This window comes from Amia ocellicauda, unplaced genomic scaffold (assembly GCF_036373705.1).
Source record: "Amia ocellicauda isolate fAmiCal2 unplaced genomic scaffold, fAmiCal2.hap1 HAP1_SCAFFOLD_34, whole genome shotgun sequence".
NCBI lineage: Eukaryota > Metazoa > Chordata > Actinopteri > Amiiformes > Amiidae > Amia > Amia ocellicauda.
The window spans coordinates 989,834-1,061,254 of record NW_027102909.1 but is presented as its reverse complement, the minus strand read 5'-3'; the positions used below and the strand labels follow the sequence as shown (position 1 = coordinate 1,061,254).

At 41.9% G+C, this 71,421-nt stretch overlaps 11 non-coding genes and 19 pseudogenes across 11 annotated transcripts; 1 reads left to right on the top strand and 29 right to left on the bottom strand.

Annotated features, from left to right (window-relative positions):
• The first annotated feature begins 31,936 nt into the window (after positions 1-31,936).
• On the top strand, positions 31,937-32,051 carry LOC136732147 (U5 spliceosomal RNA). Its single transcript, XR_010809785.1, has one exon. It is a non-coding gene; the product is annotated as a U5 spliceosomal RNA (small nuclear RNA).
• Positions 32,052-35,010: 2,959 nt separating this feature from the next.
• LOC136732487 (uncharacterized) lies at positions 35,011-35,129 on the bottom strand (annotated as a pseudogene).
• Positions 35,130-35,353: 224 nt separating this feature from the next.
• Positions 35,354-35,472, bottom strand: LOC136732188 (5S ribosomal RNA). The gene has a single exon (XR_010809826.1). It is a non-coding gene; the product is annotated as a 5S ribosomal RNA (ribosomal RNA).
• A 217-nt stretch (positions 35,473-35,689) lies between these two features.
• LOC136732232 (5S ribosomal RNA) lies at positions 35,690-35,808 on the bottom strand. Its single transcript, XR_010809879.1, has one exon. It is a non-coding gene; the product is annotated as a 5S ribosomal RNA (ribosomal RNA).
• A 211-nt stretch (positions 35,809-36,019) lies between these two features.
• On the bottom strand, positions 36,020-36,138 carry LOC136732426 (uncharacterized; annotated as a pseudogene).
• A 215-nt stretch (positions 36,139-36,353) lies between these two features.
• LOC136732416 (uncharacterized) lies at positions 36,354-36,472 on the bottom strand (annotated as a pseudogene).
• A 223-nt stretch (positions 36,473-36,695) lies between these two features.
• Positions 36,696-36,814, bottom strand: LOC136732107 (uncharacterized; annotated as a pseudogene).
• A 223-nt stretch (positions 36,815-37,037) lies between these two features.
• LOC136732419 (uncharacterized) lies at positions 37,038-37,156 on the bottom strand (annotated as a pseudogene).
• A 220-nt stretch (positions 37,157-37,376) lies between these two features.
• Positions 37,377-37,495, bottom strand: LOC136732359 (uncharacterized; annotated as a pseudogene).
• A 216-nt stretch (positions 37,496-37,711) lies between these two features.
• LOC136732631 (uncharacterized) lies at positions 37,712-37,830 on the bottom strand (annotated as a pseudogene).
• Positions 37,831-38,049: 219 nt separating this feature from the next.
• Positions 38,050-38,168, bottom strand: LOC136732466 (uncharacterized; annotated as a pseudogene).
• A 210-nt stretch (positions 38,169-38,378) lies between these two features.
• Positions 38,379-38,497, bottom strand: LOC136732633 (uncharacterized; annotated as a pseudogene).
• A 216-nt stretch (positions 38,498-38,713) lies between these two features.
• LOC136732255 (5S ribosomal RNA) lies at positions 38,714-38,832 on the bottom strand. Its single transcript, XR_010809900.1, has one exon. It is a non-coding gene; the product is annotated as a 5S ribosomal RNA (ribosomal RNA).
• Positions 38,833-39,044: 212 nt separating this feature from the next.
• Positions 39,045-39,163, bottom strand: LOC136732267 (5S ribosomal RNA). Its single transcript, XR_010809912.1, has one exon. It is a non-coding gene; the product is annotated as a 5S ribosomal RNA (ribosomal RNA).
• Positions 39,164-39,378: 215 nt separating this feature from the next.
• Positions 39,379-39,497, bottom strand: LOC136732459 (uncharacterized; annotated as a pseudogene).
• A 210-nt stretch (positions 39,498-39,707) lies between these two features.
• LOC136732506 (uncharacterized) lies at positions 39,708-39,826 on the bottom strand (annotated as a pseudogene).
• A 221-nt stretch (positions 39,827-40,047) lies between these two features.
• Positions 40,048-40,166, bottom strand: LOC136732492 (uncharacterized; annotated as a pseudogene).
• A 210-nt stretch (positions 40,167-40,376) lies between these two features.
• On the bottom strand, positions 40,377-40,495 carry LOC136732175 (5S ribosomal RNA). The gene has a single exon (XR_010809811.1). It is a non-coding gene; the product is annotated as a 5S ribosomal RNA (ribosomal RNA).
• A 220-nt stretch (positions 40,496-40,715) lies between these two features.
• On the bottom strand, positions 40,716-40,834 carry LOC136732114 (uncharacterized; annotated as a pseudogene).
• A 216-nt stretch (positions 40,835-41,050) lies between these two features.
• On the bottom strand, positions 41,051-41,168 carry LOC136732172 (5S ribosomal RNA). The gene has a single exon (XR_010809809.1). It is a non-coding gene; the product is annotated as a 5S ribosomal RNA (ribosomal RNA).
• A 225-nt stretch (positions 41,169-41,393) lies between these two features.
• LOC136732413 (uncharacterized) lies at positions 41,394-41,512 on the bottom strand (annotated as a pseudogene).
• Positions 41,513-41,732: 220 nt separating this feature from the next.
• LOC136732229 (5S ribosomal RNA) lies at positions 41,733-41,851 on the bottom strand. The gene has a single exon (XR_010809875.1). It is a non-coding gene; the product is annotated as a 5S ribosomal RNA (ribosomal RNA).
• Positions 41,852-42,071: 220 nt separating this feature from the next.
• Positions 42,072-42,190, bottom strand: LOC136732310 (uncharacterized; annotated as a pseudogene).
• A 224-nt stretch (positions 42,191-42,414) lies between these two features.
• Positions 42,415-42,533, bottom strand: LOC136732661 (uncharacterized; annotated as a pseudogene).
• Positions 42,534-42,742: 209 nt separating this feature from the next.
• Positions 42,743-42,861, bottom strand: LOC136732321 (uncharacterized; annotated as a pseudogene).
• A 211-nt stretch (positions 42,862-43,072) lies between these two features.
• Positions 43,073-43,191, bottom strand: LOC136732237 (5S ribosomal RNA). The gene has a single exon (XR_010809884.1). It is a non-coding gene; the product is annotated as a 5S ribosomal RNA (ribosomal RNA).
• A 209-nt stretch (positions 43,192-43,400) lies between these two features.
• Positions 43,401-43,519, bottom strand: LOC136732242 (5S ribosomal RNA). The gene has a single exon (XR_010809889.1). It is a non-coding gene; the product is annotated as a 5S ribosomal RNA (ribosomal RNA).
• Positions 43,520-43,740: 221 nt separating this feature from the next.
• On the bottom strand, positions 43,741-43,859 carry LOC136732624 (uncharacterized; annotated as a pseudogene).
• A 215-nt stretch (positions 43,860-44,074) lies between these two features.
• On the bottom strand, positions 44,075-44,193 carry LOC136732464 (5S ribosomal RNA). Its single transcript, XR_010809936.1, has one exon. It is a non-coding gene; the product is annotated as a 5S ribosomal RNA (ribosomal RNA).
• A 215-nt stretch (positions 44,194-44,408) lies between these two features.
• Positions 44,409-44,527, bottom strand: LOC136732094 (uncharacterized; annotated as a pseudogene).
• Between the last annotated feature and the right edge of the window lie 26,894 nt (positions 44,528-71,421).

The following is a 71,421-nucleotide window of genomic DNA, read 5'->3' as shown; positions in this document are numbered from 1 at the left end:
TGTTTTCCAAATACAATCTTTAAAAAATGTATGAGTTCATATATACAAACACACATACACAACGTAGAAATCGCACTACTAGTGAAGTAACTTCATTTACATTATATGCCACAACTCCTCAATTTGGAACGCAAAAACAAGACATCTGATGTAAAAGTGTAAACTAATTACGAACAGCACTTTTGATTTTTATCTTCAATTCAGGGGCTACTTATTCGCACAGTAAACTGTATTCTCTCTTCAGAGTGACTGGAATGTTTTTGCCTACATTCAACTTAAATATGAAAGTTTCCAAAAACGGCATAGTTTTCTTTAAGGCTATTCAATGCCAAACACAAAATTCTCTCTGCTTTCAGTGCTTGTCCTTCAGCACAATTACACAGGTTCATGATGTTCTCATTTCAATACATTGTTTTCTTATTTAAACTATTTGACTTTGAGCTTACATTGAGAATAAAATCACGTTTGCAAGTAAAACCTGGCCAAGAAAGGAAGCAGCACTACAATAAAACAATACACAGAATACAAAGCAGTTCCTTCAAAAGTGAAAGTGATAAAGAGTGATGTCTGTCAGTAAATTACGTTGAGATACATATTGGTTATTTTGAATTAGGAGTCCAACTTCAATATCTTCTATTAACAAGCCAAAATACAGATCAGAATTACGGGTAATTGAAAAGAATATGTAGCGCCTAGGTAAGCTTGGATGTGTTCAGAGAAACACTAAAAACGGATTGGCTTTATTTGTGGAATGCAATCCTGAAGAGTATTTGATATTTTGGGTAATAAGCTGACCGAAAATATTAGGAGAGCCATATGCACAAAATAGTATAGTCTCCTAGTGCACGTCACCGCCCTCTATTGCATAATCTACAACACCTTATACATCAAACCCAATTTACTAATATTATTGTTATGCATTCATTTGTCACATCTGCCTTTGCTGGTAAGGATAACAGTACAGGATCATCAAAATGTACTGTAACGAAACCTGTCCTAGTAAGGTCGTGTCCTAACTGGATTTGACAGAGGAGCGTGTAGCTGCCACCACCTTTGGGTTACCGGACGGTCCGGTCGAATAACCCTGGAAGCTAAAATTAGTGATGTTAAAGGGAGAGTGAAAAGCCAAGAGGAAGTATATAACCAAGTCTATTTAATAACCAATTTAATACGCTGGGTACACAATGTGCAATTTAGGCAAATAGAATAACAATCACAGTATCACTAAACAATCCATAAAAAGTCAATATCCATTAAACAGTTAAGTTAATTTCTCCCTCAAATACATACGACCAATTAATATAATAAAACCGCAATTGACCTTCATTAAAGAAATACTAAAATAAACCATACAATAAACACCAATGTAAGTGAAAAGAAACCACAATATAAACATCAGATAAACCATACAATAAACACACCAATATAAGTTACCACAATTACAACAGCAATTTCAACTATAAAAGCAAAATACAAACTCTTCAATGTAAAGCCAAAAAAAACAAAAAACGGGTTAATTGTTGTTTTAGATCAATTGATTGGAATATAGCTAATAGGATCAGCACAATCCAATCAATCAATCACTCACTTGGCCCTGTTACACAGACTGATTAATAGCAGTATGTTTAAGTCTAACCATAAATTCATAAATTAAAGCAAAGAAACTGTTACTATGTTTAAACATGGTTTTATACAAGTCCTTGCCCAATGAAAACATGTAATCAAATACACATAATCCCACAAACAAACACATATAGATTTAAAATAGAGTCAGAGAGCTCCCGTCAACTGAACAGCTCCCCAGCATTTGGCGCACACTGCACACTGCACACTGCACACTGCACACTGCACACTGCACATGTAAAAACAAGCAGCCCCCTATTATCTGCACACAAACCAACACAAGCAATGCTAGCCGTAGAAAGAGTCTCTCTTGTGTCTTCTGAGCACTGCTTATATCCCCATCTGCTCCCGGTATGACATCCCGTGATTGGTCGCAATGCTCAGTCCAATTAGGGTTAATAAGAGCCAATTCAATCAGTGACAGAGCCGACTGGCTCATCACAGTACTACTATATTTACAGCATGACATAACAGCGCGGCGCTGGAGCGGGAAAGTGCGCTTCTTTTTGCACATCGTCTACATGCGCGAAAAGCCTGGACACTTGGGCTAAAAAAAAGACAAACATAGAAAGTGTGAAATATGAACGTTAACATTGTAGCGCAAACATTGGGCTTCGAGCCACGTGTAACAGACAGTGCGATTCAGAACAAAGTCAAAAATAGCTTCTGCACAACAATACAACTCTTAGCTAGTAAATTCATGTGGAAAATGGACGCCCCGTCTACAGGGCTGCGGCAAGTCGTGGCCTATTTGTTGGGGAAGGATGTTGAGCTCGGTTTTCCAAACGAGCCGCTGCATATTGACCTATGTCTATTGTCTAAATGTCTATTTATTTATTGATGTATTCATTTATTTCTTTCAACATGTATTGATTCATTGATGATTTTCTCTGTGTATTCATTTTTAATTCTGGCATGGATTATCCTGCATACAAAAGCAAAGGCCCGGGACAGTGCGAGCATGACTTATACAGCGCAGTGCAATCATGGTCGCTGCTTGACATCGTCCTGCAAATAAAAAAACATTGGCTGGATGTCAAGTCACACATTGCCGGGCCAGACCTCGAACCCGGATCCTCCGGATCGTCACCCTGCTGCTCTCCAGCTGAGCTACTCCGGCAACGGAACATCGGCGCGGAAGGGCGCTATTAACTGTGCGCTGTTTCTGCCGTCACTCATCTCCTGCAATGCCGTGTTTATGTGAGAGCTGTGACGCGCTGTAGCAGCAACTACATGTTTACTACATCTCATCTCCTCTGGGGTTTCAGTGTTTGTGAGACGGTGACACTAAACGCTGAAGTATAATGTCGGCCAATAAGCGCACTGGACACCGCCCACTGGCTGTGATTGACACAGCGGGCTTGTATGACGTCATTCACTGCTACAATGATCGAGCGCAGAAATACACCGTGGTCGTGCAAAAATGCTTTTTCTACTCTTGCGGTTTTTATTTTACACTACAGGAATAAATAACTAAACCAATATTAAATACATAGATACATGTCCCTGCCGATTCCAATGTTGGCGATTCATTGAACATGTAGCACTATTTGCACATGCATGTATTTATTGTCTCACATTAGAGATGAGATGTAGAAAACATGTAGTTGCTGCTACAGCGCGTCACAGCTCTCACATAAACACGGCATTGCACATGCCTGTAGCCAAAGTCCGTTTTTTTGTCTTCATTAAAATGATCCTTTACAGGAGTATTACATGCGAAGCCAAGGCCGGCCCTATCGGAATAGGCAAATGCTAGGGGCGCCCGAAAGAGTGAACATTTGTACGGAGGTTTGTTGCACTCAGTGCTTGTTATTGTGTGGAACCAAGTCACAGCAATTCCTGGTTATTAGCCAATAGGATGTGAGTGTTAATATGGGATGTCCTGTATAGAGCTGCTGTTAGGGAGTCAGTCAGTGAGTTGACTGCGCGCAGATTCCCTGCTCTCTCTGCACTGGGCAACAGCGGCACTTTGTACTGTCAAAAACAACACAAACACAGCTATTGGGTTTTGCTGATTTCTATACATAAGCAGCTAAAATTGGACATTGTCAACCTCGCCTCTAAAATATAAAAGTGCGCACACGACCGGGGGTCACGGTGCCATAGCTTGTGTTCACCTAGAAACTCGTCCGGCAGCGGCGGACGCAGCGGATTTCAGTGCAGACGCGTTTCAGCAGCGACACGTTTCCATCACACCCACCGGCACCGCGTCCAGTTTGCATATATAATGTTGCTTGATATGGGATTTTCCGCTGCTGATGTGTGGTTGTGAAGCAAAGATATGTTTGAGTCCAAATCTGCCTGATTTCATGGAGATTTTGAGCTGTTTTTTGACTTGTCTCCAGTTGTTAACATCTTCCCCAGAACCCGCACCCTGAATTACTCAATCGTCTTCGCCCTCATTTTTCAACACTAATTTTGTGCAGTGCACAGTGGGACAAAGGGAAATGGTACAGACTTTAATCTAATAAGACACAAAATGCTTGAAAGTTTCTATTATGTTTATCTATATGACTACAATAATCTTTAACAAATTAAAATGTAAGTGGTCTGAAACCGTTTTAATACAAATATATACATTTATTTAACCAGTTGATTTTTGTACTTTGTGAAATGAATGTACTAAATATAAGCAACGGGGTAAATGACTAATTCACAGATTTAGTCCATGTCTGGACCTTGATTATACCTTGACCAAGAAATGTGGACCCTGACACAACATAATTGACTACCCCTGCTGTAGAACATTGCTACATTATGCATATTGCACTAAGGTGTCTGTAATATCGTTTTTTCGTGCAATACTTTTATAATACTGTATTTATAATTCATTTTATGTCACTTGTTTCTTTAATACTGTTTTTATACTGTTTGTGTGGGGGTTTTGTTTCTAAAATAAAGAAGATCTCAAAGACATAAAGCTATGCAGTCTGTGAGTGTATGAACACAATGACCCTGCGATGCAGGGGGCACCACTTAAAATCTTGCCTAGGGCACCAAATTGGCCCTGTGCGCAGCAACTGACGTTATGCAAACGACATCAAGCTGGATAGTGAGTATGGGGTGAAAAGAGCAGGAGAGACGGGAGAGAAAGCAGGCAGCAGCGTCATTGTCGCAGAATATTGAACATATGTTCAAAAACACTGCCAAACAGGGTAAGGTTGTTATATTTACTACCTAATCTAACAGTTGAGATAGATAACGCTAACTACATGCTAGCAAACAGTCGTCAACTCCACGCAGAAGGTAGCTAATGTTTTTACTCGTGTGTGTCTGTGTCTGTCAGATTACACAAAAACTACAAGACCGATTTTCACGAAACTCAGTGGAGGGGTGTAGCATGGGTCAAGGAAGAACACAGTAAATTCTGACCATTATCCATCCAGTGGGACTAGCTAGCTACAGTGACCGATTCAGAAGATTTTTACCCTGAATATGTGTGATGTGTCGGCGCTCCATTCACGTGTGTGTGTGTGTGCGCATGTGTCTGTGTGTCTGCGTGCGTGCATGCGTGTGTTTGGACTGAAAAAGGTGGTACATGATCTTGGTAAGCAATTTGACAACATTGTAGTAAATATTTTCGGTGCATCAAAAAGCGTCCTCGTTAAGATAGCAGCAGACAAGCTAATCCAGCACAAATTAGTGCATAAAAAGTAACCAAAATGAAGTATTTAAACCTCATAATTGAATACAAAATGAGGGGAAAAACTGCAAAAAGGTCCACTTTTTGAAAAAAAGAACCCCCCTTCCACTAGGCTGGCTACGGGCCTGTTGCAGGAGATGAGTGACAGCAGAAACAGCGCACAGTTAATAGCGCTCTTCCGGGTCTTTCCGGAGTTGCCCGAGTAGCTCAGTCGGGAGCGCGTCAGACTGAAGGTATGAAGCCCCAGGTCCGATCCCTGGCTCTGGCAATGAGCTACACTGTTTCCACTTCCACACTTTTACTCTGCACAACAATCTGACGCAGAGCAACCATGATTTTACAGCAAAGTGAAATCATGGTCACTCTGCTTCAGATTGTTCTGCAAAGTAAAAGCTTTCATTTCATGTTGTGTAAAAAAAGTGCAAAAGTCCAAAAGTGTCTTGACAAGTGTTGAAATTAAAGCTAGACCCACGCTAACACGATTCTTTAAATCCCAGACGATATTTAAAATGGTGGGCTGCTCACATTTAACGACAGGCAGGATTTCACGGAATTTAGGTCTTTTGCATCATGATGCCCCAAAACAACTATTGTTATTTGAGGTATTTGAATCAATACTTATGAAAGTCAAAATCAAAAACTCAAAATAATGTAACTTGTTTTCGTGGATGTGCTCGACTCTCATTGGCTGCTGCCGGTCTCGGACCCGAGTCGCATCTTTAATATGAATTGTGTTGGATCTACTCGCCTGCCTGGCGAGCTGCAGGTTTGAGCAGAGGGCAGCGGCTCATCGGTTAGGCCCCGACCTGCTGCTTTCTGTTCAACCGGACACTCAATGACTCCATTGAATGAACAACCGGCTTAGATTGTACTTTTCAAATTGTGTAAAAAATAGTTGGTTCTTTAATATGTTATTCATACAATTCTATGCTTAACTTAAACCCTCTACAGTTAAAAATAATGAAAATGCTCTGATTAAGGTTCAATTAAGCAATCGAGAGCTCTGTTGGAACAGATACCACAGGCAGTGCCCATCTTGCCCATCTTGCCAAAGACTATCAACATCAATATTATTAGCATTAGTAATGTAACTATTCTCAATTTCCCAGCTGAGCTCACAGACACTTTCACTGACCCCCCCTCCTTCCTGGGGGGTGAATCCCTTCCTAATTGATAGGGTATTTCTGTTAGTGAAAGGACTATTTCCATACAATATCATGCCTTTAGACTTTAAACTATATCTCATTCAATGATTTATTTATTTTACATTAAGTTATACCTTCAGTAACTTCCTTATTTTCCCTCATATTCCATTCAACCACCTTCACAACTCTCATGCTGAAAGTGGCAGCACATGTCTTTCACACATATCAAACTCCCTTTTTCCAGCTTCCCAAGCCTTATCAACTCTTAAACCCCTCGTCAACTTCCTCAAACCTTCCTCAACATCGCTCAGACCCACTAAATTGCTCTGTATCCTAAAAGCTGTTCTTTCTCCTTTTCCTAATTTCTTACAAGAAAATTCAAGTTATATTTATTGACATGTATTATTACTATTTATACACACATTTCACTCCATTATTTTAACTAAAATATTTACTTAACAAAATATCTTTTAGAAAATAAGCCTTTTAATTGATTTCAATAATGATTCCCAGGTACCTCAGGAAAACAAAGTTTCAAAAAATGTGTCCAGTCAATGATTTCCCCAATGAAGAGTTTGCGTGGGCACTAAGACTGTCCACCTGCGCGGCTCATATGTCCTTATTGTGTCAACTTCCTCCTATTGAAGTCCAATCTACACCGGTACATGTTCAGAAGAACTGTTCCCGAAACTAGGTTGAACTGATCAATAGTTAATTTCTTACCTACACATTGTATTTAGGGATCTTATATCTGGGAATTTCAAAAACTCTTCATTGTGGAACTCACAGCTACCAAACGACCATTTAATTTCCTGGAGTATCTGGTTATCTATTGAAGACTCTGTATAGGAAGTTGAAGAAAGTGTTTTGTGACAATTATATAATGTTTTATATTAATACTAGCATTAGAAGTAGTTTGTATACAGACTGAGCAGATTAGATTTAGCAGCACAAGTAAAGGGTCAACAAGGTTGGTTTGTTAGAAACTCCTGTCAGTAATGAAAGATCACACAGTGCCGAAATAGCCTACAGATGTCTGCTGAGAATTTGTTTATGACTTTATGACTTTGTTTATGATCGTTTCTCCAGATAGGCAGGAATTGTTTCTGTTAACGAGCGATTGACACTAGGTAAATGACGACCGTGGGATCGCATCTTCCTAGTGCACATCAAAGACGGACATCTGCTTTGGATCCATCACCTCTTCACGGGAGGACAGATCATAAAACAGACCCGGACCTGTATCTTCTGATTGGATGAACGGCCATAAGATGTTACGTCATTTTCCTATAAAGCTGCACTCATGTTGGTAAACATTAAGTTCTCACTGAAGGAATTATTCCTGACGTGGGGCTTCCGAGCGGCTTGATTAAAGTTCTATTTGCTTTATCTCCACGATTTCTCCACTTATTTGCGAGACGGTTCTACATCTATGTATTCATATCTTCACCATATTTTACTGTTTCCTCAGATTCCCATTTCAGAAATTAGCTCAAATTCAATTTTCAACATTTTATTTTGTATTTCTGGGTTGTAAAATAGTATTTTATTTTTATTTTCTCCTTTAAATGGTTCAATGTTAATTTAGCTCACTTCTTCAATGCTTGTCATTTTATATTTCTATAGTATCCTTCAAATTCGTACCCTTTGACTACTTCACTCATCTTAAATCCAAGGTCTAATTTATTTCAGGTATTTTATGCTGGCCCCAAACATTTTCTGAAAATAAGACTATAATATATCACTATTCTGTTTACATTCTCCTGCCTGGATTTTACATCAGGCTGTCAGGGCTGCACCAGAGTGCTGCTCCTGTGGATGTCAGCCTTTCATTTCCCTTTAATTTGACTTTATAGAATTTGTCCATAATATGATTTTTAACAAACAAATCCTTGTCCTTCTGGGTCTTAGACAACACCATTACTATTTATTTACTTTATTATTACTTTATTTTTATTATTTAGTGTATATTGTGTATTACTTTAACATTATTCTCATAATAGAATATATAATTTATTTATAATTTGTGATGCCTTATGCACTCTATATGCACTCTATATACAGTTAAATGTTTAGATCCAGCCTGGAGCTGAACCTCTGGAGCCACTGGGGAGCTGTTCAGTTGACGGGAGCTCTCTGACTCTATTTTAAATCTATATGTGTTTGTTTGTGGGATTATGTGTATTTGATTACATGTTTTCATTGTTTAAACTTGGTTTTATACAAGTCCTTGCCAATAGTAACAATGTCTTTGCTTTAATTTATGAATTTATGGTTAGACTTAAACATACTGCTATTAATCAGTCTGTGTAACAGGGCCAAGTGAGTGATTGATTGATTGGATTGTGCTGATCCTATTAGCTATATTCCAATCAATTGATCTAAAACAGCAATTAACCCGTTTTTTTTTTTTTTTTGGCTTGTTGTGAATTTTGGCTTTACATTGAAGAGTTTGTATTGTGTGCTTTTATAGTTGAAATTGCTGTTGTAATTGTGGTAACTTATATTGGTGTGTTTATTGTATGGTTTATCTGATGTTTATATTGTGGTTTCTTTTCACTTACATTGGTGTTTATTGTATGGTTTATTTTAGTATTTCTTTAATGAAGGTCAATTGCGGTTTTATTATAATAATTGGTCGTATGTATTTGAGGGAGAAATTAACTTAACTGTTTAATGGATATTTACTTTTTATGGATTGTTTAGTGATACTGTGATTGTTATTCTATTTGCCTAAATTGCACATTGTGTACCCAGCGTATTAAATTGGTTATTAAAAAGACTTGGTTATATACTTCCTCTTGGCTTTTCACTCTCCCTTTAACATCACTAATTTTAGCTTCCAGGGTTATTCGACCGGACCGTCCGGTAAACCAAAGGTGGTGGCAGCTACACGCTCCTCTGTCAAATCCAGTTAGGACACGACCTTACTAGGACAGGTTTCGTTTCAGTACATATTGATGATCCTGTACTGTTATCCTAACCAACAAAGGCAGATGTGACAAATTAATGCATAACAATAATATTAGTAAATTGGGTTTGATGTATAAGGTGTTGTAGATTATGCAATAGATCTCAACGTAATTTACTGACAGACATCACTCTTTATCACTTTCACTTTTGAAGGAACTGCTTTGTATTCTGTGTATTGTTTTATTGTAGTGCTGCTTCCTTTCTTGGCCAGGTTTTACTTGCAAACGTGATTTTATTCTCAATGTAAGCTCAAAGTCAAATAGTTTAAATAAGAAAACAATGTATTGAAATGAGAACATCATGAACCTGTGTAATTGTGCTGAAGGACAAGCACTGAAAGCAGAGAGAATTTTGTGTTTGGCATTGAATAGCCTTAAAGAAAACTATGCCGTTTTTGGAAACTTTCATATTTAAGTTGAATGTAGGCAAAAACATTCCAGTCACTCTGAAGAGAGAATACAGTTTACTGTTCGAATAAGTAGCCCCTGAATTGAAGATAAAAATCAAAAGTGCTGTTCGTAATTAGTTTACACTTTTACATCAGATGTCTTGTTTTTGCGTTCCAAATTGAGGAGTTGTGGCATATAATGTAAATGAAGTTACTTCACTAGTAGTGCGATTTCTACGTTGTGTATGTGTGTTTGTATATATGAACTCATACATTTTTTAAAGATTGTATTTGGAAAACAAATTCAGGTATAGCACGTGTCCCCCTTTTGAATGGGTTCTATATATAACATTTTAAAACGAATGGTTCTGTGTAGAACGCTATGTTTGGGGGTTCTTCATGTAACCCCTTTGAAGGGGTTCTACATAGAACCATAAAGGGATCCACCAGAGCGATTACTCGAGGAACCCTTTATGGTTCTGTGCAGAACAATTTCTTCTAAGAGTGTGGAGTGTCGCCACACAATTTCTCTCAGAGGGCTTTTGACCAATGGCAATCCAATCCTGAATGACGTCACCACTATCCTGTTGTACTTTATGGGAGAGATGTATTAAGTAGTTTATAATGAGAAGAATAACAATAATCACCTGTTTTTCATAGTTGCCTATAGGTTTTGTATCCATTGTCTCCTTCATATTAGGAAAGGAAGTTGATCCATAGCCTACTCAGAGACAACTGAGAGTTGGTCTCTGAGCAGCAGCACAAAGGGGTCGAGTCTCTCAATGTCCGTGTGTTGGAGATATTCCACCATATTGGTCCCAGCCTTTAAAACAATGTTAATGAAAGGTATTCACAGTCATTTTAAATATTACATCCTGTAGTGTTTCCTTTCAAAATATAATCTTATTATGACTTGAACTAAATAAATCCTTTGACCCACTAATACCAAATTACAGTTAGGGGGGCCACAGGTGTGATTTGAAAATACGATCTTCCATGTCTTTCTGTTGTGTTTTGACCTGGGGATCTGTAATTGTCCAAGTGGCTACTGCACATGTACTTATTTAATATTAAATGTGTTATTTAATTAGGCTTGGTTCTGGTGAGCATGTACAAGACGTCAGCTTTTTAAATAACTGTGTGTATTGGATCATACACATTTTAGAAATACTCTCTCAAACTTCCCGCATTGGTACCTCACCAGGGAGGTAGAAAACAGCAATAGCATTGAAAAAGTGTGATTGTAGTTCTGCTCTTCTGCAATATATTTCTACAAGATCAAGAACGGGCTCTGAAAACACTGAGGGTACAGGACGAGGACAGCGAAGCAATGAGCAACACTTGATACAGGATAAGAGCAACGGATACTTAGAATTTATAGGTGTAGGCCCCGTAGTAAAATATTCCCATCCGTTTTCATGGTACAATACTTTGATAATGACCCCCAATAGTCTTTCAAATGCCTGAATATCTGATAAACATTTTTTTTTCTGAATTGAAAACCCTAGCTGGCTATGCATTCGTTTGGCACCATCTAACATTTCGGAATCTGTGCATTCTTTACCCTTCCACAGGCGGTACACACTGGCAGCAAAACATAAATTGTTACCTTGGTTTATGTCTATTATTTTACTAAATAATATACCTTTTAAGCGCCTCCGCGCACCACCACCACCTTGCATATTTCTAATCACAGTGACCGTTATTCGCAAACTCACATGTGATAGAATTTTGTTGTGACTTTGTAGTAAATTAGCTATGCTCTCTAAGAAATCTGCAGCGTCCAGCTCCCCCACATTTCGCCTCCTCGATTAGAAAGGATTATTTAATGACCCCGAGCTCGGTCTCAGCTGTACAAAATCATTAGGACCCACATTGTGTGATATTTCATTTAGCAATCCTTGCACAGCTCCATGCACAATACGGACAGCATTCATATAAGATTGTACCAGATCCAGGTTCACAAACCTGAATTCTTCATAAAACTCCATAGCCCGAAACCTATTAATTTCTCGGTCATAGCGACGAATAATCTCCAAAAACCCCCGAGGAGGGTCCCCGCCAACGCCACCCTCAGCCATTTGTTCATCATTTTCATTATTCATCTCTAACATTGCAGCATCACCACCCCCGATCTGATTATCATTGTTATTAGCTACCGATGCTAGTTCCTTAGATACATCCTGATCTATATATTCCTGAATTTCCAAGTTTACCGGATGGCCTCCCGTCTGGAGAGTGTGCAACAGTGTCTGTGACCGTGCTAATTGTGACACATTTGTTCTAAATTTAAGCCTACGCAGCATTCTTTTCGCAGCATTAATTTTATTTCGCATTACCCCCCTAATTACACAAGCAGACTGACAGATTTTGTGCTTCTCCTTTTTCATTGTTTGTCAATTGTTGTTTTCAGAATTGGTTGTTTTTTGTAACAACCCTTCTCGATCTTGCAGAGACTGATTGATTCACAGTGTGAATTACAGATTCATCAAACTCTCATCAGAAACGGGTCAATTCCCTATTTGTTTTAACAAATTTGTCAAAACATGTATTTTGCACTGAGCGGTGTTTAACGCCTCCACAAGCTGACTGCATATCTTGCTAAACACCAGGGCCCTACAATCACCAGGGGTCTGTATGTCAACACAGGGTGATTGATCACATTTCATCTCAGTATCCCCACTAGTGGTGGCTTTAACCGTGCTTTTACCCCGTTTACCTCTTTTTACAGTAGCGGAGCTCGGTCGGTTCACTTTCACACATTGCACCCCCACATCGGTGGTGTCGTGTGCCACCCGGTTTGTCTTACTCAGGGCTTTTCTGGGCGCTGTGTTTCCCCTTTGTGTGACTGGTGGCTGTCTCCCCCGCTGTAGAACGGACCTCCCTTTATCAGCACGATCGGATCTCTTCAGCTGTTTTCCACTTGACACGCCTCTCAAGCAGGGCAATGCAGGCTGTGCCGCATTTTTAGCTATAATAAAACAAACATGTCAATTACACTTTATACAGTGACTTTTCACTACATTTCGAACAAATACAAAATATATTATTATTATTATTAATAACATTGGTAAAAACGGTGAATGTTACACACCTCCATTCAAAGTTTGCTCTGTGAATTGGGGTGGGTGGGGGAGTGTGTAGTTATGTGGGTTAAACAACTGTCAAATCAAAAAACAAACATTGGTCACATAAATGTACACGATATTATGTTTTAGAAGATGTAATTAATTCATAATATGTAACAACTTGTTCTATGGCATACCATGAAATCTGAATAAAACTGGCCATTAAACACATTGCTTTGGCCCACCTTCAGAACACGTGTCTCCTGCGGTTTGGAAGGCGCTGTTCGGGACGTAGGCGTTGGGGGTTGTGAATTCCACTCTCCGTGGTCCCCTGCGGGGTGCTCGGCCCGACAGTCTCGGCTCTGTTATTCTGTGCTGTAATATCTTGGTTCTCTCCAAGGCCGGTGTTTCACCTTAAATTATACAAACCATGAACTATGCATGATATACTAACACTTTTAAACCCAACTCTATTACTATAAAAAACATTCTTACCATCAATACATGATAACGCATTTACTAGCTCTTCCTCATCAAATGGACCCCAGTCAGATGCCATTATGAAGAGTGTGTCCCTTCATATATTATATTGGATGTGTAAAATTAACTGCTTGGAGCGGCTTATTTATGGGGGGGCAAAATGGTATTTCATAATTTTTCTAAGAATCACACAAAATTGTATTCCACATAACATACCAGGAAACCGCCAAAAATGTTGTTCTTATTACAGAATTCAGTTGGGGCGGTATGTTGGGGTGTCTATTTCACTCCGATAAAGTTGATCTCCAACAGACATCTGTATCTATGCGTGCTATGGTCATGGTCTCACGTTCAAAACAACGTGTACACACTGGGTGAGGTGACCATTTGGAGAGATAAATTGTTATCACATATTTGTTATGGACACGAGCCTAATGGGTACAAATGACTGTACCCACGTGGCACCCATACACGCACCCAACTCCGCCCACACTCCTCCTCCTCTTTAGAGCCACTGCCCCCCATTTACCCACGTGTCCCCACACACGCCCCCAACCCCACCCACACCCCGCCTCCTCTGTAGAGCCGCCGGCCACCATTTACAGTATAAAGAGCATGCTGGTAAACACAGAAAACATGTCACCCGTTCGGGACAGAACAGGTCTGCGGTAACTGGTGGAAACCCCCATAGCGCACTATGGCTACACCAGCTAAGAAGACACCCCCTAGCGACCACGCTGCTGATGAAGATGCGGGGGCACCTAACACAAAATTAAGATGGTCGGAAGACAGGGACCCAAAAGAGGTAACACTTTATTTTACTTTAAAAACGTGTTTAGAATATTATTATTAATTTTAAACGTATGCCGGTGTTTACATGCTGTTAGGCCGTATGTGTGTATATATAAATTTCAATGCAAAGTGAATTTAAATGCATGTTTTCTTCTTTGTATGTTTATCAAAAGAATAGTGTCAGCGCTCCTCCTCCGAGCCCCAGGGATGCTCTCCCAATGTCTGATGAAGACGAAGGTGTCAACACTGGTGATGAGTCTGAAGATGATGACAAGGACCATGAACATGGCAGGGAGGATAAAACCTCAGACACTGATGATGGAGTTGGACCATCAATGGAAAGAGAGGTAAATATAGAGGTCCTACAACTGTGTATAGTTGTGTACTTCTTTACTGACCGACACACATTACAGTTTTAAGTGTTATTTTCTTTTCTCTTCATTAGAATAGTGGAGTACCAGACACCAGTGATATGGATTCCTCTGTCAACTCTTTAAGACCCCGAACAAGATTGAACATTGCATGCTTCTGTTCTTGCCTTGCTAGAACCCACAAGAGTTTTGATTCAGACAGGGAAGTTCCGAGATATAATTGTAAAAACTATGATGATCATGTAACACTAGTGATGACACACACCATAAAGGGCATTATTGCGCTAGTGTTACAACATTGTATTGGCCGTGAATTAGTTGATAAGTGTGAGGCCTGTCTGATAGGTGACTCCAGCCAAGCACAGCATCTCTGTCTAACTTTAGATCATGAGCAAGGGAGTGTCTGGAGTAGTGTCGCTCTTATATGTAACAAAATAAGTGTCACCCACTTTCTAAATGTTGTGTTATGTGTTGCACGTGCCCTATGTGGGCTATGCATCACCAGACAGACTGAGAAAGAAGTGAAATCTCTTTTGCATAGCTTAGAAACATGCACAACGGAATTAATGTTTAGTTCCCCCCCCCCGCTGTACCGAACCCATAACGAACCGAGACTTCAAAACCGAGGTACGTACCGAACTGTCAGTTTTGTGTACCGTAACGTTACACCCCTAACAAATGCTGTTAAACGGCATATTTGAAACAATACATTTTTGGGAAACAGTCGCGGCTATCTAAGTTTATTTATTCAATGTTGCAGAACCTGAAGGGGAGGGAGTCATATCTCAAAGGAGATCTGATAACACTTTATTTTAAGGGGCCAGAAGTATGCATTAGTTAAGCACAAACACACTCGTAATTAATTTTTAACTTTACATATTAGTCATTATTTATTAAACATTTGAAGGATCCACATTCATGCAATGAATAAACATAAACCTAGTAATTAATGATTAACCGAATGCACAGTAAATGCATTTTAGCCATTATTTACAACTTAGCAAACCATATATTATTGTAGTGTTATGTTGGGTGTATTTTGATAAGAGCATTTTAGCTCTGAGCTGAAGCACTGATCTAAAGAAGACTTCTCCCCCCACCAAAAGTTATCAGAGTTCCTTAACTCATCAGCTTGGAACTGGTTTACATCAAAGTGACAGTTTTGGGGAGGATGGCACCGAGAATAGGCCAAATAGTTTGGAATCCTGCTATGAGATAGGAGAAAGGGGCCTGTAGGTAATAAAAACTCTTTGAAGTGGACGAGAGCCGAAATCCCGACATAGAGCTACGAACCCGGGCCAACCGGCATTTCCAAAAGATGGCATGGATTGACATCAGTCATAAATCAAGCCCCCCTCCAATAGGACACTGGGGGCTGAAACCGAAATCCAATCTAAAAAAATCAAGAACCAATCACCTATTGATCTGACAGACTATAAAGAACAGCGCACGGTCTCTCTCTCTTAGAAACTCGCAACCTGTAGCTCTGTTGCCAGAACCGGAACCAGAAACCAACCAAGTCTTTGCCGGCAACAGAAGAATTAAACTGGGAGAAGGAGATTGAGCCGTACGAAGAATTCTTTTAAAGGACTTTATTTAATAAATAACTTTACAGACCCACCTGATCAGTGGAGTTTTACAGCTGGACAATTGACTAAGTCGACTGAATACGAAAGTGTCAGTCATTTAAATAGCTATTTGAGTCTTAAGAAACTTGACCCTTGGAACAAACAGGGCCCTGCTTTCCTCAAAGACTTTGTCTTCAAGTAACTACAGTGGAACCCTGCTTACAAAGAAGATTTTGTGCACAACCTTGGAGCCTTCAAACCAATGGAAAGTCTGTTTGGAAAAGACTCTACATTCGCGAAACCCCAACTTCCAGGTGCATCGACTGAGTGGAAGTTCTTGGACAAAGCCGAACCGGACTGCCTTTGTTCCAAACCACACAGACCTCGTGCCGAGTGCTGTTATCTGAGCCCGAAGGCAGAGAGGCCTCTCTGCGACGAAGTTCACATAAGTTTAACAGTTTGGAGTTTGTGATTCATGACATTTAAGAAATCAATTAGAAATGTTAATCTGTGATTCATAACTCTAGAATGTGTAATATCATTTAGTTTTCTTAAATATAAATGTGTGTTGCATTCAACTGTTTTGTTGATAATTTTAGAAATAAAATCTGTCAACGCCGAGAAATATCTTCTCATTCCTGTTTAACTGTTTAGTCTGAAATTGACACAAGTTAATAGACACCAGATTATAGGTGGCCCTGCCTATCCTTAATCATTGAATAATAATCAGTTAAGGGAAATTGTGGTAACAAGTAATGATAGGATCTTTCTCTGTACCTAAACGTTAATGAGACTGATATATATATATATATATATAACGAGAAGTTACCTGACATAAATACTAACCTGCGTAGTTATTTAATGTCTGACTAACAATACTAACGAGAGACTCACCTTCGTCTTACTAACCGGTATTGTAGTCAATGTGTTTATAACCTTTTTTGTTTAAAGATTTGTGTGTTATCATATGCGATCCCATGGTCTTTGATTTGGTCACGGAAGTGATTTGTCTTTGATTTGTTGATCTAGAGTTGAATTTTAATTAGTTTTTCCCTTTTGTATAATTAGTGTAGTGCTACATTTAGTCTTTGTTTTTGAATAAATTTGACAATTTATATCTGTCTGCGTCCAATTACAGAAATTGAGTTCTACAAGACTCCAGGATTCGTGATAAGGTAATACTATAAATTCACTTCTTTAATTGAAATTTATAAGTGTACCTTATACATAATGTATCTATTAAATTAACTGAACAATATGAAGCTAGTAACTATGTTTAATTAGTGCTGGTTTTACAGTTATAAATTGCTCAAATATTGTAAGAAAGACAATTTGACCGCCTGTTCTAAAGTGAAAGTTATATTCACATTAATTATTGCACTAATTCAGTGATATTTATGTTTATTGGCCTAGAATAAGGCAATAATTATGGCTAAACTGCCAACAACACAGTACTAAAGAGAATTGGACTCCCTGTTGTAAAGATTTACACTAGGGGTGTCCCGAAGCACAATACCTTATTCGGAAAGGCACGGATAATGGCTTCAAAACCAATAACGAATAATTTTGCCGAATAATATGCGGCTAAGGCTGAGACAGTCACAGCTTGTGTTTGATGGATAACAGGTGAGCCAGGGGATCATATCACGAAACTTAAATGTCTGAAATCACTAGGCAATAATGTCCGTGTGAAATGAATGTGTGTAAACTTTAGGAATGAAATGAGCGCAAATCAAATAGCAGCTCTCTGCGCTTCTCTCTGAAATCAGAGCTTTAACGGGGTGCTTGAATATGATTTCACTTTTCTAACTTTAGTTAGTGTGTAATGTTGCTGTTTGAGCATAAACAACATCTGCAAAGTTACGAAGCTCAAAGTTCAAAGCAAAGGGAGATATTTGCTGTTAAAGAAATCGTTTTTTAAGGACTACAACAAACGGCTGGGTTAGTGACATCACTAACCCTAGAACTGACATAAACCCCGTCCCCTGAACACAATTCAGAGATTATCAAGACAGAATATGCTAATCAATGAGTAGAAGATAACTAAACATAGTCCAGTTAACATAATAGATGGTGAGCTACATTACTACACACAAATAATATGGTTTGCTAAGTTGTTAATATGAAAGAATGTTGATCCTTCAAATGTTTAATACAAGTTAAATAATGGGTAATATGTCCTTACTAATCAGAATTACTAGTGTACTTATGCTTAACTAATGCATCATTCTGGACTATTCAAATAAAGTGTTACCACAGTTCTTAATGACATGCATATTTTGGACATAGTCAGGTGCAAAAACAAGAAGGTTACTTTGTTGTCGGTGTTTGCGCAGAGGTTGCGTATGTTTGCGCACAGATAGCGGATAATCGCTCGCACCTTGGAACCTATTTCCGGGAGCGCGTTGTTGAGCCACCAGGCTCTGTTTTGTGCGGATGGGCGGCCGGAGCGCGTTAAGGGTTTTCTGTTACAACTTGTCGTTAATAACTAATGATCTTCGCATGCAAGTCAATCAATCAAAACTAACTTGAGCTGGACAATAACTTTATTCTAGAGCTGCTGTAAAGCCAAAACAATCTCTGTCACTTTCATTTCTTATCACTGGAAAGCTGCTTTCAAACAATTCATATTGTTAAAAGCGCTATATAAATGAAGGTGATTGACTTCCCTTGCATAGACTTTTTGTCACTGCTGGTTTTACTGTTCTAAATAACAGTAGGACTTAGCCTAGATTTAATACCAGATTTCTTTGTTTTTTAAGTTCAAATGTATTATTATGTGAATTGGTACTTAAGTAAATGGTGTGTGATTATATGCATGACATTCATTCGGTGACAGTGGAATACAAACAGTCTTACCGGTGTATTCTCAACATCAGTTTCATCTGAATCCGTATATCCGTGTATCATAACAGCTTCACATTATTTATTGGCCCCGACAGTGTAAAAACAAATGAAATGCATTAGATAGGTCTACTTACTGCTCACAAACTTGATAGAGGCAGCGTACACTGGCCAGCCATGTTTTGGCTTTTTCCCTTTCTGCCATCCCACAGCAGCTGAACAGTCAGTTTGCGGGTATCCATCGTCATCCATCTTGGTGTCATCATATTTACGTATGGCTTCGGTTTCCACCTCGCTATACATCCCAGCATCCTCCCCACTGACCCATTGGACCACTGCAAACTTTCTCATCACACCTTGGGCTTTAGAAGAGTTTGGCTTTTAGTGAATTTAGATCACGGCTGTTTCATCAGATCTCACATGGGAAGGTCACAGTTTTGTGTCTTGTGAGTCTGATTGTAGCGTCATGGGCATCATTTTTGCTTTGTAAGACCAGTTTGCCAGACACAGACATAATGCTAGGCCAGCTAAATGTCAGCTGCATGCAAGTTAGCTGCAGATCTGTGAAAGATTAGTACAATCGATAATGAGGGCTGTCGATTTAACGCGGTAATCTGATTCATTAACGTTAGTTGTGAGAAACTAACGCGATTCAAATATTTTAACTCAATTAACCCACCCGCCCCTGACCAACGTAGGTAGATTTGTGTAATGAAATAGATTCAAAACTGAATCGCTTGACAGTAAAAAAAGTAAATGTAGTCTAATGTTAACGGTATAATACCCATTCAACATAAACCAACAAATACATGAATCCAGTTCACGTTACCTAAATACACGAAGCAAGGGCAATATCAAAGTTGTTGCTGGCTCAGTTAGCTCCTAGCAAGGTAACCTTAACTCTTGCAACTGTTGTCTTATTGAACAAACCAACTACTTTGCTTATAAATTACTAAATGAACCAACCTGAATCAACACAAATCCCTGAGTAATAATTACAACAAGATACAATTATTCTTTCCTTCGGGGTGACGTTAGAAATCCATGTTTAATCGATCTGAAACCTCTGTTGAAACTTAAAGCAACGGCCCGTGTTACCGCTGTCTGGCTGCTTCAATGAGTCAGTGATCTGGATTTCTATTGGATCCCGCGCAGCAGTTCAAACATCAACCAATCGGCATATTGTATGGTCTTATGGCCCTAATGCACTTGCCTACATGTAGCGATGTGTTTTCTATTATGCAAAATGGCGAAACGAAAATTGTGTTGCTTTAACAGTTGCCAAGAAGAAAGAATGATTCCTCGTCGTACTCGGACCAGGTGGAAAACAAGGCAAAACTTGTTTTTCCAGCAAAGTTTTGGTCATATTGATAATTTATAGGCCCTAGAAATGCGTGTATTAAATATGATAAACTATAATATATTCATAAATAGGCATTATACTTATTGTTGAACATAATTGTACAAATAATGTTTAGTTTAAGTTATGTTAAGTTTTAAGGTTTTAAAAATGTGTTTAAAATGTTGTAAAATGCATTGACAAACATATCTGAAGGCGAGTAGATTTCCCACTACAGCTGGTCATGTTGTTTTTAAATGCTGCCCGTGAACTGAACAATGAACGAAGTCACCATATCTAAATATTCACAACAAACACCCTTTCGACATGAAACCAAGAAATGAGAGCAATGCTTTCACTGCTCGCCATAGCGTCTCAATGTTAGTGTCCCTCAGCAGGATATGTCGCCCATTTTAGGTTTACAGACATTCTATAAATTAGCAGCCTGGCATTAGTACTGTCAGTAAAATATTATGCATGGCTAATAATTTTATGTCATAATAATATATTCATCTGTAGCCTATGGAGATGGCTTCCATCTCAAGACACCAATATAAATCTAAGCACAACAGCAATGCTAAAATGTAATGTATTATTGTGTCTGTAAAAGTGAAAGGAGCATACAGGTAGATGGTGGGGTGGGTTGTGAACACTAGCTTTAATCTTGATGAACATCCTGGGAATTAATAACAGTCAAAACAGCTTGCCATATTGTTGAACAAGAATATCAACATTTAGAGTAAAACAGGTTTCTTTTGGTACACACTTTGCTTATGATCACTCAAATTTGGATTCTTTCCCATTTGTTACAGAATACCAACCAATCAAACCTGGTGTCTTCAGGTCCCTCAAATGACCATGTCACAGATGCCAGTTGGCTGAACATCCTCGCATTTTCCATGAAGCACAATGTAACAGAGGCTTTAATGGAGGACCTACTGAAGCTGTTAAGGTTATGTAGTGGGGATGCTGCAAGCATCCCAAGTAGCAAGTACATGCTAGAGAAGGAGTTTAAAGATTATGTAGACAAATCAGAATACCATCTGTGAGACAAAGTTTAGAGTTGGGTCAATTTTTTATTTGTATACCTTTGAGGAATCAACTTCAAGCTCTTTTGGAGAATGAGCCTATTCCAAATATTTACAATGACCAAAACAGATGGAATAACAGATTTTTCAGATGGGAAGTTGTACAAATATCTGAAATCAGTTAGTGATTCATTCTTTTCCCTGTCTTTCAATTGTGATGGAGTGCCAGTGTTCCAGTCATCTAAATACAGCATATGGCCCTTACTATGCTCTGTTAATGAATTACCCCCAGAGGAAAGAGATACAAATGTCATACTATGTGCCTTGTGGTTTGGGTCATCAAAACCACAAATGACTAGCTTCCTCAAACCTTTTGTGGAGGAATGCAAAAGTCTTGGACAAACAGGTCTTCAGTGGCAGGATCCAGTAGATCACTCAATCAAAACGACAAAGGTCTATGCATTATGTGCCATATGTGATGCTGTTGCACGACCTTTACTGCAAAATTTCAAGCAGTTTAATGGAGAGTATGGGTGTGGGCACTGTCTTCATCCAGGTGTTCCTTAGAGATCATGACACAACTGTGCAAATAGGTGAGATTGCCAAAAATAATGAACAGAGCATTTTGGGCATAAAAGGGCCATCTCCAATTGTGGACTTGCCAGATTTTGACCTGATCAATGGCATGGTCCCTGATTACATGCATTGTGTGTTGCTGGGGGTTTGCCGGCAAATAGCCACTTTATGGTTTGATTCCAAAAGCTATAGTAAACCATGGTATGTTGGTTTGAACACTGTAACAGTGGATGTAAATCTTTTAGCAATCAAGCCTCTAAGCATTTTTTCCAGAATCCCACGGTCTATTGTTGAGCTAAGGTTTTGGAAAGCTCACGAATGACAGAACTGGCTTTTATATTACAGTTTGCCAGTCCTGGAGGGGATACTTCCAAACAGGTATCTTTGCCACTGGGCTCTACTTGTGGAGGGTGTGAGCATTTTGCTAGGTTCAGACATTAGCCAAGAGGATATTGACCATGCTCATGAGGCTCTTGAGCTTTATGTTAAATCAGTTCAGTCTTTGTATGGCGAAGATCAGGTGACCTACAATATGCATTCACTTCTGCATTTGACTAAGAGTGTTGAGAATTTGGGTCCTCTCTGGGCCCAGTCTGCTTTCATGTTTGAGAGCTATAATGGCTACTTGCTCAAGCAAGTCAAAAGCAGTAATGCAGTGCCTCAGCAGCTTTGCAAAAGAGTAGCATGGTCTCGGGCATTGCCATGCATAGCTAAGGCCTGCTCATCCAATGATGTTTCACCTGAAATTAAATCATTCTACACAGAAATGACCTCTGGTAAACGTCATGTAAAGAATTATACTAGATATGACTTGCACTTGGAGTGCCAAAGATTAGGCCAGTGTCTGAAAATAATATGAATGCATTGCATGCATTGCTAGATGTACCTGGGACCTCTATTGGCAGGTACTACAACAGAATAGTTATCAACGGAGAGGTCATTCAAAGCCAAACATACACAAAGACAAAGAAAAGGAACAACTCGGTTGTGATATTGAAAGATGGCAGTATTTTCACGGTTTCACACTTTCTCTGTGTCAGTGATGACCAATATCACTTATATGCAGTTGGCAAATTTGGAAATTGTACAGTGCAGAAACTGGTTCGAGGATCTGCTGTCAAAATATCACTGACCTTTATGCGGACTGTTCATTTTCCTACAGGATTTGAAAGAGCAGTTGATCTAAGGTTGATTATACAGTATATGACCATGTTTGATTATAGGCATAGGGCTCCACTTAGGACAAGGCAAGAGCATGAGTTAAGTACAGCCTTATACTGCTAAACTGCACTGTGTTTTATACATGTCTTCATATGCTGGACATTCATATTAAATTTGCACTATTTTCCTATGTTTTTACTTCATCAAAAACTATATGCCTTTAGTTGTATGTAGGACATATATGATTAAAAATACATTAATATTATGCAATTTATATATGTGTTTTTTGCAGCATATATGTCCCTTACAATATTCGGTTTGAACATATAAGAATCACAGGTTTTTTTAGGAAAAGGAAAGGATCCAAGTGCAGGCTTTAGAGTTGAAGCAGATAATCCAATAAGGGCAAAACGAGAGAGCATAAACAGGGACAGTCCAGGTCAAACGATCAAGCGAACAGGCTAGTAGAGAGATCCGAAAGGGGTAAACGAGAGAAGGAAGCAAGAGGTCAAAAATACACGGGAAGGCAATCAAGAAACAAGGCTTAGAATTGATTCAGGAGAGAATGCAAGACTTCGCGATGAATCTAGGAAACAGAGGGGTACTGTGTACTGTGAAGGAGAGAGGGATTGAACGAGGTGAATGAAGGATTGACCAATGATAGGAGAGGAGGACAGAACAGGTGCACCTGGTAGGGAAGAATGTGGAAAGACTGGTTTGACTGGACAAAGGAAAAGAGAAGCACTAAACTAGTATTTGGGAGAGGGAGACCTCTGGTGGTGAACTAAGGTAGAAGCAGGGGAGACCGTGACAGTCTCCAAGGTTCTCATCGTAAATAACAAACAGAAATCAAACTACCTTCTGGCCTGACCTTCTAGCTTGACCTTATCTTTCTTAAGTATACAAGAGAGATTAACAGGTGTGAGAAAATAATTTCTAACTTTCCTTCCACACATACATACATACATACATACATACATACATACATACATACATACATACGGAAAATAAATAATAGAATTTTGAATCACAATAAGATGTTATCAAGTACAGAAAAAGAAAATGTAATAAAATGTGATCTTAAATACATACAAATAAAGAAAATTGGTTTACTATTTCCAGATTCCTTTTTTGAAATACAATGACATGCATTACAAATGAGTATTTACATTATATTTACAGCCGGTGCTCGTGTGTCACTGTGTCCCTCAGGCTGTGGTAGGCGCTGACATATTGGGCAGCCAGGGTGGCTGTGTGTCCCTCCCCCAGGAGGACTGACCGTTTTTCTTTTTTCTAAGATTTGTCACAGGTTGGGTGGGCATCCATTATGTTGTTACAGAATGTGTCCCTTATTTTGGGCTAAAGCTTTCCGTGGAGGGGAACGTGGATCAGTTTGTACCATTTTTGGGAAGATCTGCCTTGTTGGGGCGGAGCTGTGATCCAGGTGAACAGCAGATCGGGCATAGGTGGGCATGTGGGCAGAGGAGTAGGAAGGGCGGTCAAGCAAATAAGCTTGCTAAGGTACGCAGCAGCAGCAAGCAGCCCCCCCATCCAGCCAGCCAGCCAGTCTGGCTAGCAGTGACTGAGTGGTTGACAGACGGCAAGCAACGGAATGTACGTGCTCTGTGATGTCATAGCAGTCAGCTGAGAGAGGCTCGTGATGTCATCGCCGAGCTGTCTGTCTGTCTGTCTGTCTCTCTCTCTCTCTCTCTCTCTCTCTCTCTCTCTCTCTTCCTCTCAATTCAATTCATTTGTATTGTCAAAGCAATTGGACATACATACATACATACATACATATATATATATATATATATATATATATATATATACATACATACATACATCCATACATGCTAGAAAGTCATTACTATGTTATCTTAAAGGCTAACTAAGCAGAACATATATCATTATAGAACAGAGTTCATAGGTCAACACATGGTTTTAGGGAACAGGCTCGTAGGTCATACCGTTTGACATTGTCTCCAAGGTTCTCATCGTAAATAACAAACAGAAATCAAACTATCTTCTGCGCTGACCTTCTAGTTTGACCGTATCTTTCTTAAGTATACAAGAGAGAAAAACAGGTGTAAGAAAATAATTTCTAATTTTCCTTCTACACATATATACATACATACATACATATGTAGCGTTATGTTGGGTGTATTTGGATAAGAGTATTTGGGCTCTGAGCTGAAGCACGGATCTAAAGAAGACCTCTCCCCCCCCCAAAGTTATCAGATTTCCTTAGCTCATCAGCTTGGAACTGGTTTGCTTAAAAGTGACAGTTTTGGGGAGGATGGCACCGAGAAGAGGCCAAATAGTTTGGAATTCTGCTATGAGATGTCTGGAGAAAGGGGCCTGTAGGTGATAAAAACTCTTTGAAGTGGACGAGAGCCGAAATCCCGACATAGAGCTACGAACCCGGGCCAACCGGCATTTCCAAAAGATGGCATGGATTGACATCAGTCATAAATCAAGCCCCCCTCCAATAGGACACTGGGGGCTGAAACCGAAATCCTATCTCAAGAACTCAGGGACCAATCACCTACTGATCTGACAGACTTTAAGGAACAGCGGACAGTCTTTCTCTCTCTCTTTCTCTCACCTGAACCAGAAACTCGCTGCCACAGCTCAACCTGTAGCTCTGTTGCCAGAACCGGAATCAGAAACCAACCAAGTCTTTGCCGGCAACAGAAGAGTTAAACTGGGAGAAGGAGATTGAGCCGTACGAAGAATTCTTTTAAAGGACTTTATTAAATAAATAACTTTACAGACCCACCTGATCAGTGGAGTTTTACAGCTGGACAATTGACTAAGTCGACTGAATACGAAAGTGTCAGTCACTTAAATAGCTATTTGAGTCTTAAGAAACTTGACCCTTGGAACAAACAGGGCCCTGCTTTCCTCAAAGACTTTGTCTTCAAGTAACTACGGTGGAACCCTGCTTACAAAGAAGATTTTGTGCACAACCTTGGAGCATTCAAACCAGTGGAAAATCTGTTTGGAAAAGACTCTACATTCCCGAAACCCCAACTTCCAGGTGCATCGACTGAGTGGAAGTTCTTGGACAAAGCCGAACCGGACTGCCTTTGTTCCAAACCACACGGACCTCGTGCCGTGTGCTGTTATCTGAGCCCGAAGCCAGAGAGGCCTCTCTGCGACGAAGTTCACATAAGTTTAACAGTTTGGAGTTTGTGATTCATGACATTTGAGAAATCAATTAGAAATGTTAATCTGTGATTCATAACTCTAGAATGTGTAATATCATTTAGTTTTCTTAAATATAAATGTGTGTTGCATTAAACTGTTTTGTTGATAATTTTAGAAATAAAATCTGTCAACGCCGAGAAATATCTTCTCATTCCTGTTTAACTGTTTAGTCTGAAATTGACACAAGTTAATAGACATTAGATTATTGGTGGCCCTGCCTATCCTTAATCATTGAATAATAATCAGTTAAGGGAAATTGTGGTAACAAATAGGATCTTTCTCGGCACCTAAACGTAAATGAGACTGATATATATATAACGAGAAGTTACCTGACATAAATACTAACCTGCGTAGTTATTTAATGTCTGACTAATAATACTAACGAGAGACTCACCTTCGTCTTACTAACCGGTATTGTAGTCAATGTGTTTATAACCTTTTTTGTTTAACGATTTGTTAAACGGAATGTACGTGCTCTGTGCTGTCATAGCAGTAAGCTGAGAGAGGCTCGTCATGTCATCGCTGAGCTGGCTGGCTGGCTGGCTGGCTCTCTGTGTGTGTGTGTGTGTGTGTCTCTCTGTCTGTCTGTCTGTCTGTCTCTCTCTCTCTCTCTCTCCCTCTCAATTAAATTCATTTGTATTGTCAAAGCAATTGGACATGCATACATACATACATACATATATATGGAAAATAAACAATATGTGTACATCTCTTTCGGCATTAGTGGTGCCCTCACAGATGTGCAAGTTACATGACAGACAGACAGACAGACACACACACACTTTCACACACAGACAGACAGACAGACAGACAGACACACGCATATTATGGGTCTTTGTTGGGTAGTGAAATGGGTAGCATCAGTCGCAGTGTGGGTAATGTCAGGGAGCCAATCATAGTCCCCGTTATTTGCATATCGTGGCGCAAAGCTTTCTGGGAAAAGCAACTTAACACGTTTAGTCATGTATTTGTCCATAGTTTACACATGAGATGAAAGAGACAGTATGACGTATTGAGCACCTAGGATTCCTCATGTGTATGTGAGGGGCAGAGGAACCGGATCCCAAGTGTGCGTCCCAGGTGCTATAGGTTTCAAAGCATGCAGGGGAATAGGCACCCCACCCTGACACTTATAGAAGACTGGATAGGGAGATATAAATAGCAATGGGGAGACTCTTGTACTTGGTGTGGCTCTATCCATATAGTGGGGCCAGCAGCCACTTAGCAGGTGCAGCAATAGAAGCTCAGCCTGGGGAGACTGGATTTAGCATTTGCTCTCCATTTTGATAACTATCCATAATCATTTCTGCAAAATACTTCTATGATACCTATGTATGTTTTTTACTTGTACTATATTATACTATCAAGTATCAGTGTACACATACAATGTGACCTGTTACATTAATACAGAGGCCACGGAAGGCCAGATCACTAATAGCCACTGTCCCCTGATATTACACTTTTTTACAATCACTTTGGCACTCATTTCAGAACCTTGATGTCATTTTTCAAAACTCTAGACACTAAACTCACACCCGATGATCAAAATGCACATTTTTCAAAACTCTAACACTTTTTTACAATTGCTTGGATACAATACACATCAACCTCAGATCATTTGTTCATTGAACTAAAATGACACAACTTACATCAAAGTATTACCATTTCAAAATGCAATTCACACATTACATCTGAGATCACTGTCTATTCATTTCATTACAAAGATCTAACTATCAATTGATACAGCTGCTCAAAATGATAAGTGACTGTTGCATTACTCTTAATGCATAATTTTATGGAAACTGACAAACAATATTCCATGTTTCGATCATGAAAGTTTCAGGATAATGAGATCCATTGACACCAATAACCGAGGAGCCCCATCACCAAGCATGGATCTTCTCTTTTTATTTGCTTTTTTTATTTTTCTTTTTTTTGTATTTCTGTTTTTCCTTATTTCTTTTTTTTTGGAAGGAAAGTTAGAAATTCTTTCTCTAATACCTGTTTTTCTCTCTTGTATACTTAAGAAAGATAAGGTCAAGCTAGAAGGTCAGGCCAGAAGGTAGTTTGATTTCTGCTTGTTATTTACGATGAGAATCTTGGAGACAATGTCAAACAGTATGATTGAAGTGCCTGCTCCCTAATCCATGTGTTGATCTATGAACTCTGTCCTATAATGATATAAATTCTGCTTAGCTAACTTTTAAGATAACATAGTAATGACTTTCTGATTATAACCAGCTCTTTGATTTTTGTGTATAAAAGCTCTGACTGTTAAAATGAAGGCAGAGCGACTTTGGGATCTACTTGAGTCACTGTTCCTCTCCACGCTGCGTGTATTAAAGGCATTGCAACTAACGCTCCAACCTGGTTGAAGATGATTGTTCTTCCACATCAGATTTGACATTACTGTATGTATGCAGGCCCTTGTAATTGCTTTTCCAATACTGCCAACTGGTTATTGATGATTGATTTCACATTGTGGTACGAGTATCGAGTGAAATGAGTGCTATCCACCCCAGCAACACAGTGATAACATGGAGCCGGCAAGTCATCCAGGTCACAATAGAGGTCAAGCAGTGGGAGGAGGAAGACGTGGTGGTCAAAGGAATGGAAGGGGACATGCACCCCTTCTGAGAGGTGGTCGTGGGCCTCGTCATAGAGGAGGGCTTAGGCCTCACCAGAGAGGCAGCCATGGGCCTCATTTGAGAGGTGTTGGGGGAACGTGGTAGAGGACAAGGCCACGGACCAGACAGCGGCAGCAACAGCAAATAGTGTCCAGTGAAATCCGAGAAATAGTTGTAGAGCATGTTGTAAATCATGGCATGACCATGACTGAGGCAGCTACAATGATTCAATCAAACCTCAGAATCAACTCAGGATCAACTGTGGCCTCAATCATCAGAAATTTCCGTACTGAGAAGCGGCAAGTCTTCAGCATGCACTAAACATTAGGCTACTCTCAATTGTCAAATGACTGTATACTGCATACCAATGTGTAGCACAGAGTATAGTGTGCCTTTTGAAAGAAATGCAGACAGAGTGAAGCAGCTGATGACTGAGTATGTTCAGGTATGTTCAGTTTCAAGATGCCTCTTGTGAAAAATGGTTGTGAGAACCTGAACCTGAACACAGGGCTGATGGAAATTTAGAAGTACAGTAATCAATCCTTTGTTTTGCTTTTTACACTAAGCCAGGTGAGGAACACTGCAGTTGACATTTTACTGTAGTTTTGTTCTTTTTTGTAGCTAATTATTGTTGCATGGATTCAAAGAAACCTATGGTGTGATTTGATTGTATTGCATCAATACATTTCAGATTTTGTTCAATGATTCCACTGTGTCTGTAGTATTCTCTCTACTAGTCCTTTTACAGTGATGTATTTATGTGTAGTACCATAATGAAACATGTATCACATATTTTGTACTACAATATTTAATGATTGTACGAACAACTACACAGTGAAACTATCGGTATCTTCTGTGTTACTATGTTACTATGGTATTTCATGATAAATTAGTTATTTGAACCAACAAGTCTGCAAGTGCAAGGTTTCTTTAAAGATATGAAAGGCTGTCCAATGTTCAAAACATTGTATTGTGCAGTGTTACAAGTGATGACCGTTTTGAGTTTTGTGTCTAGAGTTTTGAAAAATGACATCAAGGTTCTGAAATTAGTGACAAAGTGATTGTAAAAAACTGTATATTCATCCTATTTAATGTGCTCTTTTAAAATGTACTTTTCTTTTTTATGTTGCCATTTCTGTTCTACCAATGTTTCAGTTGTTAGCCAAAGATTGACAGAGTACATCTCATACACACAGGCCAGACAGCAAGGATTTCTTTTTGAAATTCAATTACAAATGCTGCATGAATTCATCAATACGATTAGAGCTCCTGAAAGCAATATAACTAACTCACTTTACAGCATCTCATTAGCAGTGAAAAGAAACCAAGAAAGTTGGGACAGTCGACTGTTTACCACTATGTAACATCACCTTTTCTTTTAATAACACTTATTAAGCACTTGGGCACTGAAGACACCACTTGGTTAAGTTTAGCAAGCGGGATTTTCCCCCATTCATCCATTATGCATTTCCTCAGCTGCGCAACTGCACAGGGCCTTCGTTGTCTTAATTTGCACTTCATAGTGCGCCACACATTCTCAATTCGGAGACAGGTCAGGACTGCAGGCAGGCCATGCTAGCACCCGCACTCTCTGCCTACGCAACCATGCGCTTGAAATCTGGGCAGAATGTGGTTTGGCGTTATCCTGCTGAAAAATGCAGGGACGTCCCTGGAAAAGATGATGTCTGGATGGCAGCATATGTTGCTCCAAAATGTGTACATCTCTTTCTGCAAAAATGGTGCCCTCACAGATGTGCGAGTTACATGACAGACAGACACTCATACACACTGTCACACCCACACACACACACACACTTTCACAGACAGACACATGCACACACACACACACTTTCACAGACACACACACACACACACACACTTTCACAGAGACAGACACACACACACTTACATACATACATACATACATACATACATACATACAGTGAGGGAAAAAAGTATTTGATCCCCTGCTGATTTTGTGCGTTTGCCCACTCACAAAGAAATGATCAGTCTATAATTTTAATGGTAGGTGTATTTTAACAGTGAGAGACAGAATAACAGCCAAAAAATCCAGAAAAACGCATTTCAAAAAAGTTATAAATTGATTTGCATGTTAATGAGGGAAATAAGTATTTGATCCCCTATCAATCAGCAAGATTTCTGGCTCCCAGGTGTCTTTCATACAGGTAACGAGCTGAGATTAGGAGCACTCTCTTAAAGGGAGTGCTCCTAATCTCAGCTCGTTACCTGTATAAAAGACACTTGTCCACAGAAGCAATCAATCAATCAGATTCCAAACTCTCCACCATGGCCAAGACCAAAGAGCTGTCCAAGGATGTCAGGGACAAGATTGTAGACCTACACAAGGCTGGAATGGGCTACAAGACCATCACCAAGCAGCTTGGTGAGAAGGTGACAACAGTTGGTGCGATTATTCGCAAATGGAAGAAACACAAAATAACTGTCAGTCTCCCTCAGTCTGGGGCTCCATGCAAGATCTCACCTCGTGGAGTTTCAATGATCATGAGAACGGTGAGGAATCAGCCCAGAACTACATGGGAGGATCTTGTTAATGATCTCAAGGCAAACGTACAAAAACAGCAGGGGATCAAATACTTTTTTCCCCCACTGTACATACATATATATGGAAAAGAAACATTACAAGTATAAATCACAATAAGATGTAATAAAGTACAGATAAACAAAATGTAATAAAATGTGATCTTTTTGCAAATGCAGGGACGTCACTGGAAAAGATGATGTCTGGATGGCAGCATATGTTGCTCCAAAATGTGTACATCTCTTCTGCAAAAATGGTGCCCTCACAGATGTGCGAGTTACATGACAGACAGACAGACAGACACTCACACCCACACACACACACTTTCACAGACAGACAGACATACACACACACACACACACTCACTTTCACACAGAGACAGGCACACACACACACACATACATACATACATACATATGGAAAAGAAACAATACATTTATAAATCACAATAAGATGTAATAAAGTACAGAAAAACTAAATGTAAGAAAATGTGATCTTTAATACACACAAATATGTATGGCTGGTCGGATGCGTCTTGGACTCGGGTTCCTCTTCATTACGTATAACGCTTTTGCCTTTTGCTAAAGCTTTCCGTGGAGGGGATCGTGGGTGAGTTTGTACCATTTTTGGAAGGATCTGCCTTGTTGGGGCGGAGCTGTGATCCAGGTGAACAGCAGATCGGGCATAGGTGGGCATGTGGGCAGAGGAGTAGGAAGGCCGGTCAAGCAAATAAGCTTGCTAAGGTACACAGCAGCAGCAAGCAGCCCCCCCATCCAGCCAGCCAGCCAGTCTGGCTGGCAGTGACTGAGTGGTTGACAGACGGCAAGCAACGGAATGTACGTGCTCTGTGATGTCATAGCAGTCAGCTGAGAGAGGCTCGTGATGTCATCGCTGAGCTGGCTGGCTGGCTGGCTCTGTGTGTGTGTGTGTGTGTGTGTGTGTGTCTATGTCTGTCTGTTTTTCTGTTTGTCAGTCTGTCTGTCTGTCTCTCTCTCTCTCCCTCTCAATTCTATTCATTTGTATTGTCAAAGCAATTGGACATACATACATACATACATACATATATATATATATATATATATATATATATATATATATATATATATATATATATATATATGTAGCGTAAGGTACACTTTTAAATTTCAATTAAAGAAGTGAATTCATAGTATCACCTTATCACGAATCCTGGAGTCTTGTAGAACTCAATTTCTGTAATAATTGGACGCAGACACCAATTCCAAAGATATAAATTGTCAAATTTATTTAAAAACAAAGACTAAATGTAGCACTACACTAATTATACAAAAGGGAAAAACTAATTAAAATTCAACTCTAGATCAACAAATCAAAGACAAATCACTTCCGTGACCAAATCAAAGACCATGGGATCCCATAGGATAACACACAAATCGTTAAACAAAAAAGGTTATAAACACATTGACTACAATACCGGTTAGTAAGACGAAGGTGAGTCTCTCATTAGTATTGTTAGTCAGACATTCAATAACTACGCAGGTTAGTATTTATGTCAGGTAACTTCTCGTTATATATATATCAGTCTCATTAACGTTTAGGTGGAGAGAAAGATCCTATCATTACTTGTTACCACAATTTCCCTTAACTGATTATTATTCAATGATTAAGGATAGGCAGGGCCACCTATAATCTGGTGTCTATTAACTTGTGTCAATTTCAGACTAAACAGTTAAACAGGAATGAGAAGATATTTCTCGGCGTTGACAGATTTTATTTCTAAAATTATCAACAAAACAGTTGAATGCAACACACATTTATATTTAAGAAAACTAAATGATATTACACATTCTAGAGTTATGAATCACAGATTAACATTTCTAATTGATTTCTCAAATGTCATGAATAATGAACTCCAAACTGTTAAACTTATGTGAACTTCGTCGCAGAGAGGCCTCTCTGGCTTCGGGCTCAGATAACAGCACACGGCACGAGGTCCGTGTGGTTTGGAACAAAGGCAGTCCGGTTCGGCTTTGTCCAAGAACTTCCACTCAGTCGATGCACCTGGAAGTTGGGGTTTCGCGAATGTAGAGTCTTTTCCAAACAGATTTTCCACTGGTTTGAAGGCTCCAAGGTTGTGCACAAAATCTTCTTTGTAAGCAGGGTTCCACCGTAGTTACTTGAAGACAAAGTCTTTGAGGAAAGCAGGGCCCTGTTCGTTCCAAGGGTCAAGTTTCTTAAGACTCAAATAGCTATTTAAGTGACTGACACTTTCGTATTCAGTCGACTTAGTCAATTGTCCAGCTGTAAAACTCCACTGATCAGGTGGGTCTGTGAAGTTATTTATTTAATAAAGTCCTTTAAAATAATTCTTCGCTCAATCTCCTTCTCCCAGTTTAACTCTTCTGTTGCCGGCAAAGACTTGGTTGGTTTCTGATTCCGGTTCTGGCAACAGAGCTACAGGTTGAGCTGTGGCAGCGAGATTCTGGTTCAGGTGAGAGAGAGAGAGAGAGAAAGACTGTCCGCTGTTCCTTATAGTCTGTCAGATCAGTAGGTGATTGGTCCCTGAGTTCTTGAGATTGGATTTCGGTTTCAGCCCCCAGTGTCCTATTGGAGGGAGGCTTTATTTATGACTGATGTCAATCCATGCCATCTTTTGGAAATGCCGGTTGGCCTGGGTTCGTAGCTCTATGTCGGGATTTCGGCTCTCATCCACTTCAAAGAGTTTTTATCACCTACAGGCCCCTTTCTCCAGACATCTCATAGCAGAATTCCAAACTATTTGGCCTCTTCTCGGTGCCATCCTCCCCAAAACTGTCACTTTGATGCAAACCAGTTCCAAGCTGATGAGCTAAGGAAATCTGATAACTTTGGGGGGGGAGAGGTCTTCTTTAGATCAGTGCTTCAGCTCAGAGCCCAAATGCTCTTATCAAAATACACCCAAAATAACGCTACATATGTATGTATGTATGTATATATGTGTAGAAGGAAAATTAGAAATTATTTTCTTACACCTGTTTTTCTCTCTTGTATACTTAAGAAAGATACGGTCAAGCTAGAAGGTCAGCCCAGAAGATAGTTTGATTTCTGTTTGTTATTTACGATGAGAACCTTGGAGACATTGTCAAACGGTATGACCTACGTGCCTGTTCCCTAAAACCATGTGTTGACCTATGAACTCTGTTCTATAATGATATATGTTCTGCTTAGTTAGCCTTTAAGATAACATTGTAATGACTTTCTAGCATGTATGGATGTATGTATGTATGTATATATATATATATATATATATATATGTATGTATGTATGTCCAATTGCTTTGACAATACAAATGAATTGAATTGAGAGGAAGAGAGAGAGAGAGAGAGAGAGAGAGAGAGAGAGAGAGAGAGAGAGAGAGAGAGAGAGAGACAGACAGACAGACAGACAGCTCAGCGATGACATCACGAGCCTCTCTCAGCTGACTGCTATGACATCACAGAGCACGTACATTCCGTTGCTTGTCGTCTGTCAACCACTCAGTCACTGCTAGCCAGACTGTCCCTAAGACAAAGTGTACAATACTTCAATTATATCTCCTCCAGACAGATAAAGAATATTAAGAGCTACGATGAAGTTACCCAGGAGACGTAAAAAGCTTGCATCACCTGGTATTTCCTGGAGGTCACCCATCCAAGTACTGACCAGGCCCTGGCCCGTTTAGCTTCCGAGATCTGACGAGACGGGGTGCGTCCAGGACGGTGTAGCCGCAAGCCGAGAGGCCTGGCTGCATGATGTCTCTTAAAGGCTGGCGGGTATTGACGGAACTTCTAGCAAAAAAAAAAAAAAAAAAAAAAAAAAGAAAAACGGAGGCAAAAATATCAGTGCAGCAAATGGTGTTGAAAGTTGCCGGGTACGTGTACAATACTTCAATTATATCTCCTCCAGACAGAAAGAGAGTATTAAGAGCTACGATAAAGTTACCCAGGAGAAGTAAAAAGCTTGCAGCACCTGGTATTTCCAGGAGGTCACCCATCCAAGTACTGACCAGGCCCTGCCCCGTTTAGCTTCCGAGATCTGACAAGATCGGGCGCATTCAGGACGGTGTGGCCACAAGCCGAGACGCCTGGCTGCATGATGTCTCTTAAAGGTTGGCGGGTATTGACGGAACTTCCAGCAAAAAAAAAAAAGAAAAAAGAAAAATGGTGGGAAACATATCAGTGCAGCAAAGTGTGTTGAAAGTAGCCGGGTACGTGTACAATTCTTTAATTATATCTCCTCCAGACTGAAAGAGAGTATTAAGAGCTACGATGAAGTTACCCAGGGGACGTAAAAAGCTTGCAGCACCTGGTATTTCCAGGAGGTCACCCATTCAAGTACTGTCTAGGCCCTGCCCCATTTAGCTTCCGAGATCTGATGAGATCGGGCGCGTTCAGGACGGTGTGGCCGCAAGCCAAGAGGCCTGGCTGCATGATGTCTCTTAAAGGCTGGCGGGTATTGACGGAACTTCCAGCAAAAAAAAAAATAGAAAAATGGAGGGAAAAATATCAGTGCAGGAAAGGGTGTTGAAAGTAGCCGGGTACATGTACAATTCTTCAATTATATCTCCTCCAGACTGAAAGAGAGTATTAAGAGCTACAATGAAGTTACCCAGGAGACGTAAAAAGCTTGCAGCACCTGGTATTTCCAGGAGGTCACCCATCCAAGTACTGAACAGGCCCTGCCCCGTTTAGCTTCCGGGATCTGATGAGATCGGTCGCGCTCAGGACGGTGTGGTCGCAAGCAAGAGGCCTGGCTGCATGATGTCTCTTAAAGGCTGGAGGGTATTGACGGAACTTCCAGCAAAATAAAAAAGAAAAAAGAAAAATGGAGGGAAAAATATCACTGCAGCAAAGAGTGGTGAAAGTAGCCGGGTACGTGTACAATACTTCAATTATATCTCCTCCAGACAGAAAGAGAGTATTTAGAGCTACGATGAAGTTACCCAAGTGACGATAAAAGCTTGCAGCACCTGGTATTTCCAGGAGGTCACCCGTCCAAGTACTGACCAGGCCCTGCCCCGTTCAGCATCCGAGATCTGACAAGATCGGGCGCGTTCAGGACGGTGTGGCCGCAAGCCGAGAGGCCTGGCTGCATGATGTCTCTTAAAGGCTGGCGGGTATTGACGGAACTTCCAGCAAAAAAAAAAAAAAAAAGAAAAAAAGAAAAACGGAGGGAAAAAAATCAGTGCCGCAAAGGGTGTTGAAAGTAGCCAGGTACGTGTACAATTCTTCAATTAAATCTCCTCCAGACAGAAAGAGAGTATTAAAAGCTACGACGAAGTTTCCCAGGTGACGAAAAAAGCTTGCAGCGCCTGGAATTTCCAGAAGGTCTCACATTCAAGTAATGACCAGGCCCTGCCCAGTTTAGCTTCCGAGAGCTGACGAGATGGGGCGCGTTCAGGACGGTGTGGCCGCAAGCCAAGACGCCTGGCTGCATGATGTCTCTTAAAGGTTGGCGGGTATTGACGGAACTTCCAGCAGAAAAAATAAATAATAATAAAAATAAAAAAATTGATGGAAAAATATCAGTGCAGCAAAGGGTGTTGACAGTAGCTGGGTACGTGTACAATACTTCAATTATATCTCCTCCAGACAGAAAGAGAGTATTAAGAGCTACGATAAAGTTACCCAGGAGACGTAAAAGCTTGCAGCACCAGGTATTTCCAGGAGGTCTCACATTCAAGTACTGACCAGGTCTTGCCCCGTTTAGCTTCCGAGATCTGATGAGATCGGGCGCGTTCAGGACGGTGTGGCCGCAAACCTAGAGGCCTGGCTGCATGATGTCTCTAAAAGGCTGGCGGGTAATGACGGAACATCCAAGAAAAAAAAATAAAAAAAAAAATAGAAAAATGGAGGGAAAAATATCAGTGCAGCAAAGGGTGTTGACAGTAGCTGGGTACGTGTACAATACTTCAATTATGTCTCCTCCAGACAGAAAGAGAGTATTAAGAGCTACGATGAAGTTACCCAGGAGACAAAAAAGCTTGCAGCACCAGGTATTTCCAGGAGGTCACCCATCCAAGTACTGACCAGGCCCTGCCCCTTTTACCTTCCGAGATCTTACGAGATCGGGCGCATTCAGGACGGTGTCGCCACAAGCCGAGAGGCCTGGCTGCATGATGTCTCTTTAGGCTGGTGGGTATTGACGGAACTTCCAGCAAAAAAAAAAAAAAAAAAAGAAAAATGGAGGGAAAAATATCAGTGCAGCAAAGGCTGTTGAAAGTAGCCGGGTACGTGTACAATTCTTCAATAATATCTCCTCCAGACTGAAAGAGAGTATTAAGAGCTACGATGAAGTTACCCAGGAGACGTAAAAAGCTTGCAGCACCTGATATTTCCAGGAGGTCACCCAACCAAGTTCTGACCAGACCCTGCCCCGTTTAGCTTCCGAGATATGATGAGATCAGGCGTGTTCAGGACAGTGTGGCCGCAAGCCAAGAGACCTGGCTGCATGATGTCTCTTAAAGGCTGGCTAGTATTGACGGAACTTCCAGCAAAAAAAAAAAAAAAAAAAATAGAAAAAGGGAGGGAAAAATATCAGTGCAGCAAAGGGTGTTGAAAGTAGCCGGGTACATGTACAATTCTTCAATTATATCTCCTCCAGACAGATAGAGAGTATTAAGAGCTACGATAAAGTTACCCAGGAGACGTAAAAGCTTGCAGCACTAGGTATTTCCAGGCGGTCTCACATTCATGTACTAACCAGGTCCTGCCCCGTTTAGCTTCCGAGATCTGACGAGATCGGGCGCGTTCAGGATGGTGTGGCCGCAAGCCGAGATGCCTGGCTGCATGATGTCTCTTAAAGGCTGGCGGGTATTGACGGAACTGCCAGCAAAAAAAAAAAAGAAAAATAGAGGGAAATATACCAGTGCAGCAAAGGGTGTTGAAAGTAGCCGGGTACGTGTACAATACTTCAATTATATCTCCTGGAGACAGAAAGAGAGTATTAAGAGCTACGATGCTGTTACCCAGGAGACGTAAAAAGCTTGCAGCACCTGGTATTTCCAGGAGGTCACACATCCATGTACTGACCAGGCCCTGCCCCATTTAGCTTCCGAAATCTGATATGATCGGGCGCGTTCAGGACAGTGTGACTACAAGCCAAGAGACCTGGCTGCATGATGTCTCTTAAAGGCTGGCGGATATTGACGGAACTTCCTGCAAAAAAATAAAATAAAAAGAAAAATGGAGGGAAAAATATCAGTGCAGCAAAGGGTGTTGAAAGTAGCCTAGTACGTGTACAATTCTTCAATTATATCTCCTGGAGACAGAAAGAGAGTATTAAGAGCTACGATGAAGTTACCCAGGAGACGAAAAAGGCTTGCAGCACCTGGTATTTCTAGGAGGTCTCCCATCCAAGTACTGACCAGTCCCTGCCCCGTTTAGCTTCCGAGATCTGACGAGATCGGGCGCATTCAGGACGGTGTGGCCGCAAGCCGAGAGGCCTGGCTGCATGATGTCTCTTAAAGGTTGGCGGGTATTGACGGAATTTCCAGCAAAAAAAAAAAATAGAAAAATGGAGGGAAAAATATCAGTGCAGGAAAGGGTGTTGAAAGTAGCCGGGTACGTGTACAATTCTTCAATTATATCTCCTGCAGACAGAAAGAGAGTATTAAGAGCTACGATGAAGTTACCCAGGAGACGTAAACAGCTTGCAGCACCTGGTATTTCTAGGAGGTCTCCCATCAAAGTACTGACCAGGCCCTGCCCCGTTTAGCTTCCGAGAGCTGACGAGATCGGGCGCATTCAGGACGGTGTGGCCACAAGCCGAAAGGCCTGGCTGCATGATGTCTCTTAAAGGTTGGCGGGTATTGACGGAACTTCTAGCAAAAAAAAAAAAAAAAAAAAAAAATGGATGGAAAAATATCAGTGCAGCAAAGGGTGTTGACAGTAGCTGGGTACGTGTACAATACTTCAATTATATCTCCTCCAGACAGATAGAGAGTATTAAGAGCTACGATAAAGTTACCCAGGAGACGTAAAAGCTTGCAGCACCAGGTATTTCCAGGAGGTCTCACATTCATGTACTGACCAGGTCCTGCCCCATTTAGCTTCCGAGATCTGACGAGATCGGGCGCGTTCAGGATGGTTTGGCCGCAAGCCGAGATGCCTGGCTGCATGATGTCTCTTAAAGGCTGTCGGGTATTGACGGAACTGCCAGCAAAAAAAAAAAAGAAAAATAGAGGGAAAAATACAAGTGCAGCAAAGGGTGTTGAAAGTAGCCGGGTACGTGTACAATTCTTCAATTTTATCTTCTCCAGACAGAAAGAGAGTATTTAGAGCTACGATGAAGTTCCCCAGGAGACGTAAAAAGCTGGCAGCACCTGGTATTTCCAGGAGGTCTCACATTTAAGTACTGACCAGGTCCTGCCCCGTTTAGCTTCCGAGATCTGACAAGATCGGGCGCGTTCAGGACGGTGTGGCCGCAAGCCGAGATGTCTGGCTGCATGATGTCTCTTAAAGGTTGGCGGGTATTGACGGAACTTCCAGCAAAAAAAAAAAAAAAAAAAAAAAAGAAAAATGGATGGAAAAATATCAGTGCAGCAAAGGGTGTTGACAGTAGCTGGGTACGTGTACAATTCTTCATTTAAATCTCCTCCAGACAGAAAGAGAGAATTAAGAGCTACGATAAAGTTACCCAGGAGACGTAAAAGCTAGCAGCACCAGGTACTTCCAGGAGGTCTCACATTCATGTACTGACCAGGTCCTGCCCCGTTTAGCTTCCGAGATCTGACGAGATCGGGCGCGTTCAGGATGGTGTGGCCGCAAGCCGAGATGCCTGGCTGCATGATGTCTCTTTAAGGCTGGCGGGTATTGACGGAACTGCCAGCAAAAAAAAAAAAGAAAAATAGAGGGAAATATACCAGTGCAGCAAAGGGTGTTGAAAGTAGCCGGGTACGTGTACGATTCTTCAATTATATCTCCTGGAGACAGAAAGAGAGTATTAAGAGCTACGATGAAGTTACCCATGAGACGTAAAAAGCTTGCAGCACCTGGTATTTCTAGGAGGTCTCCCATCCAAGTACTGACCAGGCCCTGCCCCGTTTAGCTTCCGAGATCTGACGAGATCGGGCGCATTCAGGACGGTATGGCCACAAGCCGAAAGGCCTGGCTGCATAATGTCTCTTAAAGGTTGGCGGGTATTGACGGAACTTCCAGCAAAAAAAAAAAAAAAAAAAAATAGAAAAATGGAGGGAAAAATATCAGTGCAGGAAAGGGTGTTGAAAGTAGCCGGGTACGTGTACAATTCTTCAATTATATCTCCTGCAGACTGAAAGAGAGTATTAAGAGCTACGATAAAGTTACCCAGGAGACGTAAAAGCTTGCAGCACCTGGTATTTCCAGGAGGTCTCACATTCAAGTACTGACCAGGTCCTGCCCCGTTTAGCTTCCGAGATCTGACGATATCATGCGCATTCAGGACGGTGTGGCCGAAAGCCGAGAGGCCCGGCTGCATGATGTCTCTTTAAGGCTGGCGGGTATTGACGGAACTTCCAGCAAAAAATAAAAGAAAAAAGAAAAATGGAGGGAAAAATATCAGTGCAGCAAAGGGTTTTGAAAGTAGCCGGGTACGTGTACAATTCTTCAATAATATCTCCTACAGACTGAAAGAGAGTATTAAGAGCTATGATGAAGTTACCCAGGAGACGTAAAAGGCTTGCAGCACCTGGTATTTCCAGGAGGTCACCCATCCAAGTACTGACCAGGCCCTGCCCCGTTAGCTTCCGAGATCTGATGAGATCGGGCGCGTTCAGGACGGTGTGGCCGCAAGCCAAGAGGCCTGGCTGCATGATGTCTCTTAAAGGCTGGCGGGTATTGACGGAACTTCCAGCAAAAAAAAAAAAGAAAAAAAGAAAAAAGAAAAATGGATGGAAAAATATCAGTGCAGCAAAGGGTGTTGACAGTAGCTGGGTACGTGTACAATTCTTCAATTATATCTCCTGGAGACAGAAAGAGAGTATTAAGAGCTACGATGAAGTTACCCAGGAGACGTAAAAAGCTTGCAGCACCTGGTATTTCCAGGAGGTCTCACTTTCATGTACTGACCAGGCCCTGCCCCGTTTAGCTTCCGAGATCTGACGAGATCGGGCGCGTTCAGGATGGTGTGGCCGCAAGCCGAGATGCGTGGCTGCATGATGTCTCTTAAAGGCTGGCGGGTATTGACGGAACTTCTAGCAGAAAAAAAAAAAAAAAAAAATGGAAAATGGAGGGAAAAATATCAGTGCAGCAAAGGCTGTTGAAAGTAGCCGGGTACGTGTACAATTCTTCAATTATATCTCCTCCAGACTGAATGAGAGTATTAAGAGCTACGCTGAAGTTACCCAGGAGACGTAAAAAGCTTGCAGCACCAGGTATTTCCAGGAGGTCTCCCATCCAAGTACTGACGAGGCCCTGCCCCGTTTAGCTTCCGAGATCTGACGAGATCGGGCGCGTTCAGGACGGTGTGGCCGCAAGCCGAGATGTCTGGCTGCATGATGTCTCTTAAAGGCTGGCGGGTATTGACGGAATTTCCAGCAAAAAAAAAAAAAAAAAAAATAGAAAAATGGAGGGAAAAATATCAGTGCAGGAAAGGGTGTTGAAAGTAGCCGGGTACGTGTACAATTCTTCAATTATATCTCCTGGAGACAGAAAGAGAGTATTAAGAGCTACGATGAAGTTACCCAGGAGACGTAAAAGGCTTGCAGCACCTGGTATTTCTAGGAGGTCTCCCATCCAAGTAGTGACCAGGCCCTGCCCCGTTTAGCATCCGAGATCTGACGAGATCGGGCGCATTCAGGACGGTGTGGCCGCAAGCCAAGAGGCCTGGCTGCATGATGTCTCTTAAAGGTTGGCGGGTATTGACGGAACTTCCAGCAAAAAAAAAATATAAAAAAAGAAAAAAGAAAAATGGATGGAAAAATATCAGTGCAGCAAAGGGTGTTGACAGTAGCTGGATACGTGTACAATACTTCAATTATATCTCCTCCAGACAGAGAGAGAGTATTAAGTGCTACGATAAAGTTACCCAGGAGACGTAAAAGCTTGCAGCACTAGGTATTTCCAGGAGGTCTCACATTCATGTACTGAGCAGGTCCTGCCCCGTTTAGCTTCCGAGATCTGACGAGATCCGGCGCGTTCAGGATGGTGTGGCCGCAAGCCAAGATGCCTGGCTGCATGATGTCTCTTAAAGGCTGGCGGGTATTGACGGAACTGCCAGCAAAAAAAAAAAGAAAAATAGAGGGAAATATACCAGTGCAGCAAAGGGTGTTGAAAGTAGCCGGGTACGTGTACAATTCTTCAATTATATCTCCTGGAGACAGAAAGAGAGTATTAAGAGCTACGATGAAGTTACCCAGGAGACGTAAAAAGCTTGCAGCACCTGGTATTTCCAGGAGGTCTCACATTCAAGTACTGACCAGGCCCTGCCCCGTTTAGCTTCCGAGATCTGACGAGATCAGGCGCGTTCAGGATGGTGTGGCCGCAAGCCGAAATGCCTGGCTGCATGATGTCTCTTAAAGGCTGGCGGGTATTGACGGAACTTCCAGCAAAAAAAAAAAAAGAAAAATAGAGGGAAATATACCAGTGCAGCAAAGGGTGTTGAAAGTAGACGGGTACGTGTACAATTCTTCAATTATATCTCCTGGAGACAGAAAGAGAGTATTAAGAGCTACGATGAAGTTACCCAGGAGACGTAAAAAGCTTGCAGCACCTGGTATTTCTAGGAGGTCTCCCATCCAAGTACTGACCAGGCCCTGCCCCGTTTAGCTTCCGAGATCTGACGAGATCCGGCGCGTTCAGGATGGTGTGGCCGCAAGCCAAGATGCCTGGCTGCATGATGTCTCTTAAAGGCTGGCGGGTATTGACGGAACTGCCAGCAAAAAAAAAAAGAAAAATAGAGGGAAATATACCAGTGCAGCAAAGGGTGTTGAAAGTAGCCGGGTACGTGTACAATTCTTCAATTATATCTCCTGGAGACAGAAAGAGAGTATTAAGAGCTACGATGAAGTTACCCAGGAGACGTAAAAAGCTTGCAGCACCTGGTATTTCCAGGAGGTCTCACATTCAAGTACTGACCAGGCCCTGCCCCGTTTAGCTTCCGAGATCTGACGAGATCGGGCGCGTTCAGGATGGTGTGGCCGCAAGCCGAGATGTCTGTCTGCATGATGTCTCTTAAAGGCTGGCGGGTATTGACGGAATTTCCAGCAAAAAAAAAAAAAAAAAAAAATAGAAAAATGGAGGGAAAAATATCAGTGCAGGAAAGGGTGTTGAAAGTAGCCGGGTACGTGTACAATTCTTCAATTATGTCTTCTCCAGACAGAAAGAGAGTATTAAGAGCTACGATGAAGTTCCCCAGGAGACGTAAAAAGCTGGCAGCACCTGGTATTTCCAGGAGGTCACCCATCCAAGTACTGACCAGGACTTGCCCCGTTTTGCTTTCGAGATCTGACGAGATCGGGCGCGTTCAGGCCGGTGTGGCCTCAAGCCAAGAGGCCCGGCTGCATGATGTCTCTTAAAGGCTGGAGGGTATTGACGGAACTTCCAGCAAAATAAAAAAGAAAAAAGAAAAATGGAGGGAAAAATATCAGTGCAGCAAAGGGTGTTGAAAGTAGCCGGGTACGTGTAGAATTCTTCAATAATATCTCCTCCAGACTGAAAGAGAGTACTAAGAGCTACGATGAAGTTACCCAGGAGACGAAAAAGCTTGCTGCACCTGGTATTTCCAGGAGGTCACCCATCCAAGTACTGACCAGGCCCTGCCCCGTTTAGCTTCCGAGATCTGACGAGATCGGGCGCGTTCAGGACGGTGTGGCTGCAAGCCAAAAAGCCTGGCTGCATGATGTCTCTTAAAGGCTGGTGGGTATTGACGGAACTTCCAGCAAAAAAAAAATGGATAAAGAAAAATGGAGGGAAAAATATCAGTGCAGCAATGGGTGTTGAAAGTAGCCGGGTATGTGTACAATTCTTCAATTATATCTCCTCCAGACAGAAAGAGAGTATTTAGAGCTACGATAAAGTTACCCAGGAGACGAAATAACTTGCAGCACCTGATATCTCCAGGAGGTCACCCATCCAAGTACTGACGAACCCTTGCCCCGTTTAGCTTCCGAGATCTGATGAGATTGGGCGCGTTCAGGACGGTGTGGCCGCAAGCCAAGAGGCCTGGCTGCATGATGTCTCTTAAAGGCTGACGGGTATTGACGGAACTTCCAGCAAAAAAAAAATGGATAAAGAAAAATGGAGGGAAAAATATCAGTGCAGCAATGGGTGTTGAAAGTAGCCGGGTACGTGTACAATACTTCAATTATATCTCCTCCAGACAGAAAGAGAGTATTAAGAGCTACGATGAACTCACCTAAAGGATTATTAGGAACACCATACTAATACTGTGTTTGACCCCCTTTCGCCTTCAGAACTGCCTTAATTCTACGTGGCATTGATTCAACAAGGTGCTGAAAGCATTCTTTAGAAATGTTGGCCCATATTGATAGGATAGCATCTTGCAGTTGATGGAGATTTGTGTGATGCACATCCAGGGCACGAAGCCCCCGTTCCACCACATCCCAAAGATGCTCTATTGGGTTGAGATCTGGTGACTGTGGGGGCCAGTTTAGTACAGTGAACTCATTGTCATGTTCAAGAAACCAATTTGAAATGATTCGACCTTTGTGACATGGTGCATTATCCTGCTGGAAGTAGCCATCAGAGGATGGGTACATGGTGGTCAAAAAGGGATGGACATGGTCAGAAACAATGCTCAGGTAGGCCGTAGCATTTAAACGATGCCCAATTGGCACTAAGGGGCCTAAAGTGTGCCAAGAAGACATCCCCCACACCATTACACCACCACCACCAGCCTGCACAGTGGTAACAAGACATGATGGATCCATGTTCTCATTCTGTTTACGCCAAATTCTGACTCTACCATCTGAATGTCTCACCTCTTTTTCCTATTTGTAGTGGAGATGAGTGGTACCCGGTGGGGTCTTCTGCTGTTGTAGCCCATCCGCCTCAAGGTTGTACGTGTTGTAGCTTCACAAATGCTTTGCTGCATACCTCGTTTGTAACGAGTGGTTATTTCAGTCAAAGTTGCTCTTCTATCAGCTTGAATCAGTCGGCCCATTCTCCTCTGACCTCTAGCATCAACAAGGCATTTTCGCCCACAGGACTGCCGCATACTGGATGTTTTTCCCTTTTCACACCATTCTTTGTAAACCCTAGAAATGGTTGTGCGTGAAAATCCCAGTAACTGAGCAGATTGTGAAATACTCAGACCGGCCCGTCTGGCACCAACAACCATGCCACGCTCAAAATTGCTTAAATCACCTTTCATTCCCATTCAGACATTCAGTTTGGAGTTCAGGAGATTGTCTTGACCAGGACCACACCCCTAAATGCATTGAAGCAACTGCCATGTGATTGGTTGATTAGATAATTGCATTAATGAGAAATTGAACAGGTGTTCCTAATAATCCTTTAGGTGAGTGTATATGTATGTATGTGTATGTATGTCCAATTGCTTTGACAATACAAATGAAATGAATTGAGAGAGAGAGAGAGAGAGAGAGAGAGAGAGAGAGAGAGGAATATGAGCTCCTAAAAAACATTTGTTTTTATACATAAGCGGATTTAATTTGTGATTTACAAATGAATATATAGCACTATAAACATACACAGAAGACATGGAATAGAAATTCAGAAGAAAAAGTATTCAAAAAATAATAATTTTAAGAGAAACACAAAAAGAAGAAAGCAGAGAGACAGTTCAGGAAGAAAAGTCAGAAAAGAAAAGCTGAAGACAAGAATTGGAGGTAAGAGACAAATAATTAAACAAAAAAATATGTATTAATAAAATAAATAAGCATTCTCAGTAGTTGACTCAGCCAATGAAAATGCAGAGCTCCGATTTGAATAGAGTGACAGTAGGAGAGAGCCCAACTGCCACTGAGACTGATAGAAATCTATCGAACAGCAGTCTGACTGCAGAGCTGCCTTTTGAAATCCGATACCCTGAAGACATTCGCTCTGCACAGGCTAAGAAGGACTACAAACAAGCTGTGATGAGAGCATCTCCTGAGACCCTCATCCTAGACTACACCGGTAAAGGAGAAAACAGGGTCAAGAACAATCTACTGTTCTACAGCGCCTTTCACAAAACCCTGTGCCAGACATACCCCAATAACAACAAGAGGGGCATTAGCAGAGGCAGGCAGATCTCAGTGCTGGTAGAGAAAGACACAGACAGTGTGATGCTCACTTTTAATGTATACCACAACGGGACCATCATGGTGCAGGGCAGCGAGAGCAGCCTGGACCAATTAGCTCTCGGCTTCCACACCTCAAAGCAGCAGACTGAGGTAGAGAAACAAGAGCCAGAGCCGGCCACCCTGCAGTCTGCCCCCAGCCACACGGAGCCAGACAGTGCCCCATCTCCCACAGACTGCCCCCCTGTCTCCCCAAAACTCTCCAGCAACATTAAAACACTAAAGGAATGCCTATCAGTGCTGGAGCTGGAGTTTGCGGAGTTCAGGGAGCAGACCTTGAGCACCCTGGCCCAGACCTCCTTGTGTGATCAGCTCCGGGATGAGATGCACAGACTAAAGATGCAGCACAAGGCTGAGATCCATGAGCTGAGAGCAGCAGTGAGAGACCTGGAGGAGCAGAGCCAAACCCTGAGGACGGAGCTGCGCAGAGCGAGGGAGGAGCTGACCAGGACACCCCAGCACAGCCAGCTAAGGAGCCTGCAGAGCCAGCTGGAGGAGCTAAGAGAGGAGCTACACATCACTGGAGCACAGAGACTGCACTGCACTGACCCCACAACACCTCCAACCCCTGACGCACCCACTGATCCACCCACACTCCCCACCACTCCTGACACACCCACTATCACCAGACCTGCCACTAATACACAACCCCCTGAAACGCCACTCCCCCAAAACACACCCGCTGCCCCCACCACTCCCGACGCAAACCCGGAGTGGCAGGTCAACGCAGAGGTGGTCATTCTGAGCGAATCCAATGGGAAGTTCCTGGTTGAGAGGCGCCTCTTCCCTGGGCGAAAAGTGAAAAAGCTTTGGTGCTCCACAGCACAGAGAGCCCTGGAGCTGCTCTCCAAGAGGAGGCTTTGCCAAGTCAAACACATCCTCATCCACACCGGCACTAACGACCTGAGTGCCCGCAGGGGCGATGTGGCCTCAGCCCTGAGACAGGTAGCAACGAAAGCCACAGAGGAATTCCCAACTGCCAAAATTTCCATCTCCACACTGCTGCCCCGCACAGACGTGCCCCTGCACATCATCCAGGCCATCAACGCAGAAGTGTCCCGAAGATGTGCCCTCCTCCCCAACGTCCACCTGGCACACCACTGAGACATCCAGCCACATCACCTGTATGACCACGTCCACCTCAACAAGACGGGTGTGAGGATCATCTCAAAGGTCCTCAAGGACACAACCCTGGGCCGAAACCCCACACACCCCCACCTCGAGACCAGGAGCAAACCCCCCAGCCCCCGGCCACATCCCCAGCCACCGGCTCCACCCCAGCCCCAGCCCCTGAGACCCCGCGGCCCCATTCCCCACCCCCCCATCCCCAGAGGGCCCGTCCAGCACAGCAGAGCGGACAGCCGGGGACCAGCACAGCCACACAGCCACGCAGCAGCGGCTTCCAGAGCCTGGAGGCCCGATGCTGCCCAGCTGGCCCAGATAAGGCAACTCCTCAGTGTCATCTGTACCACACTTCTGAGTTAACTGAGCCTCAACACACATATATATGGTTGTGGAGATGGAGAGTAAGAAAAAATGTGATTTAATTATTCTGATATTTTGATGCAAAGATAAAATCTTTGAGTGATTATTATGTATATCCATATATAATTATTAATAGTAATATAATATCAGTTGTAGACCACAAATTAAACTTTCTTATGTAGAAGAGACAAGTATAATAAAATATATTAACATGTCCTTTAAAATAAGCAGTTGGAATATGCAGGGTTTACGCTCCTCAACTTTTGGAATGAAGAGCACAGGCCCTGAACTGATCAACACTGTAAATAGTTCAGATGTTTTCATTCTTGTAGAGACTTGGTGCTGTGCAGATATGTCTATACACTGGATGGATACAATGGATACAGGGAGCTGATTGTGCCCTCCTATAAAAAACCCAAAGTCAGGTGTGGCAGGGCCTCGTGGGGGATTATCGTGTGGTACAGGGAGGAGCTCCGAGCAGCCCTATGCCCAGTACAGAGAGGAGACACACACCTGTGGATGAAAATCAGAAAAGACACCCTACAAAATAACACAGATATATACCTATGTGCAATTTATATGCCACCCGCAGACTCCCCCTACTATAATGAGGAAGGCTTTCATGAGCTTCAAAACGAAATCTGCCACTTCCAGACCCTGGGCTCTGTACTGCTGTGTGGCGATCTCAATGCCAGGACTGGCAGAGAGATGGACTACATCAATACAGAGGGGAACACACACCTGTTCGGAGACTCCCCGCTGTGCCACACACACACCTCCACACTGACACAGCCACGACAGCGTGGTAAACAAGAGCAGGAAGCAGGTAGTGCGCCTATGTAAAAGCCTGGGTCTATATATCATCAATGGCAGGACCAGGGGGTACTCTCTGGGGAGATTCACATACTGCTCGGCTCTGGGCAGCAGTGTGGTGGACTACGCCATAACTGACCTGGACCCACAAGCCAACAATGCGTTTATAGTCAGACAACAATCTCCACTATCAGACCACAGCCAAATAACACTTTACCTAAAAAGATCAGCGCAGCCACAAGTCAGAGCCAAACTTCCCACAAAACTGGTCTCCCTGCCACCCAGTTAGAGATGGTCAGAGCCCAGCACAGAGAACTACACAAGAGCCCTGAATAGTGATGAGATTGAAAACATGTTAGACAGATATCAATCCTCACACTATCAAATAAACCAAAACGGAATAAACTCAGCCACCAAAACACTGAATGAAATATTTGAGAGACTGGCTTTAAAATCAAACATTAAAACAATTAAAAACCAAAATATGAAATCGTCTAAAAGAAAAAAAGAACAGTGGTGTGACCAGGAGTGTGAAACTTCTAGGAAACACCTGAGACATCTCTCCAACACTAAACACAGAGAGCCCGACAACCAGGAGGCTCGCCTCAGCTACTGCCAGGCCCTGCGGCACTACAAGCAACTCCTCAGTAAGAAAAAAGACCACTATATGGGCAGAATAAATACCCCAAAAACAAAAAATGAAATACCAATTCAAAATGGAGAAATCTGGAAAACACACTTTGAAAAACTTTACCAAAATGTTGAAAACAATCCAAAGCCAGAACAGGTTAAAATATTAAAAAACCTAAATAAATTGGAAGAAATCATTAAGAATAACCAAAATCCCTTAGATAACCCATTTACAATACAGGAACTAAAACATCAACTCAAAATCCTCAAACCCAGGAAAGCCAGCGGCCCCGACAGCATCAGCCCTGAGATGCTGAAGCACAGCAGCCCGCAGCTGCAGGAGGCTCTGCTCAAACTCTTTAACCTGGTGCTGAGAGCCGGGTGTTTCCCTGAGGTCGGGAATCAAGGATTGATCATCCCGATTTTTAAAAGTGGAGACAAATTAGACCCCAATAACTACTGGGGCAGCTGTGTGAGCAGTAACCTGGGGAAGGTGTTCTGCAGTATCATCAACGCCCAGATACTGGCCTTCCTTACCAAGCACAGTGTCCTGAATAAGAGTCAGATTGGCTTCCTACCAAAACACAGCACAACCGATCATATTTACACTCTACACACCCTCATAAATAAATATACCCAAAACAATAAAGGAAAAATATTTGCCTGTTTTGTAGACTTTAGAAAGGCATTTGACTCAATCTGGCACAAGGGATTATTTTATAAACTTCTACAGAGTGGTGTAGGGGGTAAAGTTTATGACATCATTAAATCAATGTATTCTGAAAACAAATGCGGAGTTCAAATTGGCAACTCAAGAACAGAGTTCTTCACTCAGGGGCGGGGAGTGAGACAGGGCTGCAGTCTGAGTCCAACACTGTTCAACATCTACATCATCGAGTTGGCCACAGTGTTGGAGCAGTCTGACGCCCGCAGCCTAACTCTCCATGACACAGAGATCAAGTTCCTGCTCTACGCAGATGACCTGGTGCTGCTGTCGCCCACAGAGCAGGGGCTTCAGCAGAACCTGGCGCTGCTAGAGCAGTACTGTCAGAAATGGGCCCTGGCAGTCAATCTGGACAAGACCAGAGTTATGGTTTTCCAGAAAAAAGCCCCATCTCAGGGAAACAGGTACCGCTTCACTCTGGGCAGCACTGGATTAGAGCACTGCACCAGATACAACTACCTTGGCCTGACCATCAGTGCGTCAGGGAGCTTCAGCCTGGCTATAAACGCATTAAAAGACAAGGCACGCCGGGCATTTTATGCCATAAAGACACAATTTGGGAAAACAACAATACCAATAACTATTTGGATTAAAATATTAAACTCCATCATCCAACCAATCCTGCTATATGGGAGCGAAGTGTGGGGTCCCCTCATGAACCTCAATAACAACAATTGGGACAAAAGCCCCATGGAAATATTCCACCTAGAATTTAATAAAAACATCTTACACGTACACAGAAACGCCCCCACGGCTCTGAGGCTCACAGAGCCCGAACACACAATGACCAAAACAACAACAATTGGGAAAATTGACATGTACCTGAAAAGCAAATACACAAAAGATTAGAGACACGAATTAGAATTACAAAACAAATTGGAATGCTACCGGGCCCTGAATAGAAACATTACATTGGCTGAATACTTAAAAATCCAAAATATAAAAGAGAGACAAAATCTAACTAAATACAGGCTCAGTGACCACAGCCTCGCCATTGAAAAAGGCCGCTACAGAAAATTCTGGGTTGCCAGAGAAGAGCGGCTGTGCAGCCAGTGTGACCTAGGGGAGGTCGAAACACAGGCGCATTTCCTGCTGTCCTGCCCTAAATACACAAAAATCAGGGAGACATACTTTAAAATATTAAAAATGCATATCCCTGAGTTCAGCATGATCCCCGATTGCTGCAAACTCCCCGTCCTGCTGGGAGAGGAGGAGCGCACTGCCTTCTTAGCAGCGCAATATGTATCCACCTGCCACAGCCTGCGAGACAGTGTGTAGACACCAGCCTGTGGCACTCCATTTGCAAAACAAAATAAAAACAGTGATTTTTCTGATGTCATGACACAAATTTTGATACAAACAACAAAAATGGTTTATATCCTACTTAATTTTATTTCAATGTGTACTATATTTGTTCCACTGAATCTTGTATTGCAATGTTTTGTCTTGATTGATAGAACATTTGTATCTGCTTTGGCAATATTGTGATAGATCATGCCAATAAAGCACCTTTGAATTGAATTGAAATGAATTGACAGACAGACAGACACACGCACACACACACACACACACACACACACACACACACAGAGCCAGCCAGCCAGACAGCCAGCCAGCTCAGCCATGACATCACGAGCCTCTCTCAGCTGACTGCTATGACATCACAGAGCACGTACATTCCGTTGCTTGCCGTCTGTCAACCACTCAGTCACTGCCAGCCAGACTGGCTGGCTGGCTGGATGGGGGGGCTGCTTGCTGCTGCTGCGTACCTTAGCAAGCTTATTTGCTTGACCGGCCTTCCTACTCCTCTGCCCACATGCCCACCTATGCCCGATCTGCTGTTCACCTGGATCACAGCTCCGCCCCAACAAGGCAGAGCCCCCCAAGAATGATACAAACTCACCCACGTTTCCCTCCACAGAAAGCTTTAGCCCAAAATAAGGGACACATTCTGCCCAATATGTCAGCGCCAACCACAGCCTGAGGGACACAGTGACACACGAGCACCGGCTGTAAATATAATGTAAATACTCGTTTGTAATGCATGTCATTGTATTTCAAAAAAGGAATCTGGAAATGGTATACCTATTTTCTTTATTTGTATGTATTAAAGATCACATTTTATTACATTTTCTTTTTCTGTACTTCATTACATCTTATTGTGATTCATAATTCTATTATTTATTTTCCGTGTATATGTATGTATGTATGTATTGTGACAAACCAAGGGGCAGGGTCATACATGGCAGATATGTCAGGCCAGGTCTGCTGCAAGGTGTGTACTCTAGGGTAGAATACCGACCCTAGGCAACTACACTCCCCAGAAACCCTCAGGCAGCCATTCTAGCACCTAATGTGGTCACTTGGTGTTACTTCCTCAATTATTCACCAGGTATATAAGGCGGGCCTGAGAGAGAGAGAAGTGAGAGACAATAGGGTGAGTTATCTGGAAAAGAGAGGTAGCTCATAAGGAGAAAGCCAAGACTTATTTATTCCAGACTTTGTTTAAAATAGAATGATTATGTAAGATTAGTTACAACTCCAGTGTGAGTTAGGTTTTGTTTTCAGATTTGTTTTGTTTGAAGTAAACATACAGGCACAGCCCTGTATTTGCAACCTCCTCCCTGGGTCATGACTGGTTTTTACTCCTAAGAAGATCACAGAGAAGACCCGCACATGTGTACAGCCAAGGCGTTTTGTCACATTTGGTGTAGAATGCGGGCAGCACCTCATGAAACCCAGACTGGCTGAGTGAATTTTTTTATCCAAAAAAAAAAAAACTACAGGCTGTAATAGCCCAACAGGAAGCGACCAGGGTGCAGCAGGTGGCTCACCAGGATGCTATGCGGATGCATCAGGAAGCACTGCAGGTCCAGCATGATAAAAATAAAATGTTTAGAGAAGAGCAGGAAAAGGTGACTAAAGAGCTGAAAGAGAGTGTTGAAGCACTTGCAACCAGGATTGGGCCACAGGGGGCTGCAACCCATTCCACTCCCCGCACCAATCACTTTCTGCAGAAAATGACAAAACAGGACGATGTTGAGGCCTTCCTTATGACCTTTGAGAGGACAGCAGAGAGAGGGATGGCCAAAAGATTCCTGGGCAGGGCTTGTGGCACCTTATCTGGCAGGGGATGCACAGAAAGCGTACTTTGATCTGGAGCTGAAGGACGCCCAGGACTATGATAAATTGAAAGCGGAGATAATGACCCGATTTGGCGTGACCACCGCAGTGAGGGCACATCGGTTTCAGCAGTGGGCCTACCAACCAGGACAACCAATCCGAACGCAGATGTTTGATCTGATCCATCTGGCCAGGAAATGGCTACAGCCAGAGGTCCATTCATCAGCCGAGGTGGTGGAGGCCATAGTCCTTGACAACTACCAACGCTGTTTGCCCAAGGACGTTCGACGCTGGGTTGGCCAGAATGAGGTGCTGTCCGCTGACACCTTGGTGGCCATTGTAGAGCGGTTCTATACAGCCGGAGCAGCAGAGCATGTACCGGAGGTTAAAAACTCGTTCCCCAGGCCATGACGAACCAGCGGACCGGGTAAGATGGTTCCAAAGTACTCTGGGAAACATGACGCGCTGGATTGGAAGAAAAGAGCAAGACTGGGGGGGGCAAAGGTGGGGCCTAAAGCCGAGACTAAGGGTTATAGGGGGTCACCATCACAACCAATTGTCTGCTACAATTGTGACAAAGTAGGACATATTGCGGCCCACTGCCCAGGTAGAGAGGAACCAATGCAATGTAATGTGTGTGATATGGGGAAAGAGAAACCGGTATTTTATGCCTGCCCTGTTGGGACGGATGTTTTCATAGGCGGAGTACCTAATCCAAAACACATGTGTACAGTGATAGTCGATGAGAAAGAAGTGGCTGCTCTACTCGACTCTGGCAGTATGGTTACACTGGTCACAGAAAAATTAGTAGCGACCAACAAGCTGGATAGACATCAGGAGCTCAGTATCACATGCACACATGGTGACACACGCCCCTATCCCACAGCCCTTGTAAACATACAGACAGAGGCCGGGAAACTAGATTACGAAGTCGGTGTGGTACCCAACATGCCATATGATGTGATACTGGGACGATATTTTCCTAATTTTGGAAAACTAGATAGAAAACATAGTAAATTGGAAATGCACACTGAAAACTGTAAGCCAGAAGTTGCCTCGATCCCACAACTAGAGCTAAAAGTAGACCTGGTTCCAGTTGAGTCGACAGTGAAGGTTTTGGTTGGGGAAAATTAAACTGAAAACATAGGGGTGGAATGTAGTGACGTAGATGACCCTATGGAGGGTGAGGAACCCAGCACTAGCAGGGTGGGTGAGAATCCATTCATAGAGACCCCTGAAGCTGACAATGTAGAAGTGTCAGTGTTAGAGGGACTCCCCACTGATTTTGGCAGCGCACAGGTGCGAGATCTCACTCTACACTATGCTAAAGAAAATGTGAAGGTAGTAAATGGGACCCCTATGACTACTGCAGACCCGCCAACAGCTTATCCTTATTTTATGGTAAAAAATGACCTATTGTACCGTGTAAATAAGATAGGGGTGGACATTGTGGAGCAATTGCTAGTTCCCACCCCATTCAGACGAACAGTTCTCAATCTGGCACATGGGCATATCCTGGGGGGACATCTGGGGATGGACAAAACCAAGGATAGACTCCTGAGGAGGTTTTACTGGCCAGGCGTACATGCAGACGTGACAGAACATTGTAGCTCATGTCCTGAATGTCAACTACATGCTCCTAAACCAGCCTTCAGAAGCCCACTGGTCCCTTTGCCCATCATAGAGACCCCCTTTGCTAGGATAGCTATGGATGTGGTGGGACCTCTCCCGAAATCAGCCAGAGGGCATCAGTATATACTGGTTATTTTGGATTATGCCACCAGGTACCCAGAAGCCATTCCACTGCGGACCATGGCTTCAAAAGGTATTGCAAAAGAGCTAATGTTGATGTGTAGTAGGGTGGGGATACCGAGGGAGATATTAACAGATCAGGGCACACCCTTTATGTCTAAGGTTATGACCGATCTGTGTAAATTGTTGCAGGTTAAGCAGTTGAGAACATCAGTCTACCACCCACAAACAGATGGGTTGGTTGAGAGATTTAATAGGACCCTGAAGTCCATGCTAAGAAAGGTAATCGATAAGGATGGGAAAAATTGGGAATTCATGCTGCCCTACTTGATGTCTGCCATTAGGGAAGTCCCACAGGCTTCCCTGGGCTTTTCGCCTTTTGAACTGTTATATGGGAGGCACCCCAGGGGGATATTAGACATAGCCCGTGAAACGTGGGAACACGAGTCCACTCCTTTCCGGAGTGTAGTCGAGCACATCAATGCTATGCAAGAGAGAATAGCCACAGTCACTCCCATTGTGAGAGAGCACCTAAGGCAGGCACAGGAACACCAACAATTCGCCTATAATCGTCAGGCTACACTGAGGGTGTTCCAGCCTGGTGATAGGGTGTTGGTGTTGGTTCCCACTGTAGAATGTAAATTTCTGGCTACGTGGATGGGACCTTATGAGATTATAGAGCGAATACGGGAAGTGAACTATAAGGTTCAGCAACCCGGCCGCCGACCCCCAGAACAAATATATCATGTCAACTTAATAAAAGCCTGGAAGGACAGGGAAGTGTTGATGTTGACTTACCCCCCTCAGCCACTAGGGACACCGAAGGTGAATATTGCAGCTGCCTTGTCACCTGACCAGTTGAAGGAGGTGAACGACTTGATAATACGTAATAGGGAAGTTTTCTCAGGCATACCGGGGCGTACCCATTTAGTCTCTCACAACATTGTGTCTCTCCCAGGAAAGAAGGTAAATATGAGGCCTTACAGGGTACCAGAAGCTCGCAGGAACACTATTAGAAATGAGGTTAAGGAAATGCTGGAGGCAGGGGTTATTGAAGAATCCCACAGTGAGTGGTCCAGCCCTATAGTCATGGTTTCCAAACCTGATGGCTCCTGGAGATTCTGTAATGATTTTAGAAAGGTTAATGAAATTTCAAAGTTTGATGCATACCCAATGCCCCGAGTAGATGAATTGTTAGAGAATATTGGGAATGCTCGCTATATTTCAACTATTGACTTAGCCAAGGGCTACTGGCAGATTCCCTTGACCCCGGGTGCCAAAGAAAAAACAGCCTTTGCAACCCCAGATGGTCTGTTTCACTACACAGTGATGCCCTTTGGCCTGCATGGTGCTCCTGCCACCTTTCAAAGGTTGATGGACCACATACTTAGACCACACAGGACGTATGCGGCAGCATATTTAGATGATGTGGTCATTCACAGTCCAGATTGGGAATCACATTTGTCTCAGCTCCAAGCGGTATTGGATTCAATACATGCAGCAGGCCTGATGGCTAATCCAACCAAATGCAATTTGGGGTTGGAAGAGGCCAAATACTTGGGCTATACAGTAGGGAGGGGTATGGTGAAACCCCAAATATCCAAGGTTGAAGCCATAAACTCTTGGCCTAGGCCTGTCAATAAAAAGCAGGTTAGGGCATTTTTAGGGTTAACTGGGTATTACCGGAGGTTTATTCCCAACTATGCTACCTTAGCGGCCCCTCTGACTGATATGACTAAGGCTACAGAACCCAATATGGTTAGATGGGGTGATACAGCAAACCGGGCTTTCCGGAGCCTACAGGAGGCGCTCTGCCGCAACCCCGTTTTAATGGTACCTGACTTTCAGAAAGAATTTATAGTCCAGACGGACGCCTCTGAGGTGGGGATCGGAGTGGTTTTGTCCCAAAGAATGGGTGATCACGAACACCCGGTGTTGTTCCTTAGCAGAAAGTTGGAATCCAATGAAATAAATTATTTGGTAGTTGAAGAAGAATGTTTGGCAGTGAAGTGGGCTTTGGACAGTCTTCGATACTATTTGTTGGGCAGGCACTTCACCCTGATCACTGACCATGCCCCCCTCACTTGGATGCATCGTTCGAAAGACAGGAATGCCCGTGTGATGAGGTGGTTTTTGAGTCTCCAACATTTTCATTTCACCCTGCAGCACAGGCCAGGGAAGGCCATGGGGAATGTTGATGGGCTGTCCCGGGTGCATGCTTTTTTGCGGCTGTCGCTCGACCTATGGGGTCGCAGCTGGGGGGGAGGATGTGGGACAAACCAAGGGGCAGGGTCATACATGGCAGACATGTCAGGCCAGGTCTGCTGCAAGGTCTGCACTCTAGGGAAGAAAACCGACCCTAGACAACTACACTCCCCAGAAACCCTCAGGCAGCCTAATGTGGTCACTTGGTGCTACTTCCTCAATTATTCACCAAGTATATAAGGCGGAAAGATAGAGTCAAGCTAGAAGGTCAGGCCAGAAGCTAGTTTGATTTCTGTTTGTTATTTACGATGAGAACCTTGGAAACAATGTCAAACGGTATGACCTACGTGCCTGTTCCCTAAAACCATGTGTAGACCTATGGACTCTGTTCTATAATGATATATGTTCTGCTTAGTTAGCCTTTAAGATAACATAGTAATGACTTTCTAGCATGTATGCATGTATGTATGTCCAATTGCTTTGACAATACAAATGAATTGAATTGAGAGGGAGAGAGAGAGAGAGAGAGAGAGAGAGAGAGAGAGAGAGACAGACAGACTGAAAAACAGACAAACAGACACACACACACACACACAGACATACACACACACACACAGAGCCAGCCAGCCAGCCAGCTCAGCGATGACATCACGAGCCTCTCTCAGCTGACTGCTATGACATCACAGAGCACGTACATTCCGTTGCTTGCCGTCTGACAACCACTCAGTCACTGCCAGCCAGACTGGCTGGCTGGCTGGATGTGGGGGATGCTTGCTGCTGCTGTGTACCTTAGCAAGCTTATTTGCTTGACCGGCCTTCCAACTCCTCTGCCCACATGCCCACCTATGCCCGATCTGCTGTTCACCTGGTCACAGCTCCGCCCCAACAAGGCAGATTCTCCCAAAAATGGTACAAACTGATCCACGTTCCCCTCCACGGAAAGCTTTAGCCCAAAATAAGGGACAAATTCTGTAACAACATAATGGATGCCCACCCAACCTGTGACAAAACTGAGAAAAAAGAAAAACGCCAGTCCTCCTGGGGGAGGGACACACAGCCACCCTGGCTGCCCAATATGTCAGCGCCTACCACAGCCTGAGGGACACAGTGACACACGAGCACCGGCTGTAAATATAATGTAAATACTTGTTTGTTATGCATGTCATTGTATTTCAAAAAAGGAATCTGGAAATAGTAAACCTATTTTCTTTATTTGTATGTATTAAAGATCACATTTTTTTACATTTTCATTTTCTGTACTTCATTACATCTTATTGTGATTCATAATTCTATTATTTATTTTCCGTGTAGATGTATGTATGTATGTATGTATGTATGTATGTATGTATGTATGTATATGTATGTATGTCCAATTGCTTTGACAATACAAATGAATTGAATTGAGAGGGAGAGAGAGAAAGAGAGAGAGAGAGAGAGAGAGAGAGAGAGAGAGGAATATGAGCTCCTAAAAAACATTTGTTTTTATACATAAGCGGATTTAATTTGTCATTTACAAATGAATATATAGCACTATAAACATACACAGAAGACATGGAATAGAAATTCAGAAGAAAAAGTATTCAAAAAATAATAATTTTAAGAGAAACACAAAAAGAAGAAAGCAGAGAGACAGTTCAGGAAGAAAAGTCAGAAAAGAAAAGCTGAAGACAAGAATTGGAGGTAAGACCTTTCACCTATAGAGACAAATAATTAAACAAAAAAATATGTATTAATAAAATAAATAAGCATTCTCAGTAGTTGACTCAGCCAATGAAAATGCAGAGCTCCGATTTGAATAGAGTGACAGTAGGAGAGAGCCCAACTGCCACTGAGACTGATACAAATCTATCGAACAGCAGTCTGACTGCAGAGCTGCCTTTTGAAATCCGATACCCTGAAGACATTCGCTCTGCACAGGCTATAAGGACTACAAACAAGCTGTGATGAGAGCATCTCCTGAGACCCTCATCCTAGACTACACCGGTAAAGGAGAAAACAGGGTCAAGAACAATCTACTGTTCTACACCGCCTTTCACAAAACCCTGTGCCAGACATACCCCAATAACAACAAGAGGGGCATTAGCAGAGGCAGGCAGATCTCAGTGCTGGTAGAGAAAGACACAGACAGTGTGATGCTCACTTTTAATGTATACCACAACGGGACCATCATGGTGCAGGACAGCGAGAGCAGCCTGGACCAATTATCTCTCGGCTTCCACACCTCAAAGCAGCAGACTGAGGTAGAGAAACACGAGCCAGAGCCGGCCACCCTGCAGTCTGCCCCCAGCCACACGGAGCCAGACAGTGCCCCATCTCCCACAGACTGCCCCCCTGTCTCCCCAAAACTCTCCAGCAACATTAAAACACTAAAGGAATGCCTATCAGTGCTGGAGCTGAAGTTTGCGGAGTTCAGGGACTAAAGATGCACCACAAGGCTGAGATCCATAAGCTGAGAGCAGCAGTGAGAGACCAGGAGGAGCAGAGCCAAACCCTGAGGACGGAGCTGCACAGAGCGAGGGAGGAGCTGACCAGGACACCCCAGCACAGCCAGCTGAGGAGCCTGCAGAGCCAGCTGGAGAAGCTAAGAGAGGAGCACAGAGACTGCACTGCACTGACCCCACAACACCTACAACCCCTGACGCACCCACTGACGCACCCACTGATCCACCCACACTCCCCACCACTCCTGACACCCCCACTATCACCAGACCTGCCACTAATACACAAACCCCTGAAACGCCACTCCCCTAAAACACACCCGCTGCCCCCACCACTCCCGATGCAAAACCCGGAGTGGCAGGTCAACACAGAGGTGGTCATTCTGAGCGACTCCAATGGGAAGTTCCTGGATGAGAGGCGCCTCTTCCCTGGGCGAAAAGTGAAAAAGCTTTGGTGCCCGACAGCACAGAGAGCCCTGGAGCTGCTCTCCAAGAGGAGGCTGTGCCAGGTCAAACACATCCTCATCCACACCGGCACTAACGACCTGAGTGCCCGCAGGGGCGATGTGGCCTCAGCCCTGAGACAGGTGGCAAAGAAAGCCACAGAGGAATTCCAAACTGCCAAAATCACCATCTCCACACTGCTGCCCCGCACAGACGTGCCCCTGCACATCATCCAGGCCATCAACGCAGAAGTATCCCGAAGATGTGCCCTCCTCCCCAACGTCCACCTGGCACACCACTGAGACATCCAGCCACATCACCGGTATGACCACGTCCACCTCAACAAGACGGGTGTGAGGAAGGTCCGTTTTTAGTGTTTCTCTGAACACATCCAAGCTTACCTAGGCGCTACATATTATTTTCAATTACCCGTAATTCTGATCTGTATTTTGGCTTGTTAATAGAAGTTATTGAAGTTGGACTCCTAATTCAAAATAACCAATATGTATCTCAACGTAATTTACTGACAGACATCACTCTTTATCACTTTCACTTTTGAAGGAACTGCTTTGTATTCTGTGTATTGTTTTATTGTAGTGCTGCTTCCTTTCTTGGCCAGGTTTTACTTGCAAAAGTGATTTTATTCTCAATGTAAGCTCAAAGTCAAATAGTTTAAATAAGAAAACAATGTATTGAAATGAGAACATCATGAACCTGTGTAATTGTGCTGAAGGACAAGCACTGAAAGCAGAGAGAATTTTGTGTTTGGCATTGAATAGCCTTAAAGAAAACTATGCCGTTTTTGGAAACTTTCATATTTAAGTTGAATGTAGGCAAAAACATTCCAGTCACTCTGAAGAGAGAATACAGTTTACTGTTCGAATAAGTAGCCCCTGAATTGAAGATAAAAATCAAAAGTGCTGTTCGTAATTAGTTTACACTTTTACATCAGATGTCTTGTTTTTGCGTTCCAAATTGAGGAGTTGTGGCATATAATGTAAATGAAGTTACTTCACTAGTAGTGCGATTTTTACGTTGTGTATGTGTGTTTGTATATATGAACTCATACATTTTTTAAAGATTGTATTTGGAAAACAAATTCAGGTATAGCACGTGTCCCCCTTTTGAATGGGTTCTATATATAACATTTTAAAACGAATGGTTCTGTGTAGAACGCTATGTTTGGGGGTTCTTCATGTAACCCCTTTGAAGGGGTTCTACATAGAACCATAAAGGGATCCACCAGAGCGATTACTCGAGGAACCCTTTATGGTTCTGTGCAGAACAATTTCTTCTAAGAGTGTGGAGTGTCGCCACACAATTTCTCTCAGAGGGCTTTTGACCAATGGCAATCCAATCCTGAATGACGTCACCACTATCCTGTTGTACTTTATGGGAGAGATGTATTAAGTAGTTTATAATGAGAAGAATAACAATAATCACCTGTTTTTCATAGGTTTTGTATCCATGGTCTCCTTCATATTAGGATAGGAAGTTGATCCATAGCCTACTCAGAGACAACTGAGAGTTGGTCTCTGAGCAGCAGCACAAAGGGGTCGAGTCTCTCAATGTCCGTGTGTTGGAGATATTCCACCATATTGGTCCCAGCCTTTAAAACAATGTTAAAGAAGATGTTAAAGATATTGTAGAAATATATTGCAGAAGAGCAGAACTACAATCACACTTTTTCAATGCTATTGCTGTTTTCTACCTCCCTGGTGAGGTACCAATGCGGGAAGTTTGAGAGAGTATTTCTAAAATGTGTATGATCCAATACACACAGTTATTTAAAAAGCTGACGTCTTGTACATGCTCACCAGAACCAAGCCTAATTAAATAACACATTTAATATTAAATAAGTACATGTGCAGTAGCCACTTGGACAATTACAGATCCCCAGGTCAAAACACAACAGAAAGACATGGAAGATCGTATTTTCAAATCACATCTGTGGCCCCCATAACTGTAATTTGGTATTAGTGGGTCAAAGGATTTATTTGGTTCAAGTGATAATAAGATCATATTTTGAAAACAAACACTACAGGATGTCATATTTAAAATGACTGTGAGTACCTTTCTTTAGTGACGGTTCTGAGGGGGGCAGGGATTAGTTGAGTGTGCTAATTGGAGCTGTGAAGTGTGCAGAGAAAATACAAATGTTTTCTTTTAATATGAAAACAAAGAACTTTTTTTAACACCGACCTGGGATTGTGTTTCTTTCCAAGTTTCCTTATTGTTTCTGAGAAGAGATTGTTCACTTGCAAAGTGAACTGGACCCGTGTGACTCGCAGGTAAGGAGAGCCCGTGTTGAACTAAGATGGCTACAGTGAGTTTTCCTGGACAAAGCTCGGGCAAAGGATAGCGCAGAGTGCACCTGCACCTGAGATTGTGTTGAGAAGCTTTGTGATAAGAGCAGGTAAAGAGGGAAAAGAAACACAAGTATTTTCTTTGTTTGAAGAACACATTTTGTTTTAACTGAAACGGGACTACAACTTTTGAAAGGGAAATAGTTGCTAGTGCACTGTATTTTTATTGAGTTTATTAGAAGAAAAAAGCTTATATTTTGGACAGAACGAACTCGTTTGGCATGCAACTAGCAGCAAACGATGTGAAGCAAACAAAACAGTTAGCAAGTTAGCAAGTTACAGTCTGTCCTAGGTCCGGGGGTGCTTATGGTTGTTTATGGGTTCCCTTACCTTAGCCAGTGTCATGTACGGGTGTCCGTACCTTACTGGAGTGTTTGTTTTTATTATAATATATATACATAATATAATATATAATAATGTAATATTTCAGATAAATCGTCACAGTGAGTGACACCAGCATTATTGGTTTTTTGAGAAATAAAAAAACAGAATGTAGAGAAGAAAATGTTGGAAGGAAGTTGGGAGAAAGACTGGTCTCCGAAGGAGCACCGGGACTGGTGGAAGCAACAACAACCAGATAAGACAGAGAAAGGAATTGTGATATTGTGTCAGGTTGGTGAGAATCAAGAAAAGAAAATAACAGAAATGGAAGATCATCATAAACAGTAATGTGAATTGAGAGCAGAAGTTGTGAAAAATACGATAGAATTAATAGAACTACAAGGCAAATTAGAAGGGCAAGAAAAGTGGTCAGAAAAGGTGAAGGTGTAGGTGCGCGATGTGCTGCCGTGTTAGGAGCGCGTCGCGACACAGATCACTCCGAGGACGACAGGCCCGATTGGGATGATTTAGATCGCAAAGCATGGGAATATGAAAAAGGAGGTTTTGCTAGCACTCCTCCCCCATATAATCCGGAATATAAATCAATCACTGATTTTGGTTATAATAATACATTGTATCCAGATCTGACCGCTCTGAAAACGGTCCCAGCTGCACCCATGCAAGTCAAAACTAGACAGAGTAAAGAGGAAGGTCAATCAATAGTCTATACGACTAAAACCCATGTCCCCTTCTCCCCAGGAGAAAAAGAAATGATATGGGCGTCCCTCCCAAAATTAAAACCAAACCAGGGTAACACAACTTTTTGGGATATTCTAGATGAAAAGATGGTTATTCACCTCCTTCACCCGCACGATGTACACATCATCGTGAAGGCTAAATGTCCGCCCAACATTTGGATACAGTTACTACGAGAATATCAGACCGGGGAGTGGGCTAATGTAGCCTCTACAGATGAGGAGGAAATAACAGAACTTTTTCACAATGGATCAAGAAAACTGAGATAGTGAAATAATGAAATAATCGAGTGGGATTATTTGACATTTTATTCTAAATAATCATAAGCTTAAATAATAAGTTATAAGGGCTGTTTGAGACACTGCAGGGTCAATAAAACATGCCACAGATCGGATATCTGAATTATCTTTAGATATCAATGTGTATGTGCTTTGTGTGTTTATGAATATGTATAGTTTGAAGGTGATATAAGGTAAATGTCTATGTTTTGGCAATCATTTTAGAATTATATTTAAAAATGTAACAACAGATTTATCATATTCATGAGGATCTTTGGCTCTATACAGAGTGCCTCAAGCATCAGAAATCAGAAAGAAAGACTATTATAAGAAAAGTAATCCAAAATATACATTGAATAAACAGATGGATAATAATAGTAATACATAAATAGTCATGGTGTCTCCACAAGAAGAACCAGAATTTGTTTGTTAAACATCATGTTATGGACAAGCTCTGTCAAAAGTCAAATTCAAGGAAACGAAAGGCTAGAAGAGAGCCTGGTGCAGCCCTGACAGCCTGTGAAAGCAGGAGAATGTAAACAGTCTGGTGACATGTTACAGTCTTTCAGAAAATGTTTGGTTATTGGTGCCTAGCATATAATACCTGAAATGAAAGTCAAAGTAGACCATGGTTTTAAGATGAGTGATGTAGGAAAAGGGTAAGATACCGCAGAAGTATAAGATTACAACTATAGAATAAGTAAGCTCAAGTAATATAAAATGCTTTACAGGAGAAAAGTAAGAATGGAAAGGAAGAGTAAAAGAGAAGGTGTCCTAGGATTATGGGAATCATTATTGAGATCAATGGCCTATTGGCTAATATTTTGTTAGGTACATATATGACTTCAATAAACGAATAATGGAGTGACATCTGTATAAATATAAATAAAACATATTGATAAAAAAACCTGAATACATTTCTTGTAAGAAATTAAGAATAGGAGAAAGAATAGCTGTTAGAATGCAGAGCAATGTTAACCAAAGTTGAAGAGGGTTTGAGTAAGTTGACGAGGGTCTGAGTAAGTTGATAAGGCTTGGGAAGCAGGAAAAGGCGAGTTTGATGTGTGTGAGACAAATGTGCTGCCACTTTTAGCACAGAGAGCTTCTGATGGTGATTGAATGAAACGTGGGAAAATAAATAAACTTGATGTAGGATAAATGAATAAATAATTGAATGAGATATGAGCCGCAGAGACCTCCCACATTGGAAAGTGGACTACAGCAGATAATCCTCTCCTCTCCCAGGGCAGGGTGATTAAGTGGGGACGCGTGTGAAGAGTGCAGGTGGACCCAGGTGAGTTGTGAAAGAAAGAAGAAACAAAAATAATAAGGCACGCGTGCAAACAATCAAAATAATACTAAGTGAATAACAAATTAAACAATAAAGTGAAAGATAATCAACACACAAAATAATGGCAATATAGAACCAAACAAAATACACAAGCCATATTGCATAAAGTGAAGTGAAATATAAATATAATAAGTAATGGTGATTAAGGAGCTAATTAACACCGTCCGTGACATTTACATTGGTTGGGTGTGTGGATAGCAGTAATAATTTTTGTTTTATTGAAATACAAAATAATTCTATTTTTCCGAAGTGCTGAACTTGAATACAGTCTAGAAAGATTAATATTTTTTGTCTTGGGCTATATTATTATTACCATAGTTTTTCTATTGTATAAGTATCTTGGAGTAGAGGCATAGGTGGGCATGTGGGCAGAGGAGTAGGAAGGCCGGTCAAGCAAGTAAGCTTGCTAAGGTACGCAGCAGCAGCAAGCAGCCCCCACATCCAGCCAGCCAGCCAGTCTGGCTGGCAGTGACTGAGTGGTTGACAGACGGCAAGCAACGGAATGTACGTGCTCTGTGATGTCATAGCAGTCAGCTGAGAGAGGCTCGTGATGTCATCGCTGAGCTGGCTGGCTGACTGGCTGGCTGGCGGGCTGGCTGGCTCTGTGTGTGTGTGTGTTTGTGTGTGTGTCTGTTTTTCTGTTTGTCAGTCTGTCTGTCTGTCTGTCTCTCTCTCTCTCTCTCTCTCTCCCTCTCAATTCATTTGTATTGTCAAAAGCAATTGGACATACATACATTCATACATATATATATATATATATATATATATATATATATATATATATATATATATATATATACATACATACATACATGCTAGAAAGTCATTACTATGTTATCTTAAAGGCTAACTAAGCAGAACATATATCATTATCGAACAGAGTTCATAGGTCTACACATGGTATTAGGGAACAGGCACATAGGTCATTCTGTTTGACATTGTCCTGACCTTCTAGCTTGACCTTATCTTTCTTAAGTATACAAGAAAGAAAAACAGTTGTGAGAAAAGAATTTCTAACTTTCCTTCCACACATACATACATACATACATACATACATACATACATACATACATACAAACCAGAGGCATGCAAAAAAATATAAAGAGGATGAAAATGTTGTATAGCACATACAAAAGGGATGGTGATGAAACAAAATACATAGAATATGTTGAGCTGCAAAGAGATCTTAAGAAAGGGATCAGGAAAGCAAAGAGGGAAATAGAAAGAAACATAGCTCTTGGAGCTACAACCAATGCAATGAGCTTTTTTCAAAATTACAACAGCAAGCGGTCAATTAAGGAGGAGGTGAAACAGATAAAGGGCAAAAATGGAGGTATCTTGGAAAACGAACAAGATGTGGCAAATATTCTAAATGAGTATTTCACAGAGGTTTGTACAAAAGAAAAAACAGATGACATGCCACAGGTTGACAATCAATCCAGTCAAACCCTAAGAGAGATCAGGATAAATGAGGAGGAGGTACTAAAGGGACTAGCAGAATTAAAATCAAACAAATCACCTGGGCCAGATGGGATATTTCCAACAGTACTTAAAGAAATGAGGGAAATTATGTATAGGCCGTTAACTCGATTATTTCAAATGACACATAGAACAGGGGATGTTCCCACTGACTGGAAGACAGCAAATTTCATACCAATCCACAAGAAAGGGGACAAAACTGAGCCAGGAAATTACAGACCAATCAGTCTCACCTGCATCACCTGTAAAATGTTGGAAAAAATGATTAGACAGAAAATAGAGGAGCATCTCAATGAAAACCATATTCTTGGAGATAGTCAACATGGGTTTAGACGATGCAGATCATGTCTTACTAACTTAATACATTTTTTTGAACATGCAACTGCAGCTGTAGATCACGTGAAAGCATATGATATGATATACTTAGATTTCCAAAAAGCTTTTGATAAGGTTCCACACCAAAGACTGATCCTCAAATTGGAAGCTGTAGGCATTCAGGGTCATGTAAGTAGATGGATTATGAACTGGTTGATGTATAGGAAACAGATTAGAGGAGTCACTTCTAACTGGAGTGAGGTTGTTAGTGGAGTTCCACAGGGATCAGTACTAGGGCCTTTGCTTTTTCTAATCTATATTAATGATCTGGACTCTGGGATACTTAGCAACCTTGTCAAATTTGCAGATGATACTAAAATAGGTGGCTTAGCAGATACAATCTTGGCAGCACATGCTATTCAGAGGAACTTAGATAAATTCAGTTGTGGGCTGACACCTGGCAAATGAAATTCAATGTGGACAAGTGCAAGGTAATACATGCAGTAAAACAAAAATGTCCACTATAATTACACTATGGGAGGTACAGATCTAGATGAAGTAATGCATGAGAAAGACCTAGGAATCTATGTGGATTCACTTTCTCCATCCAAACAATGTGGGGAAGCAATACAAAAGGCATACAGAATGCTAGGGTATATCGTCAAAAGTGTAGAATTTAAGTAATGTTAAGACTGTACAATGCGCTAGACCTCATCTGGAATACTGTGTACAGTTCTGGGCACCACACTTCAAGAAGGATATTGCTGCTTTAGAGACAGTTCAGAGGAGAGCAACCAGACTTATTCCAGGTCTGAAGGGAAAGTCCTACTCAGAGAGACTGAGGGAACTGAACCTTTTCACCCTGGAACAGAGGAGATTACGTGGGGACTTGATCCAAGTCTTCAAAATCATGAAAGGTTCCTCAAACCAGAGGAGCTTTTCCAGATCAGCAGGGACACACGCACCAGGGGACAACAAATGGAAATTGGGCTTCAAGGCATTCAAGATGGAAAGTGGTAGAAGCTGAAAGTTTGGGAACATTTAAAAATAGACTGGATAGGATCCATGGATCACTTAGATATTAATGGACACCAAACGAGCATGATGGGTCGAATGGCCTCCTCTCGTGTGTAAACTTTCTTATGTTCTTATGTTCTTATGAATGTTCCCTAAGCATGTTTCAAATGTTCCCTAATTTATGTTACAAATGTGCCTTAGCACCTCTCTCTCTCTCTCTCTCTCTCTCTCTCTGTCTCAATTCAGTGCATTTGTATTGTCAAAGCAATTGGACATGCATACATACATACATACATATATATGGAAAATAAACAATATGTGTACATCTCTGCATTAATGGTGCCCTAACAGATGTGCAAGTTACATGACAGACAGACAGACAGACACTCACACACACTTTCACACACACACACACACACACACTTTCACAGACAGACAGACAGACAGACACACACACACACACACACACACACACACTTGTATACCTGACACGTATAGAAGACTGGATAGGGAGATATAAATAGCAATGGGGAGACTCTTGTACTTGGTGTGGCTCTATCCATATAGTGGGGCCAGCAGCCACTTAGCAGGTGTAGCAATAGAAGCTCAGCCTGGGGAGACTGGATTTAGCATTTCCTCTCCATTTTGATAAGTATCCATAATCATTTCTGCAAAATACTTCTATGATACCTATGTATGTTTTTTACTTGTACTATATTATACTATCAAGTATCAGTGTACACATACAATGTGACCTGTTACATTAATACAGAGGCCACGGAAGGCCAGATCAGTAATAGCCACTGTCCCCTGATATTACACTTTTTTACAATCACTTTGGCACTCATTTCAGAACCTTGATGTCATTTTTCAAAACTCTAGACACAAAACTCACACCCGATGATCAAAATGCACATTTTTCAATTGCTTGGATACAATACACATCAACCTCAGATCATTTGTTCATTGAACTAAAATGATACAACTTAACGTCAAAGTATTACCATTTCAAAATGCAATTCACACATTACATCTGAGATCACTGTCTATTCATTTCATTACAAAGATCTAACTATCAATTGATACAGCTGCTCAAAATGATAAGTGACTGTTGCATTACTCTTAATTCATAGTTTTATGGAAACTGACGAACAGTATTCCATGTTTCGATCATGAAAGTTTCAGGATAATGAGATCCATTGACACCAATAACCGAGGAGCATGAACCAGTTGGACTACATTATCTATGGATGTAATATTTCATCATCATTCATCATCATGTAGCACTTTTCCACACCATGTTTTCAGTGTGGAAGGAAAGTTAGAAATTCTTTCTCTAATACCTGTTTTTCTCTCTTGTATACTTAAGAAAGATAAGGTCAAGCTAGAAGGTCAGGCCAGAAGGTAGTTTGATTTCTGCTTGTTATTTACGATGAGAATCTTGGAGACAATGTCAAACAGTATGATTGAAGTGCCTGCTCCCTAATCCATGTGTTGATCTATGAACTCTGTCCTATAATGATATAAATTCTGCTTAGCTAACTTTTAAGATAACATAGTAATGACTTTCTGATTATAACCAGCTCTTTGATTTTTGTGTATAAAAGCTCTGACTGTTAAAATGAAGGCAGAGCGACTTTGGGATCTTCTTGAGTCACTGTTCCTCTCCACGCTGTGTGTATTAAAGGCATTGCAACTAACGCTCCAACCTGGTTGAAGATGATTGTTCTTCCACATCAGATTTGACATTACTGTATGTATGCAGGCCCTTGTAATTGCTTTTCCAATACTGCCAACTGGTTATTGATGATTGATTTCACATTGTGGTACGAGTATCGAGTGAAATGAGTGCTATCCACCCGAGCAACACAGTGATAACATGGAGCCGGCAGGTCATCCAGGTCACAATAGAGGTCAAGCAGTGGGAGGAGGAAGACGTGGTGGTCAAAGGAATGGAAGGGGACATGCACCCCTTCTGAGAGGTGGTCGTGGGCCTCGTCATAGAGGAGGGCTTAGGCCTCACCAGAGAGGCAGCCATGGGCCTCATTTGAGAGGTGTTGGGGGAACGTGGTAGAGGACAAGGCCACGGACCAGACAGCGGCAGCAACAGCAAATAGTGTCCAGTGAAATCCGAGAAATAGTTGTAGAACATGTTGTAAATCATGGCATGACCATGACTGAGGCAGCTACAATGATTCAATCAAACCTCAGAATCAACTCAGGATCAACTGTGGCCTCAATCATCAGAAATGTCCGTACTGAGAAGCGGCAAGTCTTCAGCATGCACTAAACATTAGGCTACTCTCAATTGTCAAATGACTGTATACTGCATACCAATGTGTAGCACAGAGTATAGTGTGCCTTTTGAAAGAAATGCAGACAGAGTGAAGCAGCTGATGACTGAGTATGTTCAGGTATGTTCAGTTTCAAGATGCCTCTTGTGAAAAATGGTTGTGAGAACCTGAACCTGAACACAGGGCTGATGGAAATTTAGAAGTACAGTAATCAATCCTTTGTTTTGCTTTTTACACTAAGCCAGGTGAGGAACACTGCAGTTGACATTTTACTGTAGTTTTGTTCTTTTTTGTAGCTAATTATTGTTGCATGGATTCAAAGAAACCTATGGTGTGATTTGATTGTATTGCATCAATACATTTCAGATTTTGTTCAATGATTCCACTGTGTCTGTAGTATTCTCTCTACTAGTCCTTTTACAGTGATGTATTTATGTGTAGTACCATAATGAAACATGTATCACATATTTTGTACTACAATATTTAATGATTGTACGAACAACTACACAGTGAAACTATCGGTATCTTCTGTGTTACTATGTTACTATGGTATTTCATGATAAATGAGTTATTTGAACCAACAAGTCTGCAAGTGCAAGGTTTCTTTAAAGATATGAATGCACAATGCAATGTTTTGAACATTGGACAGCCTGTGTTACAAGTGATGACCGTTTTGAGTTTTGTGTCTAGAGTTTTGAAAAATGACATCAAGGTTCTGAAATTAGTGACAAAGTGATTGTAAAAAACTGTATATTCATCCTATTTAATGTGCTCTTTTAAAATGTACTTTTCTTTTTTATGTTGCCATTTCTGTTCTACCAATGTTTCAGTTGTTAGCCAAAGATTGACAGAGTACATCTCATACACACAGGCCAGACAGCAAAGATTTCTTTTTGAAATTCAATTACAAATGCTGCATGAACTCATCAATACGATTAGAGCTCCTGAAAGCAATATAACTAACTCACTCTACAGCATCTCATTAGCAGTGAA